Raw genomic sequence first — 56,075 nt, 5'->3', positions numbered from 1 at the left:
TGAAATTGAATGGATTCCTGCGAGTCCAAACAATATTTTAGTGTGGCCTTGCCGGTCTGCTGTGTAACACCACACAACCCCAGCTCTTAACACCAATGGAATTGGGATGAAGGATTGGATCAATACCAACATCAAGCTGAGGTCGGACTGTAGCTCCTTCTGATATCAGGAATCAGTGCAACGTGTTCGAACACAGAATTATTGTAACTTAATTAAGTATACAACATGCTGGGAATGCACTGCAGGTCGGTCAGCGTCTGAAAGTGAAAGGGGTGGAACCTTTCATCCCAATTGTGATATACTGGTCCCACCGCTTGCTCAGGAAGCATGACGTGATTAATTCTGTAATTATTTAATCATGTAAGGAGGCATAATCGAATAATAATAATAATAACGGTATGACATCTTGTTGTGATAGCAGAGTGAGGGATCTAGACGAATGAGCTTCCATGAGCCGAATGGCCTTTCCCTGCCCTTGACAAATGTTCTTATGTAATGGATTTGGCCTACGAACTCACACTAGATCATCTTGGCTTGGTATTTGGAATTCGTGTATAGATTGGATTTTTATAAGAAATCCGAGAGTTTGGATGACTAACCCACGCTTGAGTCCCTATAATGAATTCCCTTCTTCTAGACATCTAAAGTCTGAAACTACTCGAAAGCTCTTTCAGACTTTGATCAAAAAGTTTTCCTCTGGACCTTTTCTTGGCCAAGCTGTCACCATGCCAGGGTTTAACTGAACAGTCGCGCCAAAGGTCGCCTGTCACTGAAAACTCACCTGTTCAGGCATACTGGCTGCAACAGACCAAAATACATTGTTTGATCAACATTTTTTTTAAGGAATACAAAGTAAATTTGATTCCGTCTTGGAGGCACCTGGTTTGACTCACTTCATTCAATCTGTCATTAGAGTGTTAATTTTGGGTGTGTGCCTCAAACATGCAGCAACAGGAGATGCAACAATTTAGCCCATTTTCCGCAGCACTGCAGGAAACCGCAGAATGTTGGACATTTTATTCCCATCAAATCCAAAGTAAAAATAATAACCTATTGATGCAGCAACTGAGAAATATTGCTGTGATGTAGTGAAACAGTTACTGAAAGGACCTTTTTAAATAAAATTAAGGCGCCGTGGCTGTCCAAACTTTATAGCATTGAGTGTGCTGCCAAGTCCAAGCCCATATGAACCTTTCGATTTTTACAGCAGTTTGAGCGAAACTCAATGTAATTTCTGAAAATGTCGATTCATAAAGTTTTGTAAATATAAAAAACAAAGTTACGTATGATCTCCATCAAATCAGTTTGCTTTAGGTACTTTGAATGCACAGGTGAATTAATATTTGCCAAACTCCCAATATCTTTACAATGGGGATTTGGCTTTCTTTCCAGACAAGGAAATCGAGCCGATTCAAGGCAGGAGTTTAATTGCCCATACGATCAAACATCTATTTCTATCATAATCCGTCTTTCGAATGAGGTATTAAACCGATGCTCAGTCTACCCTCTCAGGTGGAGGTAAAAGATCCCACTCGAAGAAGTGCAGGGAAGTTCTCCCGGTGTCCTGGCCAACATTTATCCTTCAACCAGCACCTAAATCAGATGATCTGGTCATTTTCACATTGCTGTTTGTGGGAGCTTGCTATGGGCAAATTGGCAGCCTCGTTTCCTTGCATCACAACAGTGATAACGCCTCAAAGGTACTTCATTGGCGGTAAAGCGCTCTGGGGCCACCTAAGGTCGTGAAAAGCGCTACATAAATGCAAGTCTTTTCTTTCTATAATCATCCTTTGGCTCCAGTTAGGACTTGATTCAGAAATTACAGTGTTGTTCAGAAAAAGGGGCCTGTCTTTGTGCCCTATGGAATGTTATGACTGGTATAACAGCCTGAGTACTGCACATTGAAATAATTCTATTTGTGTGAGTGTCTCCTGAATTGGAGCTGGCTGGTTTAATTGGGAAGCATTAGAAATTGTGTCCTGATTCTGATTTATTGAAGGTGCTGTAACACAAGCCTTTAATACTGATGTGGCCCATTATTCCACAACCTTCGTTTTAAATTGCAGCATATAATATGCTTGGACATACCAAGAATTAATAACATCTTTTGGAAAAAACAAGATTTTGTTCTATTAAGCAAGTTTGCATGTGATATTGGAGTTTGAAAAAAGGACATGTACCATGGCGATCCCATCGAACATTGAATTCCTGGGCAGCTGTTAAATTATTCGCCATCTCTCTGTCGATAGCATAGCAAAGTGAGCATCTGCAGTTCTAGCGTTTAATATCTACCCGCTGGGTGTTATGAGATAGACTTGGAGAAATGCATAGTCATTGATTACACGAGTTTTCAGAATGAACTCTCTAGTTTAGTTTACCTATTTTGATGGGAAGTGTTGCTTTGGGATTCAATGGTGTTAAAACGCTGGACAAGCAATTGAAAAACGAAAATGTATTCATTTAATCTTGTACAAGTATATGCATGATATACATTTGCAGGTCCTATGCAGAAATCTTGTGGTATGATCTTCTCCCTTACACCTAGACTGATGACCTTGTAGATAACTCATAAGTTCTGCGTGTAGGTCTTATGTAGAGAATAAAAGCACAATCTAATGGTTTTGTTTAGTGTAAATATAGTATATGCAAGCTCTACCGGTCTTATACACACTACATACACATAATCTGAGGGTTTTGTACATAGGGTGCAGGCAGTGGTGTTTTTTTAACATAGCGGTATTATACATGAAGACAGCATATTTTCTTTCTCCCTATGGATTCTGTGACTGACATTGTGGTTACTGTTGTTAATGTTTTGTCAGATGTGGCAAGGATACCGCCCGTGAGTGTCGTTTCCAACAGAACTAAATATCTTCCCATTAAAGATTCTGCTCTTTCCTAAAAAGTTCCACCATATATTTACATGGCACTGAAACAATTCAACAAGAAGCACAGATTTAAGATTTTAGTAAATTAGATAGGTTAGAAAGCAATTCTTTACACAGAGGGTGGTTAGCATGTAGGATTCTCTGCCACAAACCATTGTTGAAGCAGAGGCCATAACATTTTTAAAGATAAATGGGATAGTTGCTTGAAAAATAGGAACGATAAAGAGAATATGGAGAAGAGAGCAGGAGAGCAGGATTAGACTAGTTGTTGACTCTTGTGGAGAAATAGACCGGGGCAGACTTGATGTGCCAAATGGTCATTCTTTTCTGCTGTAACATTTTTTGGTTCTATGTTACAATTCATTAGATTTTCTCACTTAATGAAATTTGTATTAGGAATAAAGTACAACGTTCGCTTTTTGAAGTTTAGAGGTTATTTATCCTGGTTAACGAGTGTTGCAGTTGTTTATTTACTAATAAGAGCACAGACGTACTGTAGGTACCGAAGAGTGGAGTATTGAAACTAGTATCAGGTTGAATCCAACTGACTGCTTATGAAGGTCGGAATCCATTGGGTTCCCACACAAATGATTTTATCAATATTTAGTTTGATGAGGTACACGGTGTAAACTTCGTGTGAAACGGAAGACAATATGATATGACGCCATCGAACTGCAGAAGAAATAAGAGGGCGAGTCGTTCCATTGAAAATAATGAGAACTAATGCTTAATATCGAACATGCTTCTGATCCTGAACCTTCAGGTACACTTCCGGTTTATTATTTCAACACTTCCTTTAAATAAAAAATGCAAAATAAATTGTAAGGCTATCGAGCCGTAAAACTACGACAATGTGTTAGGAAACCAACATTTTTATACTAGTGCTGATGAACTGATTGAACAAACACATTATGTGCATCGTGTGCACTATAAAAATGATGTGGAGATGCCGGTGATGGACTGGGGTTGACAAATGTAAGGAATCTTACAACACCAGGTTATACAGTTGGACTATAACCTGGTGTTGTAAGATTCCTTACATTTATAAAAACGATAGTGAACAAATGTTAGTCCGAAGACCATAGTTAAATGTTAATCCTCTATTCCGATGGTGGTCATAATTAATTATAATTGAGCCTGGTTGTTTCTGCGAAAACTACTTGTCAGGTGATTAATTGGCTCCAGATTAATGGAAACCCAATTTAATATTCGGTGCATGAAATTGTATTGGAATAGATAAGGACAAAGGCGAGAAAGGGAAAAGGTCCAATTTTACATGCAAATACCTGTAGGCGTTGGTTCGCAGGGCTTCCCTTGATATCTTGTATTTCCCCACAATTGTGTGATAATTTAGCAAAAAGAGAATCCACCCCTCAATCAGTAACCCGAGCTCTTTTAATGGAAAGCATCAGTTTGCCTGCCCTGAGCTGCAAAATTCAAACCAGAAATTCGTGTTTGTCCGTCTGAAGAGGGCATGTGATCAAACGACGGTGCCATTCTGATATTAACGGCGTTATTTAAAAACACAGACACGATTCAAGTGACATGGCAATTACGATACAGTCTCAAGTCAGTGTCGAGCTAAGAACGCCTCTTGATGAGATTGTTATGTCATGTTGATGGAATGTTGGTTATATCATTAAACTCATTTACTACAGAAATACCCTTTCTCTCAAAAGCAAATTTCACGCCATCAAAAGTAGTTGGGCTCACTGTTAACGTGATGCGATATTAAATTCTTTGACCCGTGTCATTTTATAAAACTATGATTTTATTTTGGTGCCTGCTTTTACATTCTCGAATTGCAGGCGCCAAGTTCTTTAAGAAATGTGTTCAAAGGATCGCTGTCAACAGTGCCCTGGCTAGCATTCATTTACACGCGGAAGCTTATCAGCAACGTAGCATTGAAGAAGGAGTAGAGTTACATCAAATAACCGATGATTCAGCTTGCCCTTTGGGTACCTGGGGCTAAAAGTTACCCTTTAATGCAGCCCATGAATAAAACAAATTCGGCGCATGCCAAAAACACAGGCTCATGTCATTGCATGATGTGCAGGTTCTGGTCTCTGTTCTATATGGACCTTTTCTTCCAATAGACTGGAAGCCCAAACGGCGGATATTTCCAGTTCATAGTGTGTACACGCACGGCGATAGTGTATATGGTGCAGAGAAAAGTACTGATAGTCTACGTTACCTGTTTAAATCCTTCCGCGCAACCCCCCTTTCTAATATACAAACATTCAACCCTGTTTAATTGTTAACAATTTAACATCTTCAAACCGCGTGAAAGCAGAGAGGGGAGCAAATGGTTACCATCGTTGCGAAATATATTCTAGTAAATTATATGAAACTTCATTATTCTGTTTAAAAGTGTGTCCAAATTTAGTATCTTTAAGGACATCCGTGTGTCTAAGTTCGTGCGGCAACAGACGCCAAAGGACTTTGACTCCTGAGAGCTAAACTCTGTGCTAACTTAATGAAAAGTCTCTTATCTCCAGAACGCAAATACAGGAATGGAACAATGCCAAGTAAAACTCCTTGATGCAACGGCAGTAAAACGCTGCAGAAGATATTGGCAATTTATTCCCATTCAAGCCACTAAGTGGAGAATCGTTTATTATGGCGAACTGCAATATACTCAAATCGATTTACAAAACCCTGAGCGTTTTAATAAAGTTCAGGATTGCGTTTTTCTCACTTGCATTATTACATCCTGGATCATTCTGTCTAGTGTATTCATTATATGCTACAATTCAAGATCGATCGTTTAGGGCACTCCTTTTCTATCGTGATTCTCTGTGCTATTGCTTGCTTTTCTACCAAGTATCCCTTCAAATGGACTATGCAATAAGTGGTCAGCTATCATTAATTAACAACGAGACTTTCTTGTTCAACGCAATCTATTCAGGTATTCCAACCAGCATTTCCTTAATATCACTTAAAGCAATTTAATGTGTGTGGTTATTGTTGGTATCTGTAACCTATTTATAGGATATTGTGTAGAGGGTCATTACACGTTCAGTCTGTACAGTGGATCGTTATAGCTTCAACTATAAAGGTAAGTATTTATGAAGTCAACACATTATTATGACAGGGAGCCTATCTCTGTTTAATCAAAAATGACCCAATGCACTGTTAAATCGTTCTTTCCCAATGCCTCACTACTGTGGAGTCATCGGCTCCTTCGTTCTACGCTTCCTCCTACAATCCATAAGCTTTTAATACGCAAACTTGGTGACACCTAAGCAATATTTCTTGCTTTTCCTCTCCTTTCCTACTCTTTTCAACCTGGGTGTTAGTTTGCTCTATGGACTTTGATGTTTCACCTGGATTTCTCAACAGAAATTCTTTAGTGAGACTATCCTTCGTAGAATCAACGTTCGCGAGTTCACGCAGGCATTTAATTAGAAGGTTCTGGGTTCAAGCTCCACTCCAGAGACTTGAGCACACAATCTAAGCTGACACTTCAAGGCAGTACTGATAGGGCGCTGCACTGTCGGAAGTGCTGTCTCTTGGATGGAAGGTTAAACTTAGGCCTCCTCTGCCCTCTCGGCTGAATCGGAAAGACCCCATGGCACCTCGACAAAGAGCGGGGGAGTTCACCTGGCATCCTGGTCAATATTTAACCCTCAATTAACATTGCTAAAAACAGGTTATCTGGTCCCATTGCTACTTGTGGGATCTTGCTGTGCGTAAATTGGCTGCCTGGTTTTCCTACATTACAACAGTGCTTCAAAAGTACTTCATTGGCTGTGAAGCGCTTTGGGACGTTCTGAGGTCGTGAAAGGCGCTATATAAATGAAAGTTATTTTCTTTCTTTCAAGTCCATTGCATACAATATTAATAATAGTTGCTTTGTCCGTGTTACTTTTATCAGCCTTCAACTTCAATTTTTTATATTCTCCTTATAACTTATTTTTGCCTCAAGAGGGAACAGTGGTGATTCTGTTCTTCAGGGCGTTTATACTCATGCGTAGCGTTAACTGTATACACAAAACACCAACGTGTTGTTGCAGGATGTTGTCGTTTAATCTTCCTCCTTTATCAATATTTCCAAAATATGTGTTTCCTTGATCTATTTTTTTCAAATGGAAAGAAACATACTTGCACCAAACCAAGCAGCAAACGTGGGTTGGGTTTCCGGGCTGCATTAGTTCTGTTTGTATGCGCATGGGGGAGGGGAAGGAACAGCTGTATATTCGCTATGGCTTTAAAGCTGCCCTTGTCCGTCTGTCTCGGTATCGCTGTGTCTGTTATTGTTGTTGAAAGACGGTCTTAGCATCTCACCTACATCAATCAAACTCAATGAAGGTCAATAGAAACAATAACGTTGAGTTCAAATTATCAGTTAATTCTGAAATGAGGAAGAGTTTATTGTAACCTTTCTAACTTTTGGTATTTGATTAGTTTGTGACGTCATTGGCGCAACAGTCAGAGCACATTTAATGATGGGGACATTATGACATGATTTGATCAACAACGCCCATTGGCCATCTGCGTGGCAGAATGGAAGGACCAATTCTGTATTTGGCTAGAAACATAAATTGTCTGTTAAAGGACGACTTCAACAACCAGCCACAGTTAACGCGCTTTCACTATTCCTAGATCAAGGGATCTGATATTGCTATCGTCCGCCACTAATCGGAGTTTTTTTGTGTTTGATACGATGCTAATGAGAAACGGTTTTGGTTTTTGTACCGGACAAATTAAAGAAGTGAAGCTTTTTCCGGAAGAGTTGAGTTCCCCCCCAAACCATCCTCCACCGCCACTCACACAGAAACACACACACAAGGACCTATCCCCCATTACAACACTTCGAGCTGAATGTAAAATAAAAGTGAGATTTCCCACCAATAGATTGAAAGTGATGTGATTGTCGGCAGTATCCGCAGCCATCTGTTTCTTTTAACCCTCTGGAAAACGTGGGAAATGGATGGGACACTGCTTAGCAATCCAACTGAGAACTGTAGACTTTGGAACTCCCGCGAACTTCTATTGAGTTCAAGATGTAGTGATTCATTTTCTCTTGGGCATCCAGCAATCAAAACCAGATCTATTTAAAATTATATGAACTTAACAAAAAACGCTTTCTTTTCTCAGATTTTTCTCTGCGGCTTCTTTGCAGGGGGTCCAAGTCTGAAATTATTTTCTAACCAGAAATTCATTTGCCAGAAGGAGACATGACAATAAATAAACTGATAAAGGATATTAATATATGCAGTCACTGCAAAAAAAATGTCACGGCCACAACATGTGAAAGGTACAGTTTACTCAAGAATATCGGTGGCTGTCCTTTTCTCAAAAAGGTTATAGAAAATTGGAAACACAGTCACCAAGTGTATTAACATTTGGTTCATTTTTAAAAAAAAAGGGAAATGGAGAAGTGCTTACCAAATTACATTAAGTATTAGGGAGGTTAAAATCCACACAAACAAACAACTAATAGGATAAGTAAAGAGTTAATTAATAACACGAAAATGTTATGATTGAATTGAATGAGTCGAAGCATAAAGAACGACCCTGAGGCCTGAATCAGAGTGGAGCTCCCTTACATTAGTGTGTTACTAGGTTATAAGTGGACTTACCACTCGTGTAGATCACAGCAATGTTTTACTTTCCTGAGTAAATAAAGAACATATTTCATTGCTCAAATCAGAATATTACCAGGGCACCCAATGAACTTTCAGTAGATTAAGGTTTCTTGGAGACACGTGACGAAGTGTTTAACTTATTAATTACTTGTTGCAGGCAATGTAGAATGTTCTAGTGAAAATAGCTGTGATTCCTTAAATAATGGATTCTACCAAAGGATGACACCTGTGCTGGGTAAGGCAGCCTCTATCATTAATCGTTGTTTCATCAAATACTTGTCATCATTTATTATTTTTAGCTGACGCCTGTTAAATATTTACAATATTTTATCATTACAATACATTTTGAAACAGCTTCGACGCCGTACTAAAGACTGGATGTTGTCTGGAGCAATGGTATATCTATATAATGAATCTATATTATAAAATATCTTATGGACCTACCGGCCTAAAGTGCGGTTTTTTTTCCAGCTATCTGCCATATTCTTTAACAAAGTTACGCTTAAATATTTCAAACCTTGTGCCAGGGATGTCCGAAATATTTATAATGGCTCTGTGGTGTATTAGTAATAGGGCTGCAGTCTCTTTTGTTCGGTTGTAGAAAATAGACACACATTGTGTGTCATCTTCAATAATAACTGTGAGGTGCAGAGTAACAGAAAGGGTACGTTTTTGGAGCTCTTATTGATTCGGATTCTCTAGACATTTATCAGCAAACTTATTTGGACCAGGGTCAAGGACTCTGAATGGCAAAGGTATGAATGCCCTATTAAGCTGCTTTGTGACAAAAGTAACAGGGACGCACAATAACAACCATGATGTAGAGAACCAGGGATGTTTGTCTGTGCTATACACACAACAGGGACATTACTACTGAAATGATTATGACTTTTTAAAATGCACAGCGATCCATGAAGGATTGATCTGTTTTGTTTTTAAATTGTCACGTTTTATGAGTTGTCTTCACATAAAGCTTGCATACAATCGGGATCTTCCATAAATTGATCAATTTCATAGCGTCTGCTGCACCGATCCGCCGTTTCTCCATTTATGATGTAATGCTTAACTGGGCTCCTGGAAGTCGTTTAACTTTTAGCCCATCGGTAGCTGCAGAGCAAACGTTTGGCAAGTTCGCTTATAGATAAACGTACTGCAATAAAGAGCTGTTTGAAAATACGAGAGGTAAAACTCGCCTAATACCACAATCTATGGATAGATTGGGAGATAACCTATTAGCTTTCATTTCCACAAATAGTAAGAAAGAAAGACTTGCATTTATATAGCGCCTTTCATGACCTCAGGACGTCCTAAAGCACTTTACAGCCAATGAAGTACTTTTCAAATGCAGTGACGAAAAGGTCCAATTTGAAGAGCGATCTTATTCAGAGCCCTTCAAGTTGTACTATATATTTGATCATAGATATGAATAGAAACGTAGAAAAGTACCTGGATGTTAGTTATATTTTGTTCTTTTTTCTCACTTTGTGGCATGGGTTTTGTTATCTCGTGGATTGAGTTGCTCACTGGGGTCTTTCGCCCGGTTCTACTCTTCCATATGTTGTAGTGGCGGTTATGTAGCAGTCTGGGTATGTTTAGCAGTACACTACTAATGCTGCGTGTGCACTGTGGAACATTCTGCACCTCAGCGAGCTTCATTTTTTTTTAGAAATGAAATTAATGCTGCGCGTTGCCGTAGCTTTTTCACTGCGTACTAGACTCCAGGATGAGTCAGAACGCTTTTAATAGTTGTAGGTGGACCAATATCGCAATGTTATTTGTCAGTTTATAATTCCACCTCGTGATTGTACAAATACCGAACTGGCAATAGTAATTTATTCATATTGAAAGTGACGGACGTGATATGGATCGTGGGCAAACTGGAAACTGGGATTGTGTTTGCACAAATGAGGAATGATTGGATTACTGAAATCGGGTCAAACACACGGCAGTTAATGATAATGATTATAACTGCCATTCTGGTCAGTATCTTTACGGAGCTAAGCGACAGTCTCTTGAAGAGAGGCCTCAGACAGGGAAGCGAGCGACCGCATAAATGGTTTCCGGGAGAGGAGCAGCTTTCCTGCGGAGTAAAGAAAAGTGTGGGGAGGGGGAGGGGGCCATTGGGAAGCAACAATCGGGGAGAGAAACAGTGGCTTCGGCCGGGGAGGGGGGGGGGGAGGTGGAAGGGTAGCCGTGCATGAACTAGAGTGCGGGGAAAGAGCCGCAGCGTCTGGAGAGAAACGGGGCTCTGTGCAGCCTCGGGGAGAGAAGCAGCGATCGGGGGGAAGGGGGCAGGGAGGGGGTATTGTGGGATTGAGGGAGTGTCCCGGGCGGGGACAGGCTGCCACATGGGGAACTGGGCTTACTAAGGGCGGCTGCTGACCTGGTAATTGTGGAAACATTTTGCCAAAATACACAGACACATAGACAGTGTCTACAATGCAAGGTGCCTTACTACATGATCAGCATTCAATATTTTATATAGCTCACCTCCTGGAAACCAACCCAATGTTTAATTTCCAACACGGAGCGTGGGAATCCAATAGTCATTGTTCCAACATTTATGTGTTTACAGAAGCGTTGGGGGAAACTCCATCTTATTACTGGATATTCCTGTAACTCGACAAAGTTCAAGGAAATTAGGACAAAAAAAATCATTAAATCCGTCACTTTATATGGATGGAGCGTCATTCTAAATTTTGGAGGGTAAAAGCTGGAGTATTCTGGAGAGAGGCACAAAGCTGAGACTGACTGTGTGATCAGCCATACAGAGCTACTGCAGTTCTGATATGCGGACAAATCAGGCTGAGAGAGGCGGAACTTGCCCAGTCCCTCCAAAGCAGCCTCAAAGCCCAGTCACTGCAGAAGAGAGCAGAGAATGATTGGGGAGGGGAGGGGGGGGGGGGGAGCCATTGTATAACACCATGCATTGGGGGAAGAAACAGTGACAGATAGCAAATGAACTGGAAGTAATGCGCGGGAAATGTAAATGCATTGGACGGGTTGAAGACAAGAAGAAAACAGAATGAATGAAGCTTTAAATGCCTGCTGTCAACAATGGAGGAATTTGCCTGCTTGTGGGGCACTTGGGGTCACGAAAACAGCCCCCTGTGAGAGGCATGCGCTAGTAGCGACACCCCGGCCCCTTTCTAAAAAATAAACCTGGGCTTTCCACTTTGTCCTAACCTTCAACAACTGTCCATTTATTAGCACTGAGATCTAGCAGTTTCTTAAATAGAAGAATGGCCCTTTGCAAAAACTGTTGGCAAATAAAATGATCCCCTTTGAACCTGATCAGCAAATACTGCAGAATATGTTGAGACGAACGGGTCCCTGTCTGGGGGGAAAATGTTCTTTTGAATTAACATTCCCATTACCAAAGCATCAATTAAAACCGGGGCGGTCTGTGTGATGAGAGGGATATAATATAAAACATATATTTGTGGGAAGCTTAAGAAACAGCACAGAACGCCTGGAAAAAAAAATCAAGAGAGTTACTAGGATATTGACTAAAGCCAATAAAAGGCGTTTTATTTTTTTAATGGATTTCATATAGGGGTTAAAATCTTAGAGGCGCTCGACCTATCAACCCTCTTGAATCCAGCGCCCATGAAACATAAGAGTGTTGTTTTGAATTCCTTATTGGCATGAGGGAGAAAGGCCTTCGGAATGTGGCGTCTATGAAACCTTGTAATGTGGAGCTGGAAATTCCCATTGACTTGGAACTCCACCGCTTACAGAAACTTAAAATAGACGCTATCTTAATTGATGTATGCTAGCAGAGTGGGTTTATGTTTTATATTACTTGTAATAAAAACAAAAGGATCTAAGAAACGTGGAAACGTCCAATGTTAAAAAAATAACCAGTTATAAAGGTGGGATTTCTTTTTCAAAATCATTCATTAAAATTTTAATTTCCAAACCTTAATCAAGGGAACTAGGCGGACCAAGCCTGGTTAAGAATCACTAAAGGTGTGCTCACACTCGTGGTTCATTAACACTGCTCCTTTCAGCCATATCATGACTTTGTATGACATTGAAGATCAATAGAAAATGGCGGAAGCTCTGTTGAAATCCGCCGGCATTCCTCCCTTATCCCTCTGAAATAAATATGTTTCCGCATTCAGTTGTACGTTACAGGACCGTGTGAGAAGGACGGAGCAGTAAAATAGGTGTTACGTTATTTTTAAAGTTCCATCCTACCGGCTACTTTTAAACTCTTCACAATGTTCTCATTATTACAAAACTCCCTCCTCTTACAGAAAGAAAATTAATTTTAAAAATTGCCCACGGTAATAGGATTTTGACACGCCGGAACGTTCGCTTCCCATCTTTTCTGGGTATTTTCAGAAATGTTTCTTTTAATGAAATAATGTGCATTGAAAAAAAAACGTTATTTTCTGACAAGCTGAGTGCAGTTACAACACAACTTATAAAACAATTAAAATATAGCAGCCCCTATACGGTGCTAACTGGAGACTACACTTTCAAACATGCGCGCTGGAAGTTGTCATTTGTGACATTTGCTATGGGCCACTTCCCTCCAAAAGAGATAGACCACTCCTCCGAGTTATAGGAGCATCCATGGTTCGTATGGAACTGAGATCCATGTGCAAGCTGAGCGGAAACATTCCACATATCAAGGTAACACCGGTCGTGTTGCAGTCCGAAGGGAAACGCGTGGGAAAGTGTTAAACACACGACAAGCAATGTAAAGTAGAACAAGGAACATCTTCAGTTCAAGATTTCCATGAAATGGCGTTCAAGCATAAAGATTGAAAACTATTCATTTAAAAAGTTTCTTCTTCGTAAATGGCGTGATTCTAACACATTTCAATCCAGTTATTTTGTTCTCATTAAATGTTGGATGGTCCAGTTCAAGCTAAACTTATAAAACCGATTGGTGCCAATTTAACCAGAAGAAAACGTTTTAAAAATTTGAATTATGTAACTATATAATTTTATTTATTGTTATATATTTAATTGGGATAAAGCAAATAAAATGCGTGCGTGGTTTTTAATCGAGAAAACGAGTTGAACCGCCTTGACACCTAATGTAGGACAGCGCCAAGTTTGAAAAAAGAGTCAAGGAGAAGAGGAGGTGAATCAGGAATGAATGATAGGTGACGCCAAGCTTGGTTTTTACAATGATGAATATTGTAGGGGGGGGGGTGAAAAACTGAAGGAGGGAAGGAGCTCTACAGTTCCGGGGTCGTGGGAAAGATTGAGTTAGAATAGGAAAGAATTCCGTGATTCTTGATTCTAACACAACGAGGACACACGAAAGAGAAAGAACGGCCTTAGAAAGAACAAGAGAGGGAATTTGAGAGAGCACTAACCATACTTGGGAGGGAAAACAAGAGGGGTTGGGAGCTAAGGGGGAGTGACTGTAATATGCATTCCATTGGAGGCTGGCGGGGTTTCCGTGAGCCAATAAATATTCCCCAGGACACCAGGCTTTTTACTGCGAGTATCATAGCATCTTCAGATAGAGGAAGGGCCCGCCCAATAGATTTACATAATCCTCCGCTCGCCAATTACTCAAAATATGTGGAGCATACGCTAACTATAATTGTCAATTAATCATATCCGCACACCAGGAGACATAAACAGGCAGCTTTCAAGCACTGAACCTTCTCCTTGAAAAAAAGACTTGAATTTATATAGCACCTTTCACGACCCCAGAATGTCCCAAAGCGCTTTACAACCAATGAAGTACTTTTTGAAGTGTAGTCACTGTTGTAATGTAGGAAACGCGGCAGCCAATTTGTCCACTGCAAGCTCCCACAAAAACAGCAATGTGAAAATGACCAGATAACCTGTTTCTTTAGTGATTTTGGCTTAGGGATAAATATTCATCAGGACTTGCTCTCAGGTTAATGTAGTCAGAAGCTGTCGAAAGTTGAACGACATTTGCTAGCTGAACTTGTTTCGCGATGACCCAATTGGTTTAACGTTAACTGGAGGACGTTGGGTTAATTGTTTTTGGCTTACAACTCTGTGATGTGTTTACTCGCATGACCTCACCCACGATTACATCACCAGCTCTCGCTAACAGTAAGGATACAGATGCGGGGAAAACCTAAAGGAACAACATAAATATTTTGTGTGAGAGACAAAGGAAGGAAGGAGCAGTGAACTTGGAAGCACCATTTTGTTTTACACAGTGTACACGGTCATGTAATTGTGTGATCCAGGAGTGCCCACCTCGTCCAGACTACCGGTTCATTTTAATGCCTCGACGTCTCGCCCCCACCAGACTGTCAAAATCATAAATTCAGAATCAACCGATCAGCGTCTGCCCTACATTAGCAATGATTTAGACCCGCGATCATTAACGAGTAGAATTCTGTAATTAAAATGTGAAGTTATATTTAAATCAAAACGGCATGGACCAGTTGGATAGAATGGCCTGTATCTGTGCTGTACATTCTATGCAATTCTATGTTTGAAAATGTGAAATAATTAGGGGAATGGGAAGCTAATCGCTTTCATCTTGTTACGCATTTCGATAAAAAGGAAGGGGCGGTACTGTTTGAAGTATTGTACAGGTATTAAACTGAAAGTATGTTTAAAAGACTCAAAGGTTGTGTCACAGAACACGCTCTGGTCCCTCGCTTGTGAGTTGGGAGAAAGTCAGTCCGGCCATTTATCAACAGAAGACGCTGGAACTGCACAGCGGGTCGGCCAGCATCTGAAAGGGAAAGATAGGTTAACGTTCAGGGAGGGTGGGGGGTCTCCCAAATATTTACCTATCATTCGCTTCCAGATGCTGAGTGATCTGCTGTTCATTTCCAAAATGTTTGTGTTTTATTTTTAAATTTCAGAATTCTAACATTCGCGGTTTCTTCCTTTAGCCCCATTCATGTATCAGATTCTCTCAATAAAGCAGTAATGATTTGAGTATAACGGGGATCAATTTGTTACCTGAGCAACGTGCCAAAAGAACTAAGCCCCCACGAACCAGTATCAAGTGTAAGCGATAAAGATGCGAACCCTTATTCTGTTTTGTCTTGGCGCTGTTTGATTTGGTCTAGGACGATGGGATTTAAACGCCTTCCTGGGAGTTTTGAGCGACCCAGATTTTAAAGCCTATAAAAAAAATGTACTTCACCCAGCATTCACTTTGACTTTAGTTGTATAAAAAGAAGCACGCTGTAAGAATCTAAACTAACTTCAGACAGATAGTACTGTACTGATGAACCCAACCGCCATATTTTTCCTCGGAGCCTGAAGAAATTAGTTTCCAGTAGTCCATATTCTTGAAGACTGTACAAAGGGATCAGTGTCCGTGTGAAGTGTGGTCTAATCAAATATTTTAAGTTTCCACTGTTTTGAACCGAAACTGTGCATTAGCAGAAATAGCATTTTTTTAAATTAAATGACGCCTCGCTCTTGGAAGGCACAGAATTTCAGATTTATTTTTTAATCGGCAATTGTGTACTTCCCAAAATTGCTGAACTCCCTTTCTCGATTTATCTCACAGTCTAGTTAATGCACGTGGATCTCCTCTTGCTTGACTTCCTATGAAGATTTCAATTCCTGATCCATTTTTAAAAATCATACTGACGCCACTCCCCTTTCTCTCACGACCCCCCAAATCACCACGGTAAACCGGGATCAATAATTGGCTCAGCGAGGGGAGGGTTCTCAACGTGTCAGAAGAGGAATTCCGCAGCTTTGAGGGAATCAACGCAGAATCCAAGAGTCTATAGGTCATTGCGGCGTTGGCATGGCGTAGATTTCACATGTTTAATTCCATGATTGTCACGGCTCCCGAGCTGACTAACACATTTCGTATGTAAAAAGTTTTCTTTCTTCCTCATTTACTTTTGCGTGAAGTATGAAACTCGCATGAAACCTGTTCAGTCTGTTCCGCTCCCTCTCCCCGCTCACGTACACACACATTCTATATATCTATAAAATATAGAATATTAATATACAACATGCCAATGAAAGACCTGGACGTTGACTGGTGGCGCCCTGAAACTCACAATTTCCGCATGATAAAACATTCATCTTCTCTTGGACTAAACTGTCAAACCGGTTATAAATATTTCCGATTAGAAATTGGCTTGGATCGATCTCGGGTCCGGTTCTGGAGCAAAATGATAAAAATGAGAAGATTGGTTTATAAACCGGCACACTCTGTACTAGTTGGTCAGCGGTCTTTATTGGATTTACATTGTATCCTAATTAAAAATATATATATTGCCGAGGGACCCCCCTACGGTTTAATTTTTAAAAATGGTCGCATGCAAAAAAAAAATACAAATATTTACAGGCAAGCTTTAAAATGAAAAGTCTTCAGTAATTGTAGTGTAGGGTGGAATCAATGAACGCCACGCCGATTATATGGGCGCCAGGAGTGTATAGTGATTAATAATTCCATATGTTGTAACTGCTGCCGTGTGTACCCACAGCGATAAAAATTTAAAAAACGTCCACCGGCTATTCAGGGTGAATCCCGAACTGTACCTTTGCACTGTGTTAAGAGCAGAGTGTGTTGGACCCAAGCCGGACAGCAAAAAGCGGGTCCCTCTCCCCCCCCCCCCCGTTTCAAACACCTAATTATTAATCTATACCGAGAACCCTCCCAAACCACTTGAAATGTTGGGGTGACTAATACTCGCATAATATAAGGGGCAATTAGCCCGCCCTTTCCTTATTTTGTAAGTGTTGTCTGTATAATATATAAGGGGTTATATTTTATAAAATATTACGTTATAATCTTTGCCCTTTTAACACTGATGCCAAATCCTCCCCACACCCTCCCAGCAACCTCCCCCCCCCACCTTCGTTGAGTGTCTTTCTCTCTGTGTGTCTCTCTGTCTACTGTCTCTCTCTCTTAGTCTTTCTTTTCTGTCAGTTTCTCTGCCTCTGTGTCTCTTTGTGGATCTCTCTCTCTCTCTTTCTCTGTCTGTGTTTGTGTCTCCCTCTGTCTGTCTCCCTCAGCCTTTCTTTCCTCAGTCACTGTCTTTCTGCCTCTGTGTGTGGGAGTCTCGCTCCCCCCCACCCCCTGTGTCTGTCTGTCTCTCTCTCTCTCTCTCTGTCTGTGTCTCTCTCAGTCTTTCTTTTTTCTCTCTCTCTCAGTCAGTATTTCTCTGCCTCTGGACACCCTGAAGGAATGAACCCACGTGACCAAACGGGGCGGTCGATCAGGAGCTTGAAAAAAAAGCCATTTTGTGCCGAGCAGCCTGTAGTAACAGCTCCAGCCAAACACTGTTTCTTCAGCCCCACTTACTCGCACCAGAGACGGCGGGCGCCCGACGATCAGGTAGGGATCGCTTTAAAAAATATCCTACTTTCCGACCGGCCTGGGAGACTGGGCTACCCGTGCGCCAGATGTCTTTACTTGAACGAAATTAGTGGTGCGAGATCCCTTGACATCCCCTATTGCTGTTTTCCATTTCAAGATGGCCGCTTGCCTTGAATTCACTTCCACCGATCTGCTACTTTTCATTGTTTCTGCCGATTGTGTCCGTTGCTCCGGTGCCCGTTGTCGCCCCGGCCGCTCTGTCTGACCCCCCGGGCGTCCCCTTCTCCTCCCAGACCGGCCCATCAGCCGGCACTTGGTGCTGCTCTCATTTGTTGCAGTATTGGAGTTGGGTTCTCGAAGCTTGGCTCCTGCCAGCCAGATCTGTCTGTCTGTCTCACTCTCTCTCTCTCTCTCTCTCCCCTTTTTTTTTATATAGCGCTGGCGAGTTTCGAGACGCCTGGGCACTTTCTCTCTCTCGCTCTCTCTTTCTCTCTCTCTTTCTCTCTCTCCCCAAGTTAAGTTCGAAATCGCTGCTTTCTCAAACCCTGGCCAATCTCGCCCGGCACGGCTGGAAAGGTCACACTCTTGCTTTCTGATCCTCGCTCACTTTGGGCTCCCGGTTGCTTTCAGATCACCGGGGAGAGCTTTCGAAAAGACGATCCGCCCCGGTCGGAAAGCCTCGTGCGCTGAGAGAAAAGTTGGCCATCCAAATATAGCGCACGATTTAAACTTTGTTCCCGTCGCCACCGGGACGATTTTATAGAATCGGAATCTGCACACTGTGCAGAATGTCACCGTGAGGGTCCAGCGGCGATAGGGCAGATCCCGGCGGTTTTACGAACTTATTTCGCCCGGGTCCTTTCTTGAAATACTTGGAAGTCGGCGTGGCTCCTTCCCCTTTACAAACCCCCGGCTTGTCACCGCGACGAGAATGAACTAAATCTTTACCGTCTTGTCAGATAACCGGGTCAGGGGGGGGGAAAAAGTAGAGAGACTCTGGCCTCGTTTATCTCTGTTTTTATTTGTGTGTGTGTGTGTGTGAAGGACTCAGAACAGCTTGTATTGAGCACAAATCGGCAGGAACAAGGAGGGTAGTGTCCAAATGCAGGTGGTTGCTGCTCCGACTGGTTATAACGAAACTATTATTGAATCGGGTTGTTTTCTTAATGCACGTGCAGTGTGTTGTGGATTGAACAGGACTGATAGATTTTTCTCTCTCTCGCCCTAATGTATGTTTAGACACTCTAAATCCTTCCTTATCAGCCGAGGTATGTGTTGTTTCAAACTTGCCGCGGTTGTGCACACCTTAAAGACGAACGCTAAACTATATCCGTGTGAAAATACATGGATACGTTTGATATATTATCGTGTGCAACTCAGTGACTATGATCTGGGAGCCGGCAAGAAATTACATTTTAACCTGGTTGCAGTTTACTTCTTGTCAACTACAGTAGCTCAAGTCATTTTGGAGTTTCCTTGGTGTTTTTTTTTAATTTTTAAAGAACACGCCTGGTTTCGACAGTGACTCTTCGCCTGTTTAGTTTGTAACAACAGCGGAGAACTGTAATTAAGATTGAAAGCCGGGCGTGAAATGACGGCGAGAAACGGGGAATATTTATATTTGAGGGGACCGTGGGTCCGTGTGGAGATTTGGTGCGGCTGCGAGTTTTGTATTCACATACAGAACACTAAAAAAAACAAAGATATAATTATATATATATAGAGAGAGAGTGAAGTTTAGGCTTGAGAGGGAGGCTGACAGTAAACTGTCTGGGCTTTAGTGAGTGAGCGTGTGTGTTTGCGTGTTTCTGTATTGTTACAGGAAATGTGCGCGTTTCTCTGCACATTGCACATGGACCATCCGCGCATGTAAATCAAACCAGGGTATAAATACGGGAATAGCTCGTTAGGACCGCTTGTCAGGTCCACAGTACGAAAATTGTATGTTAACCCTAGGCGAGTGGGACGAAAATTGCTAGTGCGTCAAGCTCCGCTATAAATTGCTTGGAAACGCTCGAGGCGTTGCTGTGTTGTCCGGTGTAAGGTGAAAGTTGCTGATTTTTTTTCCTCCTCCCTCCCATCCCCTCCCAGAAGATCATGAGAACTGATATTACGTGTTGAGGAACGAGTTAATGATGTGTACGGGTTTTTGGAGGAAGTAGCAGGGTGATCTGCATGTTTACTATATGACAGCTCCCAGAGCTTCCTTGAACCTATTACTGAAAGCCATGTAATTTAGCTCTTTTTTTAAAAAAACAGTAAAAATCTGACAAAGTCTTCTTTCTGAATCACGTGTGTGCTGTATAGTGTATCCGGGTTCCAGCCATCGCTGCTATAATAGTACAGCTACAACGCTGTAATTAACCGATGCATTCAGTGAGTCCCGTTCGACAGGAATCCGACCGATGTGTCTCTTTTTGTTGTTGTGTTGAATCGCGAGTTACCGGAATGTTGACTCGAATTATTTGCCTGACACCGAGTGTGGGAACGGCACCCGGTGACCGAGGTTCTTCCTCTGCTAGGTTTTGTCCGACATATGAGTAAATAAACAATCAAGCAGAATGCGAAAATGAAAACAGTTTAGAGGTACCGTTACATAGTTTTTAATGCCCGGGATTAAACGCGTCCATACATATTCAACCTGTTAAATATATAAGTGCAATCAATACATTATGTGTAAGTAAAAGAGATTAAAAGGGGTCCCGACAATTAGAATTTCCCATTCCCCAACACAGTCAGAACCACACTGCATGTTTTTATTACTTGATCCCGTTTGCTGTAAAAGACACATTCCGCTGATGTATTAAATGAAGTATCCCGCTCGCCTTATTAACTTTAGATCACTTTCTGTGGGCGTTCTATTCCAGCACTCACAAAGTTAACTTTTTAAAGGGTCTCTCTCTGCCTCTTTTTTTAATCCTCCGGCAGTCTCCTTTTTGTTAATACCTGACTCCTGTGAGTTCATTGCAATGACAAGGCTGGCGCTCGTGTGAAAAATGAATGAAGTTGGATTGGGTTTTACTGTCGAAATGAAATCACACGTAGGCCAGTCAAAAGGAAACCAACTACCTTCTGACACATTCGGCAACCCGTACAATTGGCAACACAAATTATTTTGAGGGTTGGTCACAGGATTAAATTGGGCCTCGCACGAATCAGCCACTATAGGGCTTAATTATTTTTTTAAAATCATAGAATCATATGTATTTGATCTCTTATCTGCGTACATCAAATGTAACTTATAACTTGGTTTCATCCCAATAATTTATTGTACTTTAAAAAAAAACTATGATCTATTTGTACCGATAAATATTTTATCAACACTATCGCAGTAATAGGTTAGCAACAGTTCAGTTGGAGTTTGTGAAACTAGTTTGAAATTGACAATGGGGATGAGGAACTTTAACTGTAATTTATTTCGACTCCCTTCGTCTCACCAGGCTGCGCAGCACAGAATGCGCCATGGTTCAAAACTCTGGGTTGCCCTTGCACTGAAAAGCAAGTTCACGGGTCATAGGGGACCAGGAATGGAACGTGGGGGTGCCCCCCATCCGTTGCAAACACTAGGCTAGGCCTGAACTGCTGTAGATCATGTGTGGGACCCATTACAAGTCATAGATTTTAGAACCCCATAGTTACCCTTTCAGCAGGCATCTGTAATACTGACCAACGTTGAGTTTCTTTAAGATAATTTATGTAATAAATCCTACTAGCAAGACAAGCTGTTTAAAGATTCTCTAATCTATTGCAATGAATTCCTGACCAGTATCACCTCCATTGTAAGGCCCATTTTGTTTACTTGGGAGAAACGAGGTGCTCTGATTCAAGGTCTGGCTTTACCTTGTGTGGCCTTATCGATAAGGGATACACATATTGTACATTCACACAACAGCCCGTGGCTGCAACAACCACCAGTGCACTCTGCATAAACAATTTAGAGGCTCAGACAATCAAGTTGCATTCATTTAGTGAGCAAAACTTTTATGTAGAAAATATCAGATGGAAGCAACCAGTTATTGAGTTGTCGAACTTTTAATTGTAATATATTCCAAACTGTTCAGGGTTTCTGGAGTTGGAGGGGAACGGCGAGAGGGTTAAGGATCTGGAAAGGCCTGTAGATTTATGGGGAGTTTGCACACTGTGTATGTTGCATTGCTGGCATGTTGTCATGTGTTCCATGTATAGATTTAACTGGCATTATTGAGAGAAGCAAGACTAAGCAGCCAGCAGTCTGAGCTAGACAGAATTTTCACTTGTTTACTGAGAATGCAACTTGTATGTTAGAGAGAGATTCTGAAACATTGACTTTTGCAAAAGTTCTACTCATTGTCAGTACATGTTGATGCAAAGAATAACAATCAATTATAAAGGAGCAAATCTGATTCTTTCAGCTACTTTATCTCAAGCTGGGCTGGAGTGCAAAACCTTTTAACAGTGTTTGGTTCCTTTTTGTTACTGCAATAAAGTCGCGTTTAGTACGATCGCATTAATATTCAGGAAAGTTTAGCTGATTCCTTGCTGTTTGTAGTGTTTTGCAGCATTGCGTAGGCGAGAAATCTAATCCACCGCGTAAGTTAAGTAAAGAAATGTGTTGAGTCTGACAGGAACACGCGGGAGAAGCGCTGTGACCTGTAACCTTGAATCTCCTGCCGCTGGCCCGAGATCTAATAGTCAGCGATTACTGAGACACTTTTTTTTGGGGGGGGGGGGGGGGGGGTGGTCGGGGTGGGGGGGCGTGGTGGGAGGCGGTGGTGTCTCGTGTCTTGTAATTTGCATCCGCCAAAGTTCTGTATTTATAATTCCGGGACAATTCTTCCGTTTGCTAACTTCATCAAATAATCACTGCCTTTAGTATAAACGAGTCATGCCTGTCAATGGCTTTCAATCTGTGCCTCAACTCATTGCAGGACTTAATATTTTTTTTAAAAAAGGCAGACACCAACTGTTTTGTTTATTTCAGATCCCTGTCAACAGCTGTCTGTTCCAACATCTGGATCCCACTGCATTGCAATTAACGCTTTTTTTAAAGAAAAAGTGATTTCCCGGGAGATGTTTTCCAATCGCATATACTATCAGTTTGGTTTTAAAGTGAACTCCCGGAGAAATGTATCTTTGATAGTAGAGTCTTTAGTGTGGTTTAATTCCTTAGTAGACCTGATACAATCATTTTTGCCTTTGCCCATGCACGATTTGATCAGAGCTCCGCAGTACAGGTAAATAGAGGAACTCATAACCCGCTAAACAGGACAGTCGGTTGGTTGGTCGGTCGAACGGTTTGTTTATTTGCTTCCAGCTGCAATGAATCACGTGGACGATCAAGAGCGTCATCTGCAGATCATATATATAGGGACACACTAACACACTCACACACAAACACTCACACCCACTCACACGCACACTCAAAACACACACTCACTCACACTCATACACTCATAACACACACACACACTCAAACACACACACACTCACTCACACATACACACATTCACACACTCACACACACACTCACAGTGAAGGCTGGTGATGGTCTGAATTAATTTGCATCTAGAGCCCACCGTGTGTCGATTTCCAAAATGGTTTGCGAAGGGATGGTTTTGGATTTCAGGTACAGTCGGGAGGGTGTCTCCGCTCGTTCGCCTGTTTGTTCTATTTACAGATTCTTCTTTAGGGTGGGGAGATCTTACGAAGTGTAACCACGGTCGCTATAGTAACCAGAAGTGGGGACTGTAGCCGCCATCCACGTCATTATTTAGAAAGACTACACGCACAAGCGTACAGGCCGATATTATACCCCTGCTTATTTTCCTTTTAAAAAATTATATTCTAGAAGGACTACTGGCTTTGCGTTTTATTTTTCTTTATTTTTTTATATATACATTTTTTTTCCCGTGGCAGTTTCACCCGCCGGCCGCGGGGGTGTGATGGTGCATTTGCAAAACGGTATTAACTTTCTCCAGCATCGATTAAGCGATCGTGTATGTGCCCCATGCAGGCAATACTCTGCATAATGAATTGCATGTTAAATGTTCATCGGATCATTTATCTGATTTTCTACGGATCAATGGCTCTGAAAATGTGTGTGTGAGTGGGGTGGGGGGGTTAGGCGAGCGAGCGACAGAGAATGCTTTCCAAGTAAACCACTACACTACAATGTGTGTGTGTGTGTGTGTGTGTGAGTGAAAGCCGAGAGGGAGCGAGAGACTAGGTTTTGGTAAATATTCCGTGTCAGCAGTCTGCTGAAAGGACGTGAACATGTATTGCAGAGCAGACGTGCGACGGGATTAGGAATATTCCTGATAGTACGTACACGAGTATCGCGTTTTTTGTTTACCATATGTTTACCCCGCGTAGTACAGCACGCTCCGGTGGCTTGGGAAGCACCGACAGACGGACAGGTAAATAATGATAGCGAGATAAAGGGATCGAATACAGCACGCCGCCTCTACCCCGTCTATTTATTCCACAGTTATTCCTTCCCTTGCTATCGAAATGTGCGTGTACACCGTCGGGATCGTTTTACCGACCTCAGAACGACGCGCGGGTCCTGTAATCTAGTCTATCAAACGTACGGCGTTGGTAACATGCCCGTGTTATGTCTGTGACTACCGTACAGCTCACGGTAAAGGCCGCTCAGTTTTGCTATCGGGGAAAGTTGACCTTGCTCGAGAGGAAATGCCATATTGAATAGATTGGGAATTTTAAAAAAATATTGTCAGAGACGCGGTCTCCATTGGTGTTTATATATGTGTGTGTGTGTGTGTGTGTGTGTTTCATTGACGTGTTCCTTGCAACATGTACCAGATTCCTTTAAAAACGATTCACTGGCACTGCTCCCCGTACTGGTTCAAGACAAAGAGCCTCCCTTGAATCAAGTGAGGATAGAATGTGACACATATTTCACTTGTTCTCAGAAAGCCATAACTCTCAGAGCCTCACTCTTCTCCATCCCTAAACGGTTCCACACTCATATACTGTCTCTGTGTGTGATATATGACTAACACTCTAATTCAACTGTATGCTAGCTTGATGAATATTTATAATCTGCCCCGGCTCGCCGGTAATTTTCAGACTTTTTTCCTCTCCCCCCACCCCCTTTTGACGTTTTGGAATTGCACTTAAAATATGCAAACAAGGCTCTATTCATATAAAGACAATTATATTCTAAAACTATTATATAACACCTAAAAGCTAACATCGCGCCTCTTCCTTCTCTGTCCAGTGGCGACTCCATATCACGACCTTAGTTGCCGTGAACGCTCGATAATTTCTAATTGCAACAGTCCCTTACGACAATCGATGTCAGTCGTTGTACAGAAGGCTACAGAAGGGAGGTGGCGGTGTTTTTCCCAATTTCAAACGTGCCCCTTGCTTGCGCGTTCCATCTGTAGCTTTCGCCCTGGTCATAAAACAGCGCCATAGAGCATTTAGTACATGCGAGAGGAGTCTCCTATTTGTCAGTGGTGATCGCATCATACTGTATGTCACCTGGACCTTGCTACGGTGACCATTGCTAAAGCTTCTACCTGAAGCTGCTGGTGCTTTATATTGAAGTCACTCAGAGTGAACAGCAATCAACGATGGGGGTACTTATTTTTTGGACGGGGAACTCACATGCTAAACGTTACAATGAATGCCATCTTTACTTCCATATGCCTTTTATTTACAATGAGAAGCGCTCAAACTCCCTCGGCAACACGTATATTCTGTTCGTGTTTTAAGGGTTGGTATCGCATGTGCGGGTCCCTACTGCACCGTTCATGTGTCATGTAATCACTCCCTTTCTTTTCTGAGAGATGATTAGAGGACACAATACACTAACAGTCGTGTGTACAGTTGATTACAGAGAAAGGCAAGCTTTGGACTAACATTTTTACTGCATGCACAACTTTTCAAAGTAGACAAGCTTTATGCGACGAAGTGTTTGAGAATCATGTGTAAGTACAGGACTGGATACATAAACTGCTATTTATAGCCACTATTTAAGACAGTTGCTTGGTAACCACGCCATCATCTAAATAAAAGGGTTTTGAGGATTAGGGTTACTTTGTATGGTAAAACATTAGCCTAGAAAAAAGGTATCGCTTATTCGGTGTATGACTTAAAATTGGGAGCTCAGCTACCTCTTGTGAGATCATTTTTCATGTCCTCCGACTTCCAATTGTTCAATTATAGAGAGAGGGAGGCGCAAAAATGAGAATATCACACGTAGAGAAACCAACTGAACTTCGCCATTTCCCAAGTGCTTAAGACAGACAGATGTAATTCAACAAACCTGAATATATGTTTGTGAAATACTCGTGAGATACTTGTGAAATTGTGCAACAGTATTCTTCCCAACCATCAGTGCCAAATGAAGCCTGGAACCTTTTTAAAAGATGCTCCAAATATAATTTTGCTTTTTAAAATTATAACTCTACACAATCAAAATGTTATCCTTACTGCAAAACACGATGAAAAGCACCACACGAAACATCTTGAGGAAAGAATTACTCTGTTCTTCAGATGTAGGGATATTGTAAGTAGGTTCCATGTTCACTATCTCACTAAACAGAATGACCGGAGCAATTCATTCACTCGTTCTCTAGTTTCACCACAATTGTATAGTCTAGAATATTCTTGTGCTTTACTATTTTAGAATGTGATACTGTTCTTCAAAACTGAACCTGTGTATCTGTATCCCCTCCCAGAGAAAGATTGATCCCTGTGTTCGTGCTGCAACAGTGAAAGCTTTAACTTTTAAGAGATAACTTTTTCCATTCTCTTGTTGAACTCAGCGTAGCGGTAAAAAGAAGAGTTGACCAGTGAGGCCCTTCCTCCATTACACTGCCTTTACGCGGTTTTTGTCATTTCTACTTACTTTCACGTTTTCTGATTAAATTAACAATGGGGTGCCGCGCGCCTCATTATCCGAGCTTCCAGCTATTAGCATTTGTAATAACGCATGGCATCCAACTCATTACCGAATGATCTAAAGAGTAGTATTGTCTCCTCGGGTTCCAAAGCCTATGTTGAGATTGCTGCCTGTTATGGCGGTTTTGTGTCCAGTACGTTTCTATAAAGTATAGACGAGTTATTGTGCCATAAAACACAGATTATTTTATAAAGACCAGATCCATTTATAAAGACTTGAAGATAGCATTCCCAGTGCTCCCTTACCTCACCTTATCTTAGGCCTATCCTGCGGCTTCGCTTTCCCACATAGTACAAACCCTGGTTTATTTATGAAATCCATTTGTGTTTAATTGCGTTCCTCCATTTGGATTACTTCTCAGACCTACTTCCCAAATCAACCCACGTACTCCATTCAAAAATGTAGAAATTACCATTGAAGTCAACGTGAAATTGACCAGGAAGATTGTTGCAGAGTGCAATACTTCCAGTTATTTTAAAAAAAATTGAATTCTTTGGAATGTGTTACCAAACTTGTACATAAACTGTAACATCCCTCACCCAATGCAACAATTAACGTTTCTTTCTTACCTTTTCAGAGTCCATTGCTGCTAAAATGCACAGAACAACACGGATCAAAATCACAGAACTGAATCCTCATCTGATGTGTGCTCTGTGCGGGGGATATTTCATAGACGCTACAACTATCATTGAATGTCTACACTCATGTGAGTTTATTTTAATCGTACTGCTTTATGTAAACTCCTAACCCTTAGGCATAAGTCATACCGACGTCTCCAGTTTATTCCGACAGCCTTTCATTAGGCTAAAGGTTAACTGCATTTTAAAGGTTAAGTGAGGCGTTTTTGAAACATGTTTGCAGTAGTTTTACTGGCATGTTTTTTTAGTTATGAATCATAATGGTAATACTCTACTTTTGAAGTCACAGTGTACGATATCAGATAGCTGGTGCCCTTTCTATGCTTCTTTGCATATCTCCTTCACAGAAGAAGTGGTAATGTACCGGGTGTGGCTTGGTTGCAAGGGATGTAACATGACATTATTCGTTTTTATTTACCTTCAACAATAATAGACTCAACGGACGAATATTTTTAGGTTTTCAAATGGTAAAAGGTGCCGAACCCTGAATGACTCAATACCACGTGTAATAATGTTGTAACATGCAGCGCTATGGGGGAAGAGCAGGGGAGTGCAACCGATTGGATGGCTCTTTCAAAGAGTCGGCACGAGCACGATGGGCCGACTGGCCTCCTTCTGTGCTGCATGATTCTGTGCCAGTTCCTGTCACGTGAGGCCGCATCGCTTCACCTGCTTTCCTCATGATGATCAGTAGGTGTCTTTGTTCGTTGCTCAGCATAACCCGCAACACTGCGAATCGCTAACCAGCTGGAACTCAGAGAAGCTTTGTACTCGCCCCATTCACCATATCAGAATATGGTCAGAATGGCTTTCTCGGGTCACAGGTAAAGCCCACTCACTGTAAGAGTGTCACAAATGGAATCAGTTGTTTTACTTCGCCACGGTACCCGTAAAGCTCCTTTACCTTTGACCCTCGGCCATCACTCAAACTTGTTCCAATGTCCACTAATGGCGCGAATACCTTAGATTAAAATATAACGTGCACCTAAGCAGTAGTCAAAGGCTGTAACACAATCTGACGGTTCATGTGACGTCCCTGAACAGCTGGGGCTTTGTTCTGCTTGTTGCTGAGGTCATAGTAATCCCTTCATTATGTTAAAGCCCTTGTAATCCCCCCCCACAACCCCAACAAGGTAACTCGCTGCTTCTCTCTATCTGTCGGTCTCTATCTAGCTAATGTATGAGTTACAGACAAAACATAAGGTAATTACTATAAAGTTGATTCCAATCATGAGTAACTTACTGCAATTTCATTATACCTTTTCAATCACATAAATTCATTTAAAAATATTATTTCAGTCTTACAGTGACAATACCACTGGGAATAGAATTTGCTGTATCCACTTGCATATTTTAAAATATATACTCCAGACAATTGCTATTTTTAAAACATTAATTATCCCATTAATTATTGTGGGGAAATTACATGTTAAATATGTAATAATAATGAAAATGTTTTCTGAATATAAGGTTTTGCACTTGTAACTTCAGTCACTTCTGTAGCAACATGTGATTGATCACTTATTCCTTATTTGCTAGAATCTTCCATATTACTTAAGCCCTGTCTGTAATCAGTCAAGAACATGCTGATTATTATAAATAAGCATCCCAGTAATCGATTGGAAACGATTTATTGATACATTTGAAGTAACTATATCACAGACATACACCATACATAAGAACATGGACTGCAAAGACAGTCCTATCATCACTGACCTCCACTTCTAGTACAGTAAACAACGAGATTGAGAACTAAAATGATCCAATCAAGTTATATAATTGAAAGCAGGAACTTAATCTCAGAATTTAGTTACCATTGAAAACCATTTGATCTTTTGGCTTCTAGTTTAGGCTGTCAGTTGGAGACTTTTGATTGGATTATTATTTTGTATCCGCTCTCATAAATCCATTATTCATCATACAAGCACCTGTGATTACATTAATGCTTCAAAATCATCCTAGACAATAGACCTATTTTATAATCACTGCCAAGCATCTATTATTCTCCATATAATTAATCTGATTTCAGTTATATAACTGGTGTGTAAAAAATTCTAGATATTCATTAATAAACCACCAGTTCCTTGAATTACACTATAATCTTGTAATCAATGGCAAATGTGCAATATTTTCTACACAAAACAGCTGAACACTTTTGTTGAAATTACTGATTTTGAATTGGCTCCCATCTATCCATTATTGCCTCTGTAAAAATCATTTGACCACTTTGCATTAGGTTAAAACCTCACAACCCGAGCCAGGTATCCAATCTTATCTCTGTGTAAACAACTGGAACCCTAAGTTAAATTACAAGTTTGTAATAACTCCCATATGTCCAGTATTGTACATTTAAAAGAACACTTGAACCCCATGATTAGATTGTAGCCCTTTAGACACTCCCAGCTGTGCACCGTTCTCTATACAAACTATCTGAATCCCTCAATCAGATTAATTCATCCTGATACTATCTATGTATTGTCCTATCCATAATCAGGCCCAGTTTATCTATTATTCTCTATATTTGCCCACATAACAACAGTGACAAGGCTTGAAAAAGTAATTCATTGGTTATGAAGCTCGTTGGATGCCATGGGGACATAATAAGGCGCTTTATACATGTAAATTGATGTTCTTTCTTTCTACAATCCTGCATTATGTTATTTCCTTGTGACACTCTTCGACCAAGACTCTTCCACAGTTAGCCATCATTCGCCACAGTACATATTTGTCCAAATCAAATATTTTATATCCTGCAAAATACATCGCATCAAATCCTTTAAATTTTATCCAAAAAAGTGTTCATTTAATGCTGTATAAAAACTATATCTTATGAGGAAGAAAACATACAGATCTGTTCCTTGACTGAACTCTTTTGTCTCCTTCAGCTTGTTCAGAAAGTTGACAGTTTAAAAAAAAATAAAAAAGCGTCTTTTTGGCACAGGCAAAGAATAAGAGAGGTTAAAAATATCAAGCTTTTCAAAGTTTGCCTCTAATTTCCTTAAAAGATTATAAATTGCCTCGTGTATTAAAAACTCCTAAAGCTAACTTACTCACCATTTGTGTTTTGAATCCTGGTACATGAGTTTCTAAATCACAGTTTCTTTCACATCCATGCATTTCTAACATAGTTTGTCCTGGACTTGTTTAATAACCCCATAATATTTTCAAAATTGAATGCACTAACCAATAAATAAATGCGTGATTAGATTCTGAAAGGTCAGTACTTTATGTCAACGTTACATACAAGATAACATAATCTGCAGTGTGTTGCGAAGCAATAATTCATTGAGGGGTTGAGGTGACGCTGTAAACCGTGACAGCAAAGCTGGAAGAGTTTATTAACTTCATCTGAATGCTAGGATGTGTTACTGGCTCTGTATAGACTCCAGAGTATACTACTGTGCGTGGGGTTGTCATGACGGCGGCCGTTCGCCACGCAATCATGTGATTTTACTAGAACTGATGCCGGGATTGATTTTACTTACGGGCATGAGCGAGTATCGTGGTTTCCATGTGTCATATTTCATACTAAATGCAGCTAACCAACTGTACATCTGTTACCTGTCGGCACTCTAAGCAATCGCGGCCTGCGTTTGTATCAGGAATAGGTTCACATAATGGACCCGACAAGCATACAGAGACAATAGGACATTCATGTCGCTGAAAATACTTTGCTCGGTGTGAAAGAACAAAAGTTAAACTAAGGGCCATTTGATTCGACGACGTTCCCTCTCGAAAGCACTTTATTTTTGATTAGGTGAAAATCACAGTCTTAAGGAATATTTTTAAGAGTGAATGTCCCCAATATGAACTGCACATAGACACTTCGAATCTACCAGAGTACTGTATTATATCACTCAAAACGACAAGTCCCTTTGACAGAAAGTCCTAGACAGATGTGCCTGTTTAGATAGAATACTTCAAATTTACCTGTATCGCTCAGATGAAAAACCTAGACTAATATCTGTAAACTCAACAACAGGTCTTTATATCGAACCGACACAAAAATAATATAGAACAGTGAAATGTTGTAAGCCAATCCCTTAAACATGAGCAGAAAGTGATCACATTGAAAGTTATGTTGTATTCTTGCTATTGTCGAGTTTATAAAACTATCTAACAATTCTCTTTGCATTATCTTTTTTTTGTTTACACTCTTGCAGTTTGTAAAACTTGTATCGTTCGCTACTTGGAGACCAACAAGTATTGTCCCATATGTGACGTGCAGGTTCACAAAACTAGACCCCTCCTTAGCATTAGGTGAGTCCTGGTTTTTCCCTGATCTTTTCTGTTCTTGTGTACTTTGTTGTTGGGAATGTCATAGCTCCAGGTGCCTCTTCTTAAAATTATTACCGGGTTGTAAATTGGATGACTACCCTTCCTATTCATAAAAACCATTTCGTAACATGGGCATAACTTTCAGCTAATCGTCTAGAAAACCACTGGTTCTGATTTTAAAATAAGGGCGAGTTTATAAACCTCCCTCCTTTCGTTGAGTGCGACTTCCACTTTTAAGAATTGACATCAAGATGTAAGAGGTCATATTTTGGTGTAGAATCATAAAAAAAACCTCGGCACAAACGGAAACCATTCAGCCCATCGTGTATGTGGCGGTGCTTTCTAACCATGGGCGCCCAAATGTCCCTTCCCCACTCTTCCTCATAACCGTTAATATTTTTCTTCTTCCGGTATTTATTTAATTTCCTCTCAAATCTTGCGATTAACTGGGCTTCATTGGCCTCTTGTGACATGTCATATATCTAAACATATCAGGGGACTTATTCATTATTTGATGTGCCTTGGAGCTCCCGTCAGTGTTATTCCAACCACTTATCCTTTTCTTTGTTCCAGGGCCGATAAAACATTACAAGACATAGTGTATAAATTAGTTCCGGGGCTTTTCAAAGGTAGGTCAGTTTTCATCACACTTTGCCTTCTTATTTAAACAGACCAGTTGTACATATTTTGGATCTGAACGTGTTGTGCTTGTTTTGTTCCTCTTACAGATGAGATGAAGAGGCGGAGAGAATTCTATGCGGCCCATCCCTCAGCAGATGGTAAGTGTTTATTTGGAAATAGGGGATTAAGGTTTCCTGCAAATGTGATACTGTCTTGGGAACGAAACCTTTTCTCTCTCTCTCCTTAGTTCTCCAAACTTCATAGCCAACTTCACTCAAATGGCGGAATCATGAATCAGAAAACATTTACCTATAATTCATAAACGTTAGAGGATTGCCCTATATTTTCATTGCAGTATGGATGTGGTAGCTTGTAAATTAGTTTATGCAGTTACAAAAAGTAACACTTCTATTCAACCTCCCCCAAACAATACATGTTATTTGCTTCCCAGAGTCTGCCGACATAAATTCTACATATTAGCTGTGCCTGCGTTTTGAAATATTCAATGTTATATATTGTTAAAAAAAACATTTATGTAACTAAAAAAAATTGCTTCCCAGAAACCAAGAAGGTCACCGGGGCCTCAAAGGGTTAAATAAACGACCGTGGCTGCAAATCTAAACATGCTGTTTTGTTAAGCAGGAATTACAATGTCAGGGTGACAGAGAATGTATAGTTCTCCTTATTTAATTTCGAGTATCTATACATTTGAGTTTCTCTAAACTCAAATATTAAACTTCCGAAACTTGAGATTAATTAATGAAAATGTTGGGGGTTTTATGTCTGTCGTGTAATTGTAAATTCAAGTATATAATTAAGCACATGTGTTTCTCTCCCCCCACCCCCCCTTCTCAGTCACAAATGGTTCAAACGAAGACCGTGGGGAAGTCACAGAAGAAGAGAAAAGAATTATTACAGACGATGAAATCATCAGTTTGTCTTTAGAGTTTTACGAGGGCAACAAGTAAGTTGAATTGTGCTCCCTGAAGAAAAGATTCCCCTTAATTAGAATATCTTCATATATTATCTTCAGGACTAACAGCCGTATGGATTTTCATAGATTTGCACTGAAATTTATCTAATTGAGTTACTGTAACAGTGACACCATTCTATAAAGTAACCAAGGACCCACAGAACGCTGGATATAATCGCACTTTTAACTATAACACGATTAAAAAGTAAACTACCGATGCTGGACTAGAAACAAAAACTACACGTTAACCTTTTGAGATATTTGATGAAAGATACCCACCCAAACTTTTATTTTCTCTGCCTTGGTCACCAATGTGGTCCATTAGTCTCAGTAAGCTCGGATATTTGGGATTTTTTTTGTTTAGAATGGAAGGAAGGACAGAAGGCTGTGAGCAGGTCTTATGTTCTGTGGTGTTGGCGGGAACCATACCTCGCTTTCAGATACTAATTGACCTGCCGCGCATTTCCAATATTTTTGTATTGTATACAACAGGAACTTCTGTACTTGTACCATCCCGTTCCATCTCACCTTAGGTGTGAAGATTGTACGAGTCCCTTTCACCGTGGGCCATTAGAAAGAAATAACTTGCATTTATATAGCGCCTTTCACGACTGTCCAACGTCCCAAGCGCTTCACACCCAATGAAGTACTTTTGAAGTGTAGTCACTAATGTAATGTAGGGAAAAGCAGGAATTTGGGCACAGCAAGGTCCCACAAACAGAAGTGAGATAATGACCAGATAACTTGTGTTGGCGGTGTTGGTTGAGGGATGAATATTGGCCAGGACATCGGAGAGAACTCCCCTGCTCTCCTTCCTAATAGTGCCATGGGATCTTTTAGGTCCACCCGTGTTAGATGAAAATCATCAATGCATCACTTTCAAACTTAAAATACCAATCTGATAGTTAATGGTCCTCTATTTGCTATTGTAGATCTATTATAAATTTTTAAATAATTATAACGTTATCGTAACATCAATGCAAAATAACTTTTACGCATACTACAACATTATTCTACTACTTTCAGGTGCAGGGAATTATTGAAAGTTAGTTACACCAACTTTGGTGAAACTATCGGAATTGCACGTTCACCGATTTTACTCTCTTTTATTACGGTCACTGCTTTCCTTTTCACATTTATATTTAATTTACACTACAATCCACTTGTTTACCGTGCCGCTTCTAAACCAGTCCAAGGATACTTAGATTTCCGTTGAGTCTTTTTCATTTTATGATTTTCATCCTAAATTATCAGGGAGCTTACTGAAAGCAGGATATGGGAGGTTAAACATGTTGAATAAATGTAACCAGGTTTTTATCCAAATTATTACAATTTTCCATTAATTTTTGCACTGTGTTTTATGAAGAGCTGAACTTTTTGTTTTTATTGAGTGTAAAACACTCCAGTTACTATTTTACTAAGAGACAAAATTACTGTGACTGAACAATTATGTGACTCCGCAAACCACGAGAAAGTTATCAAGCTCTCTGTTCTGTTAGTGAGGAATTATACATCAGGATAACATATAATGATTACTTGGTTTTGTAATTAAAGAAATTACTTGTATTTATCTTGCGCCTTTCACGAGCTCTGGACGTCCGAAAGGGCTTTACAGCTAATGAAGTATCTCTGAAGTGTAGTCACTGTGGTTTTTAAAAAATGGGTTAACCGAAAGTGTTCCAATTTGGTCTGTTCTAGGTCAGAAAAGAAAGAGGTTCCACAGACTGAAGACACAGACAAGGTAATTTCCTCAGCAGTGGCTTTCTGTGGTTTTGTCTAAACTATTTAGGCATTTCCTAAAATCATGTTGCTAATAGAATACTGCCTGGTCTGCTACCGGTGCAACTATAGATAACAGCGAAGCGTCAAACGAGGAATGTAAACAATTTATGTATATTTTTGTTTATTTGAATTTCTTGCTTGGGTTCATCTTTTGAATTACATTTGGCGAAACCTCTCTTTCACGGTTTCAGTTTGTTAATAGTACCAATCGGTCCATTAGAAAGAAACCAGAGTGCTAGCGAAACATGTTAAATATCCATATCCATAAACTCGCTTACGGTTGGCAGAGTCGTGTTTTGCTAACCGAAGAACAGATAAACAATTCCATGGTAGAGGTTTTAATTATTAGATTAGGAAGCCTGGACTGCATGTTTGTTTATTGACATCGATGTGTTTCGTGTCAATTATTTGTACTTGTGTTTAAGAATGTGATTATAAGGAAACTCACCTTATACAGTTAATCAGTAAACGGTGAGGAAAATACATTAGGAAGTTTAGGGTTAGATCTTGAGGGGAGTTTCATTGACCATTTTCGATCGATGATGTATAATTTAAACAGATATAATGAATGCTCATGTAGACGTGAGACAAAGAGGCGCCACCATTGATAGGTTCAAACTTCACCAAAAAAACATACAGTGGATGGTGAGACTTAGATTATGACGATGTCAAGATTCTAGATGCATTTTGCAAGAGTAATATCGAGTTTTTTGAGGGTTATTTTATGGATTGGGGGTCAAGAAATGCTTGGGGTCAGCGCCGCAACTGTTTCTCGAGTACTTTGGTATTAGTGTTCAGCGTTGCTAAACGCTAAATCGATGGTTAGACTCCAGTCCATATTTTTTTTTGTCCCCTTTAACAAAAAGGCCACACCATGTAACGTTTGAACGTAACTCAAATTAAGTCCTCTTGATGACAAATAGGCTCCCTCCTCGTAACTATGCAGCGAAATTCCGGATAGTGCCTCTATAAATAGACGTCACTTGTTCCTTATGAGCAATGCTATTCGGGCACTTTGCAACTAGAGAAGTACAGTTGCCTATCTAGGAAACCATTGCACAGAATTATTAATCCATACAAATCTATGTATCGGACATTTTCCGGCTATATCTGTACTGGGCTCTGGAAAAAGTGTAAATGCCTATAACATTAATCATATCCCAAAGCGACACATCAGCCGCAGAAGTCCATTGTGTTGTAAGAAAGTCAAAATCTCAAAACCCTTTTGCCATCTGAATCTAAACAAAGGCCCGTTTGGTAATTACAAAATACTGTCTTGAGTGCGCGTAATGATTTCAGCAACAGGTCTGGTGTATGCGAGAGCCGGCGAGAGAGAAAGTTTCGAAGATGTGATTCTTGCTCATTTGTTGACCATACATTGGTTCAAATTTGATGTAAAGATCTTGTACAATGTTTTCTTTTTGAAAATGGCGTGAGTATATTTCCCCTCGCATTCACCTGGTTTCCCAACGGAATATAGATTCCAGTGTTGGACCGAACGTGTTTTAGTTAGCGTTCAGTAACTCACAATATAGTCACTGGTGTCTGCAGTGAAGGTGTGATGTTATTAACCTTTGACAGCTGGTGCGGTGAGCTCGCTTGGTTGGACGATGCGCCGCACAATAATGGAGATCTTTATTCATAGACGCCATGTAATCAAAAAATAAAGGTTGCTACTACCTTGGTTACAAATCTAGCAACCTGACCACAATAATGTTCCGTCTTGCTCGGTGTTTTCCTGCTCTGTCACTGTTTATGTAATCTGAAATCCCTAAACATCGTTTCCTTGTGAACTCGAAAACGCCATGGCAAAAATATTATAATAGTTTTTGGTTTGTTTTGACAACCGTCAGACCAGACGGCGCACCTCAGTGGCTGAGGGCATCCTGTCAACCGATTACATCATCTCATCCAGGGTTTCACCTACCACTTGTGTGTGTTTCCCCTCCCCAGGCTAACAGTGTACGGTACCTGCGATGTCCTGCCGCAATGACGGTGATGCATTTGGGAAAATTTCTACGGAATAAAATGGATATCCCCAGCAATTTTCGAGTAAGTTTGTAATTTTAAAAAAAATCAAATCAAATCGAAATATAGTTTCCGTTTCTTATCGTTACAGAAATTTGTCTGCTTTGATCCTAGATTGACGTTATGTACGAAGACGAACCCCTCAAAGATTACTACACACTTATGGATATAGCGTATATTTATACATGGAGACGGGTAATTAACCCTTTTGTTATGGGTATAGGCAATGATACATTGTGATGAAGTTATATTACAAAACGTACTCCCTTGTGTGTATGTATGCTTGTATATGTATGTGCATGCATGTGTTTTATGTGTATTTGTATGCGTGAATATGTGTGGGTGTGTTCATTTGTGTATGTGCATGTTTGTGTGTGCTTGTATATGTGTGGGGTGTGCTCATGTGTGCATGTTTGTGTGTGGTTGTGTTTATAAGTGCATGTTTGCATATGTATGTGTTTATATGTACATGTTTATGTGTGTGTATATGTGTGGATGTGCTCATATGTGCATGTTTGTGTGTGTGCGCGCTGAGCATAGTCAGTTAGGGAACAGCTGGACGTAGTCTAATGCTGCTCATTCACATACTTGCCAAAGAATATTATTGCGATTTCATACATTGGCGAAGCTTGGATGTAATTGTACATTCCCTAAAAATATAATTCCCTTTTAGCTCTTTGTAATGAGTGCTGGGTTCTGTGCAGTCCCAGCGGTGCCTGTTGCAGGCACTGCACTCAGGTAATCCTCTGGTGATCTGAGAGACAGGAAAACAGCCAACCAGGTTTCAGCTGTTCACCCAGGCGTGAACAAGAGGATATTGCAATCCTTGGAGTATGGTCCCTATTGATAGGAAGGTAGTTGTTTTTGTGAACAGAAGATCTGGGCTTCTGGCCAGGTTGAGAACCCAGGTACAGGAACTATAACCTGTACGATTACTCGGGTCAGAATTGGTATCATCATCATATATATTTACATTCTGCTTTCATTTATTTAATCTCTATAAAACGGGTCACCTAGATAGTGAGCACTGTGGTAATTCATGTCAATCTGTTCATTTCACTCGTTGCACTGTATGGGGCCATGATACACCAGATATCTGGTACAGAGCCAATGCCAAGAGTTGCAGGTGCATACTTTACCTGAACTCACCTCTTACACTTTTTAAAAACACTTTCCAAATGCCAAACAGATGCTCTCGAATTTTCCAGATGCTGTCCCTACCAAGCTATATTAAATTTCCAGAACATAAAAATGTTTTGCAGATGTTAAATGCTAATCTTGCATATTTTGAAAAAATAAGGCTCATGGGTTTAGATTGGTTGCTAAACTTGCAATATGCACTGGCCAGCTGTTCTGTCTGTCAATACAAATGTTTAACATTATACTAACCCAGTTTGTAATTTAATTATCAACCTGAGTGCAGTACAATAGGGGTATGCTTTATTTCTCCTTGTATACATAATCGATTGCAGAAATAAATAAAATCATTTTTATCTACACTGGGGTTGGTATAAACAGTTAGATTCAAACCCCAAATCTGATAAATTACAAGGTTTCACCACAAGTTGAAAATAATAAGGTACCCAGATGACTGTAACTACATCTCCTGCAATATTTGAAAATCAAACACACATGTATGTATATGTGAGTGTGTATATATAGGTGTGTATGTGTGTATATATGTGTGTATATATATATGCATGTGTATACACATATACACCAACTTGCACATATATGGTGACCCTTTGCACTATGACCCTTGTCCCTTCACTAAGGTTTCTCAAAAAGCTTCCAAAGCTCGCTAGCTGACATAATAATAATTGAAACCTCGTGTATTATATAAATATTTGCTACTCCTACAATACCTGGGAAATGTGCCACTATTTGGCTACAGAATGCTGTGAAATTAAGGAGTAACGAGGTACACTGGAAGAATATGGGGTGCGGGGGGGGGTGGAGAGAGTTGGTCTTTTTAATAACACAGTAATATTGACATTTTGAGAAACCTAGGTGACGGGCCAAGGACACAACCAAGTTGAAAAGAATAGGAGATAAGACGAGGTAAATGAAGAATCAGTGGTCAGCCTGGTTTTTAAAAGCCTTTAGGTTTGTATGAGGAAAGGATTGAGAGGTAGAACTCCACAGCTTTGAAATTCTGGGAAAGACTGATTTAGAGTAGGAGATAATATTCAAATGTTTATATTATATTTCATTTTATTTCCAGTATTTGATTGAATACAAACCATTTCCACTAATTTCCCTGTTTTCTGTTTCATTTGTAGAATGGCCCTTTGCCCCTGAAATACAAGGTTCAGCCCGCCTGCAAACGGTTAAAACTCAGTCACCCCAGCGAGGACTTCGCTAACACCAGTATAAACTCGGAGAGTGACTCAGTGAGTGACAAAGGCAGCCCAGCCGCCGTCCCGTCCACGTCCTCGTCACTGCCAAGCCCCGGCACGCCGGCACTGTCTCCCAATCCGCAGTATCCAGTTGCAGCTGCCTCCATCGTGAACGGCAACACAAACTGTCACCAGATGCCTCCATCTGTCGGCAGAGGCCGCAAAGTGACTGTTAACGGCTCGTCAGCCCCGGCTTCCTGCTGAAAGTTGGACCAACTAACTGAATGTCAACCAACTAAGGAAAAGAAACTCGCCTGTATATTATACACGGCGCGGCCAAAATCAAACTGGCTTCTGCGCCGTTTATTAAATGTAATATATATATTCTGTTTAGCAATATGTTTATTGTCAGAAACGTTTGTATTCCCTACACAGCTTTGTAAATGTAAACGGACAGAAACACACCTCCAGGTTGGGATCCAGACGACTTTGGGTGTCGCCGTTCATTTCACCTAATTGCAGATGTCGAGTACAGTCGATTCCTCTTAAATGAAGGGACATTGGCCACAGGATTCAATTTGGTCGCCACGTGTGTCCACTGAGAGATCAGGCGGTGACGTTTATCTAAACCCTGTACATTTAAAAATGTTGCCTTAAAATCAGTATCATCAGTTGCAGTTGTTAAAAGGGGGAACATTAATTGTATTGAAACTGGTATTGTGACAAATGATGTCGTTTGACTTTCAAATCTCATTCGGATGGATGGTGTTGTAGCCAATTAAAGTTGACCCGAACAAGGAGAGTCACGTGTTGCGAGGCGGCGATGCTCCTTTGAATGATATGAGGGGGCTATTTTCTCTCTCAGACGTGGCGTTGTGTATTGGGCTGATAAAACAGTAGAAAAGCACGAGGTGAAATATTGTGTATATGTAAGCCATTATATAGAGAGCCCTGTTTATGGAATACGACCTGACCTAAGAAATAGTTCATATTCTAACTCAAGCTTTGCAGGCCTGGGTGTAACATGATCAGTGTACACTTCCAGCGAGTGGAATATGTCATTTATTTTCACAATTATTTTGTTTTAACTTTTATTTGTGGGAAAAGAAGGTAATGTCCGTTGAGCAATAGTTGAGAAGTCACGAGTTTCTGACCTCAAATAACAGAAAAAAAAGCAGGATCTCATGGAAATTCACCTTCAGTCCTGAGCAGAGAAATTCTTCCAGAAAAATGTTGGCCGTCTCGATGCAGCCCTGAAGATAGAAGTTGGGCGGAAACTCTCCAATCCCTGGGTGCACTTTTAACAAACTGCCATTGGAAGTGTCATTCATGGCGGCGTTCCTCATCATCCCTACCTTCTTAATAGACCTCTGGAATCTCTTCAACAGTTATAGTTACAATTACAACGGGGAGATTCAGAGACGGATAAGCTATTTTATATTAATCGTTTTACTTTTTGAGTGAAATACGTACGGGAATACAATTCAGAATAACTGGATTGGAAACAGTTGATACAAAATTTTCAGTTGAAGTGATTAGAATGATAGGAGCAAATACCACGGATGTAGGTAGACAATGGGTTAGGTATTTTTGTTCCTGATTCCATACGCTTGGTCTCTTTTGCTTCTTCATATTGGATGTGTTTTAAAAACATGACAACAATAATTAAATATACACTGCGGAAAAAAAAGTTGGGATAATTCCAAAACAAAAACTGGCGTTGCCTGCTTAACACAAATAGTGATTTTTTTTCCATTTACTCAATTAATTGGAGTCGACTGTACAATCTAGCATTTCAGTGCTTAAATTTTCTTAGTTTGATGTGCGTGTGTGTGATTGAGCGAGAGAGCGAGAGGAACAAATGTGGGAGTGAACGAAACACAGGTACTGGCAATGAAATTAAAACTCAGTCCTTCTAACGACGTGCTACCGACGGAACAGCACACAGGAAATGAGTTAAGAATGGAATATTGTTTCATAAATTTTATTTTATGTTTTGATAAACCTATTAAATCATTCTAGAATTGTATTTACTTTAATTATAAACATCTTCCCATGTTTAAAAATAACCTTTCGATTGTAGAATGGAGAGTGCTGTGACAGCTATTCCTTCAAAATATTGACAATATCCTTTTATTTTCTAAAGCAAACAAAAAAAAACTTATTGAATAAAGTTTTGAAAGGAATGGACACGGGTAACAAGGTATCGCCTCATTTAGTGACTATAAACGGTGGTAAACTGGACGCCGATTGGATTTGAACTTTTCGACATTTTTTTAAATGTTGGAAATGCACAGCTCGCCGGTCAGCGGCTGAAAGGGAAAGATAGATTGGCGGCTTCGGTGGAACAAGCTTCTCCTTCGGCTGCATTTTATTTCGTGCCTTTAGAAGATTTTCGTATTTCAAGCATTCGTGCTTTGCATTTGCCACCTGAACAATGAAATACTGGGTGCATCAGTTCCGAAATTCCAACAGTGACTACACTTCAAAAGTACTTCATTGGCTGTAAAGCGCTTTGAGACGTCCTAAGGTCGTGAAAGGCGCTATATAAATGCAAGTCTTTCTTCTTTCTATCAGTTAGGTTTGAATACAGATTCTTTTTATACGATCAACATTAATAAGACCCGTGCAGCTTATTCCAATGGTTGATGCATATATGGTTAAAAAAAGGGAGGGCGGGGGTCGTCACTTACTGAATTCAATGCTGCTGAAATCCGGACTGACATTTTCGCCAATGTCGCCAAATCCAGAGCACAAAATGCGTCTCTTTCGTACACGAGCGCATACAAATCCAATCCTGAATACTGGGCATGGGGACTGGAGCAGTTTTATTTCGCGAGGTGGCGGGGGTCTGAGCTCTGACAGTGGTGTCCCCTCGGGGGCAGCTACAAGGAGAAGGTTGTACAGTAGATGGAAATAACAGCACCCTGGGGGATGAGGGGGTAGGGGGCGCTTGATAAGGCAGAGAGAGTGAAATGGTATCGATGCATCCAGAGCCCTGTCTGAATAAGAAACCTCCAAATCCATCCGCATTTACGATTTTAATGCTATTTTTAAAAAAAAACAGTGAAACTCAGTGTGCACTAAATTGTGATGCATCAGAACCGCTGATTATCTGAGGGTGATGCTTGTTTTCAGTGAGGAGCTTGTATTGCAGCAAAGGCCATCAGCAACGTTATTCTATTCAGATCCAGAATATGGGGAAGGGGTGTGGGGGGCGAACCGGTGAACCGAGGAAAAACATTTGGGGTTGAAACTTTGAGCAACCTTCGATAAAACGCAACAGAATCGGTGAAAAGGAGCAGTCAACAGTCTACCCATCAAGCTCTGCGCATAATACACCTTTCAGGAGAATCACCATGGTTACCGTCAATACTGAGCAACACTCCAAAGAGATTTTTATTTATATTTAATTCAGAATAAAACCTCAACAATTCAGATTATCTTTTAAATTCAAATCCACACACGCCGGTTAATATATTAATATTTTTTTTCCTCCTGAACACTTAAATTGTTGAATTATGCACAGATTCAATATTCCCAACCGATTTTGTTCTTGTTGGTAGTTTCAGAATATCCTGAAAAGAGAATATTCAAAATGTTAAAAGATGCCTCGCGAGTTCCAATACATTTTCCCGGTAATAGACAAGCCTTGGTAATATTCATGAATAGTGGATGGATAAATGCAGTGGAGATAATTCAGTTTTCTATAAAACAGCCAATATTGATAGCTGGAAAGTTGAACCGAGTATATTATATTTGAACAATACACTAGATGGGTATTGCCTACGATAACACGCCAGCACCTAATCCATTCAGGCCACCGGTAGATCAGGTGGCGATCCATCGATAGACCAGTCTACGAAAGCACAGGAGAGCGTTTGAACTTGCACAATCCCTAAGACACGTGTAAGTGTGTGCGTGAAAGGCAATCCTTTGGGAAGGGAAGCTCCCAGCGTACAGGATACCCGCTGTAAAATCATTTCATCATGTCGTTTTATAATATTGGTGGGGAAGAGATAGCAAACTTCAGGATGACTGGCGTGGAAGGGGCGATAAAAATGTCCCACCCTGCCTAATTCCTTCACATCTGTTCCAAAGACTGCTGCCCTGTCCCCAGTTATTTTTGGAATGGTTTTGTGACGCTGAATCCCAATTAAAGCTTTCGATTTTTTTTTTCTGTTTTATTTTTAGTCGAAGTATTAATACTCCGGCTGTCAACACAAGGGAAAATGTTAGAGGCGGGATTTCTGATCAACGAGAACCAGAACAGATTGCAAACCATTCTTTAAAAAAAATGGAACTATTTATCCTCAAAATGACGTTAAATCATTTAAAAAAATGGTTACTTTTCTAGAACAAAATGAGAGATTGTCGTTTACAAGTGACACTTGATGATTCTGTTAGATACCCAACAATTCATTTTTCTGGGTAGGGATTGTGGAGTTAAGAAAACCAAAATTGCGTGGCGAATTACAACCTTAATAAGCATTTACGGTTCTAATTCATTATTTTTAGTTTTATTGAGGATTGAAGGCGATAAATTATACACCAATATAAGTTTTTAAAGAACAATTCTGTGCAGAGTTGACAACAACAGGGAAATATTAGAGAGAGATTTATGATCAAATAGACTGAGAGATTGCAAACCCATTTAATCATATGTGAGTTGTGTTTATTTTTCCAGTGTGAGATACATCAAAAATACGTGACATTTTAAACCAATATGAGCGAGTCTCACCCCAAGGAAGACTTGACAGGTCTACTTGTGCAGGGGTCTAATTTGTTGCTAAACGTTTTTTTTCTCTCTCTTTTAGCCATGTTGTATTAGATTTTTTTTTGGCCAGTTGAACGCGAAGAGGTCAGTTTTGTTCACGCTTCTCCACGTGTTCTCTAGATTTCCGCAGATTGTTTTATAACTGTTCCATAAACCAAATACTATAATCGAAGAACAAGTTTAGGAGATTGGCGTTTCTCCAAATGCACTATTTTACTCCGTGCATCTTTCGTCCACATTTCAAATTCGGGATACCGAACAGGCCAATCCGTTTATAGGACAAATACATTTTATACGCTAAAAAAAAACTTTCACCAAACCAATGGGAAGAGCATTTCAAGTTTAAAATTGACGGATGTAAACACAATTGCAATCAAGTAAGTCCATTACACTTAAGTAGTTAACAAAGGCTGCAACATTACAATTACACACATCTGGCAAAAGAACAATCTTTTTCCGGATATTTGCATTAAATTAGGAAAGGTCAATCTTTTAGCGCGGAATTTTTCATAACTACCACATGTAATTGCAGATTTCCATTATTCCCTCAAAAAGAATTACAAGAAAAATATATTGTTTTTTATTTACACAAACTTCTGATGGATTACTAGAACAAAAAACAGGCCAAGGGATTATCATAGGATGAGAGGGGTTGACTTGCGCCGTCGGATGAATACCAACAGCACCGAGGAGCGAGCGGGCGGGTTGGTTGGAACTTTTCCGCAATGGGCGGCAGGTCAAATCGGCAGTGCGAAGAACTTCAGTGAGAAGTGTGGGTATTGTAATTTATACCGTCTGTAGCCAGTGATTGTTTCTGTGGGTAGAGGGATTCATGCTAGTGTACCAGAGCAAATGTGTATGCCAGAAGCATTTAACACACCAGCTCAGCAAATCTATACTATCTTTTAAAGGGTTAAAAAAATCCTGCAAATATGAATTACAACTAGAAAAATGCTAGAAATACACAGCAGGTCAATCAGTATCTGTAAAGAGAAAAGATAGATTGTAAGATCCTTCCTCATAATCTTTTAAAGGGAACTGCTTCATAAAAGAAATGGTGTTGCCCAGTGAGCCCCTGGCCCACTTTATGTGCTTGACGCTTTGCCAAGGAATGAGTCAGCCCCAATGGGTAGTTCCAGTGGGTACAGCTCTTAGGACGAACCAAAGAGATCGGTATTGTGGCCTGCTGCCCATTATAAATTTTAATAATTAAAGAGCAGATAGCAAAAGCTTGGCTTTGAGCAGGTTTTAAAACCCCCTTGCAACTCTGCTGGTGTGTCTGTCAGCACGTGCACAGGCCGGGAACATGTAAATTTATTCACCCTGATCAGCACTGGCTGGCAGGGTTAACTGCTTCGACTGTTAAGCCAAGAGCTGACCCTTGGACCTATTGATGCATTTTGGAGAGAAGAAGAGAGGACAAGACAAAGAAATATGCTAGAATTTTTTTTCTGACATAACACGATTGGCCATTGACAGAGTTTTCCAGGACTTTTTGTCTTTGCAAGACCATCTTGCTCAATTTTATGCTCTGCAAAACTATTTAATAGAATCATAGAATCATACAGCACAGAAGGAGGCCATTCAGCCTATCGTGCCTGTGCCGACTCTTTGAAAGAGCTATCCAGTTAGTCTCAGTCCTCTGCTCTTTCCCTGTGGCCCTGAAAATGTTTCCTTTTCAAGTATATATATGATTGCCTTTTGAAAGTTACTATTGAATCTGCTTCCACCGCCCTTTCAGGCAGCACATTCCAGATCATAACAACTCGCTGAGTAAAAAAATGTCTCCTCATCTCTCCTCTGGTTGTTTTGCAAATTATCTTAAACCTGTGTCCTCTGGTTACTGACCCTCTCGCTAGTCACAGCCCATCCAAAAGTAATTCATTGCGTGAAGTACTTTGAAACATTTTGATTACATGACAAAGTGCTAAATAAATGCAAATATCATAATGGTGGCAGACTGGCAGCGATAACAGAACTGTGCGAGATACTATTTGCATTAATTGCAAGTGACATGTAAAGTAACCTGTGATGTACCATAATCCAAGGAAGCATATAAACATTACTCAACTTAAATTTCAAAATATTTTCTTTTGGATGATATTGGATGAGGGAGGAATGTTGGGCAGGACAGTGGCGAATGCCCTGCTCGTCTTTGAATTGTACCATAGGATTTTGGTTGCCTAAACGCGGTTTGTGTTCTCTTGAGTATAGGAGATTGAGGAGTGATTGATCGAGGTGTTTAAAATGTGAAAAGGATTTGATAGGGTGGATACAGATAAACTATTTCTTCTGGTGGGGAAATCAAGAGCGAGGGGACCGAATCATAAAATTAGAGCTAGGCCGTTCAGGAGCAAAATCAGGAAGCACTTTTTAACATGAAGAGTAGTAGAAATCTGTAACTCTCTCCCTCAAAAGGCTGTGGCTGCTAGGACAACTGGAGCTTTCAAGACTGAGATCTATAGATTTTTGTTAGGTAAGGGTATCATGGGAAATGGAGCAAACACGGTAAATGGAGTTGAGGTGCAGATCGGCCATGATCTAATTGAATGTCGGAGTAGGCCCGAGGGTCCTGTTCCTATGTTCCTACCTCAACTACCAGATCAGTCAAGCAGGGCCTTGTTTGAATGTTTCATCCTAAGGATGGCTCGTCCATCAGTGCAGTGCTCCCTCACTATTGGATTGGAATGTCAGCCTAGACTATAGGGGGTGAATTTCCACAGGGGCTTCTCCCGATTATCCGCTGTAACTTTGATGGAAGGGCCACAGAAACCCCAGAAAAATGGCATAAATGGCATTTGTCCGGGGGGTTCTGCGGCTCTTCTGCCAAAGTTACAGTGGATAATCGGGAGAACCCCCTGCAGAAATTCACCCCCTAGGTACTCAAGTCCGGAAATGAGACCCGAACTCACAAACTTCTGCCCCAGAAGCAAGAGTTTTGCCCATTCAGCCAAACGTATACAAAACCCTCCGATTTTTTTTCAAAACAAAGAAAAAGTATTTAATAAACTTTTTTTAAATGAGGTGAGAAAAAGCCTCTAGGTCATTTTTGGCACACGCAGGTGAAGTCATGATTGTTTTCAATGTAATTTCCATTCTTGTGTATTCATAGATAAGTCTAGAAATATTTGCCAAACACTTTTTTGTGATGATGGTGGCCCTCTAATTATCTTGTTTAAATCTAACACTGATCATTTTAGATGAAATTGTTGTGTCAAAAACCTGTATAAATCAACACTAGCAAAATTTAAATATCTCGGAGAGTAAGGTGGGGGATGAGTGGCAGGTTTGTGAAAGAACTGGAATATCTAACATATTCAGGTAGCTGCATACATGTGAACACACACCTCACATGCACACAGAACAGATCAATGGATGCAATAAATTAATTTAGTATGTAGGTATTTCCAGTGCTGTTCCTTTTTCTGGCTTTCTTCCCTTATCCCTTATTTCCTGAAGACAGTCAGGAAACACTTCTACACTGTAGTGAAAATCTGGAACTCTCTCCCCCAAAATCTCATGCTAGGATAAGGTTCCTTGGGCTTTGGCAAACTTCTGCTAGCTCATCCAAGTGACCATTCTTTATGTGCGAGCCTAGATAGTGAGTGTGCCAGCAGGCTATTGGACTCTGTAGGATACCACATGCCGAGCCCTGATTGAAACCAGTGTCCCAAACGCATATCTCCAGCAGAGGTCACTAGATAGGAATTAGGAGTGGGAATCCTGGTTTACACATGCTTTTCCCCCCTTTCTAACTTAGGACCCCCGCTGTTGATTGTAATGCCCCACTGCTAACTGATGCTGGTTAACTCGGTACAGATCTGCGATCTTACTGATCACATCCCTCCTCAAAAAAACCACCGTTGACCCCTCTGTCCTTACAAACTACCGCCCCATCTCCAACCTCCCTTTCCTCTCCAAAGTGCTTGAATGTGTTGTTGCCTCCCAAATCCGTGCCCATCTTTCTCGCAACTCCATGTTTGAATCTCTCCAATCAGGTTTCCACCTCTGCCACTTTGGATACTATGAAATGGCCCTTATCAAAGTCACAGATGACATCCTATGTGATTGTGATAATAGTAAATTATCCCTCCTCATCCTTCTCGACCTGTCTGCAGCCTTTGACAGGGTTGACCACACCATCCTCCTCCAGTGCCTCTCCTCCATCGTCCAGCTGGGTGGGACTGCACTATCTATCCTTGGCCCCCTCCTATTTCTCATCCACACGCTGCCCCTCGGCAACATCATCCGAAAACACATCAGATTCCACATGTACACTGACAACATCCAGCTCTACCTCACAACCACTACCCTCGACCCCTCCACTGTCTCTCATTTGTCACATTGCTTGTCTGACATCCAGTACTGGATGAGCAAAAATTTCCTCCAACTAAATATTGGTAAGACCAAAGCTATTGTCTTTGGTCCCCGCTGAAAACTCCATTCCCTAGCCACCGACTCCATCCCTCTCCTTGGCCACTGTCTGAGGCTGTACCAAACCATCCGCAACCTTGGCGTCCTATTTGACCCTGAGATGAGCTTCTGACCACATACCTGCACTATTACCAAGACCGCCTACTTCCACCTCCATAACATTGCCTGTCTCCGCCCCTGTCTCAGCTCATCTGCTGCTGAAACTCTCAACCATGCCTTTGCTATCTCCAGACTGGACTATTCCAATGCTCTCCTGGCCGGCCTCCCATCTTTCACCCTCCATAAACTTCAGCTCATCCAAAACTCTGCTGCCCATATCCTAACTCGCACCAAGTCCTGTTCACCCATCACCCCAGTGCTCGCTGACCTACATTGGCTCCCGGTCCGGCCACGCCTCAATTTTAAAAATCTCATCCTGTTTTCAAATCCTTCCATAGCCTCGCCCCTCCCTATCCCTGTAACCTCCTCCAGCCCTACAACTTTCCGAGATCTCTGCGCTCCTCCAATTCTGGCCTCTTGCGCGCATCCCCGATTTTAATCGCTCCACCATTGGCGGCTGTGCCTTCAGCTGTCTCAACCCTAAGCTCTGTAATTCCCTCCCTAAATCTCTCTGCCTCTTTACCTCCCTCTCCTCCTTTAAGACGCTCCTTAAAACCTACCTCTTTGACCAAGCTTTTGGTCACCTGTCCTAATACCTCCTTATGTGGCTCAGCGTCAGATTTTGTCTGATAACACTTCTGTGAAGCGCCTTGGGACATTTTACTATGTTAAAGGCACTTTATAAATGCAAGTTGTTGTTGTTATGGCTCAGTACGACACCACACGGTGCACTTAGCCATGCAGTGAAATGTTATGCTACTCGGTGTTTGGCCTGATTTGCTAAGCTCAAGCAAGAAGGTCACTCTCACTAATCCTTTCAAAAATCTAATGGTTACAAAGTATTATGATTAACATTTTTATTATCTGAACATTTTTTCTTAAAGAGCAGGTGTCACTATCAATAGTCTTTCACGAATCAGTTACAAGGAATTGTCATTAATTATTAAGCATCCTTTTGCTTTTTGCCATCTATCTATTTAATGTTTTGCTTAAAGATGGAATGATGCTGATATTATCAGGGGAACGGGTTTGGACTTATTACCAAGCCTGATGTTGCAGGGAAGCTGAATTGACATCAGTAGAGAAGAGATTAACCTCAGAAGTGTCTGCTTCAATTGTGAATGTTAATTCAGCTTATTTCCTCTGTCATGTTTATGACTCCTTTAAAGCGGTGCCCATGATGAACTGTTTACTGTTTACACCAATATGTTAAAATAATCACTAGAAAGACTAAAAAAAAGATTATTGTGTCTTTTAAAGGAAAAAGGATTCTGATAATTCGTTAACCGTTGCGAATTAACGCAATTGAGAATGGTTTCACTATCAATGAGTTCTCAATAAAGTAGGGTCATATGAGTGAAAATATGGGGACAAATGAAAGAGAGAAGTAACACGGATTGATTTGAAGGGGCTGGTCTGGGATCTACTATTATAAAAATCACAGGCTTTTAGAAAGGAATAAAATAAAACAGAATAACAACGAACCAAAAGTAAAAGAGAAAAAGAAAGGAAAGAAAAATTGAGGAATCCACTTGAAGCAAGAGGCTCCCAATACAGTATAGGACTCTGTGGAGAGCAGTGAGCCCCAGTAAATCACCTCAACCTCCATCGTGGTTAACACCACAATAAAAATCTTGAATTGAAGGAGCTCAAATATCTTGGCAAAAAAAAAGCAAGAAATGAAAAAGCAGAAGGCATCAAAGAATAGCATAATAGTTTCTTTCCCCCATCAATATCTCCATTTCCATCCTCCCCTCCCTCTAATATCCATTCATATATACTTCCAATAGTGGCCACTGACTGCTTATTTTTTCCTTCCCTAATCTACGGGCACTGGGCCCAGATAGAGTGGAAAGGAAGGACCTATTTTTCTTCGCAGAGAGGTCAATAATCAGGGGGCATAGATTTAAAGTAATTGGTAGAAGGATTAGAGGGGAGTTGAGGAGAATTTTTTTCACCCAGAGGGTGGTGGGGGCCTGAAACTCATTGCCTGAAAGGATATGCACTTGAAGTTCCGTAACCTACAGGGCTACAGACCAAGAGCTGGAAAGTGGGATTAGGCCGGGTGGCTCTTTTTCGGCCGGCACAGACACGATGGGCCGAATGGCCTCCTGTTCTGTAAATGTCTATGATTGCAGCACCTGTACCATCACCCCAGCTGAGATCAATTAACTCAGCAGAGAGCAGGGTTTGAAACTGGGACTTTCCCTGGCTTCTTGGGCTTAGCTGCGCACTGCCTTAACCAGTTGAGGCCCAAGAAGAGTCTTTAGCAACATCAACACAAGGACTGCAGTGATTCAAGAAGGCCTGTCGCCACCTTTTAGGGCAACTAGGATGTGCAATAAATGCAGCCTTACCGATGCTGCCAAGAACAAATTAGAAATAAACATATTGACCCAGAAGTTGCTGTAGCCAGGCAACGAACGGTGCCCGCCATTATTAGCCTTGTCCTTGCCCGTTTAATCTCCCTCATATTTTGCACAGGGAGTGCGAGATATAAATGGCGCTGTGCCCTCCGCAGGGCATCTGAGATCTGTGTGAACAGGGCAAGCAACTGGGTATCTCCTTAACTGATCGGATTGAAGGATTGTGAAATTAGCAGCGCAAGGACTGAGAAGGAAGTCTAAGTTGGAATGGGTGAATTCAAGGTCAAATTAGGTACAGAGAGAGAAAGAAAGATTGGATTAAGAGAGAGAGAATAAAGAAAAATCTTTTAAAAAATTAATTTTAATAAAGCTTGACTGGCAGTAATTAACACTCATCACATGGTTAAAAGGCTTGAAATGACTTGACTTAACTTTTCTGTGATGAGTTTAGTTTGTATCTACTGTGCAAATAAAGCAACTTCACACCGCTCAATGCATTTCAAAGGTTGGTCAGACAGCGAGATGCCGTTTTCGCAAAGTTAGCAGGGAAGCGCGCATCTCGGACAGCAACTTCTGGAATTATGCGTTTAACTGCATATCTGCCCTCGCCTGAAGTTGCTCTATAATTTGTGCATCAGTAACGGTGAGTGCCATTAGCCTCACCTTTATTTTGACAGAAAACTCTGAACCTATACCTTCTAACGGGAAAATTTCGTAGTTAGCACAAAGCATGCAGTTGTCACCTATAAGATCAAACAATAGTTAGAAATGTGGAAGGTCATTTGGCTCATCTTAATTCATCCAATCCAGAAAGATCCTAAAGACTTCTCATTGTAGCATCCAATTGTTCTTAAATTATTCTAGGTTTTCGCCTCCACTACTCTATCTGGAAATTTATTCTACACATTGATCATTTTTTGTGTGAAGATGAAGTCCTAAAATTACCTTTTACTAGTGTGCATCTGTGTCCCTTTGTTCTACTCCCGCAAGTTAATTTAAAGTTAATACTCCGGCTTTACTTTTTCCATTCCTTTCACGCTCTTATATATCTCGATAATATCATGTCTTAGATGCCTCCTTTCTAAGCTGATCACACTAAGGAGAGACCTGAAGGGTTATTGAAGAGAGCAGAAAAAGAGCCAGTGATGGCAGTCCACAAAAGGGTCAATAACATAGGGAAAAGAAAGAAATAACTTGCATTTACATAGCGCCTTTCACAGCCTCAGGATGTCCCCAAACGCTTTAGAGACAATGAAGTACTTTTGAAGTGTAGTCACTGTTGTAATGTAGGAAACGCAGCAGCAAATTTGCACACAGCAAGATCCCACAAACAGCAATGTGATAATCTGTTTTAGTGATGTTGGTTGAGGGATAAATATTGGCCAAGACACCGGGGCCAACTCCCCTGCTCTTCTTCGAAAGTAGGATCTTTTACATTCACCTGAGAGGGCAGACAAGGCCTTGGTTTAACGTCTCATCTGGAAGACGGCACCTCCAACAATGCAGCACTCCCTCAGTACCGCACTGAAGTGCCAGCCTAGATTACGTGCTCAAGTGTCTGGAGTGAGACTTGAACCCACAACTTTCTGAGCATGAGATTCTTGAGAAAAATCTGAAGCAGCTATTGAGAATCATTTGAGCTCGAGGGATGAGGGTTTGGAGGGGAGGGTGGAGAAAATTGGATTCCAAATAAGATTCATTGAAGAATGGATGTTAAATGGACGTAAACAACAACAATCACAACTTGCATTTATATCGCCCCTTAATGTGGTAAAACATCCCAAGGTACTTCACAAGAGCTTTATCAAACAAAATTTGACAGTGAGCCACACAAGGAGATATAGGGACAGTTGAAGAGGTAGGTTTTAAGGAGTGTGTTAAAGGAGGTAGAGGGGCGGAGAGGGAATTCCAGAGCTTAGGGCTTAGGCAGCTGAAGGCACGGCCGCCAATGATGGTGCGATTAAAATCGGGGATGCGCGAGAGGCCAGAATTGGAGGAGCACAGAGATCTCGGAGGGTTGTAGGGCTGGAGGAGGCTACAGAGATAGGGAGGGGTGAGACAATGGAGGGGTTTGAAAACAAAGATGAGAATTTTAAAATCGAGGCGTTCCCGGACTGGGAGCCAATGTAGGTCATTGAGCACAGTGGTGATGGGTGAACACAGTAACTCAGTGAAATACCAGAACCAGCTACCAGGAAACACTGGGAGCTAAAGATGAGGTAAATTCAAGGTGTATGGACATGAATATTAGGAACTTGAGACTGTCGTGGCTTGGGAAACTACAAAATCAGAAACCTGGCTGAGCCAAGATGATGGTAATGGATACAATTTATAAGAACTGACTGCTCAGGAAAGGCAGAGTAGATTGGAATGGAGGTGAGGTTGCCCTGTATACCAGGGAGATTAAAGCATTTGATCCAGTAGAGGTGGAAAGGTATGCAACATGAAAGGGGAAAGGTTAACACCATAGGTATGCTAATGACTAGCAGATCTGAATAGGAAGGAAGGCACTTTATTATATGGAGGAAAGCATTGATGTGGGGAAATGGGAAGGTTAGATCAGCCATGATCTAATTGAATGGAACATGCTCGAGTGGCTGAATGGCCTACTCCTGTTCCTATGTTCCTAGTTTAATGGGAGATTTCAACCAGCCCAATATAATTTGGGAATGTCAACTTAGCAAACATATTGCTTGAGGGCTTCATGGCCCAATCTTGACTTGGTACCGATTAGTGACCCAGAGAATGGCCCAGAATTTGCTGCCGAAATAACGGTGAGGCTAATGGCGCTCACCGTTACTGATGCAAATCATACAGCAACTTCAGGCGAGGGCAGATGTGCGGTTAAACACGGAAATCCAAAAGTTGCTGTCCGAGATGCACCGCTTTGCCATTAGCTTCATGAAGACGGCATCTCGCTGTCTGACTCACTATTCAAATTCATTGAACGGTGTGAAGTTCCTGTACTTGCATGGTAGATACGATTAACTTGTCACAGAAAGTTAGGGCTTGTCCATTTCAGCGTGATAACTGTTAATTACTTCCAAACCTGTCAGGTTCTGAAAATTAACTATTACAAGAATGGAGTCTCATTCCTTCATGTTTTAATTGTTGGAGATTTGAAAAGCAATTAATTATTTTTTTTAATTTTTTCTTTCTGTCTCTTTTTTCTCTCTCTCCTAATCCAATCTTTCTTTCCCTCTCTTTATTTCTCTTTCTGTACCTGATTTGACATTGAATTCATTATTCTAACTTACACTTCCTGGTTCAGACTCCGCGCTGTTCATTTAACAATCCTTCAATCTGATTGGTTAAGGAGATGCACAGTTCCTGTTCACTCAGATCCCAGATGCCTTGTTTCCATCTCCGGCTTCCAGCAAAATCTCATGAAAATTAAACAGGCAAGGGCAAGTGTAACTAAAGGCGAGCTTCATTCGTTAACAGGCTACAGCAAATTCTGGGCCAGGCCAATATATAAGGAACAGAAGTGATGGCTCCCTGGGTGACACCAACCAGAGACTAATCACATTCAACATGATCTGTGTTTTATCAATAATGAGCCTGGAATATAAATTTTAAAAAGGCAAGCTTTAAGAGAATGAAGTACAAACATATGGAAATTCATCTGGGAGGTTTTTTTTGTAACACTTCAGTAGATGTCAAATACAATACCCTTAAAGGCAGATTGCTGAGCATGCAAGATCAAGAAGTCCTAGCAGTAACAAGCACAGACTCAATAAACATAACCTTAAATGGACGAATAAGACTACCAGAAACAAAATAAGGCAAATGACATTCTACAAATCCTGAATGGGGAAAGGTGAAGGGTGCACTGGGATAAACATAAGAACATTCAGAAACATAGTAAAAGGGAGGTTGGAGAGGCAAAGAGGAATCTTGTAAATGAGAATAGCCATAGATGCTAAGCATAACCATAAGAAACTATTGCAGTAACAGAGCATTGAGAAAAGAGGTGGCATCCTAAAAGATGCTAATGGGGTTGAACCTGATGACAATAAAATAGTTACTATATTAAAAGATTATGGATCAAAATAGTAATGAGGGAAGGCAGACTAACATGCCTTCTATTATTAACGACATTCACTTAAATGAGTCACAGGCCACCAGAGAGGTTAAAAGGCTTAAAACAAACAAATCCCCACTTATTCTAGAATACTAAAAGAGACAAGGGATGAGATTTTGGAGGTGCTGAAGGTCATTACAGGGAAGTGGATGAACCCATGAGAAAGCAACTAACATGGTTTCCTCCCCTTCAATTTTCAAAAAAATGTGACAAAACAGATCTAGATAACTACAGACAAAGCCATTTGTCTTTGACACTGGATAAAATGATGGACTAGAGTAATCTTGAGGATTACCTATATAAGAACATAAGAACTTAAGAAATAGGAGCAGGAGTAGGCCAATCGGCCCCTCGAGCCTGCTCCACCATTCAACAAGATCATGGCTGATCTGATCCTAACCTCAAATCTAAATTCATGTCCAATTTCCTGCCCGCTCCCCGTAACCCCTAATTCCCTTTACTTCTAGGAAACTGTCTATTTCTGTTTTAAATTTATTTAATGATGTAGCTTCCACAGCTTCCTGGGGCAGCAAATTCCACAGACCTACTACCCTCTGAGTGAAGAAGTTTCTCCTCATCTCAGTTTTGAAAGAGCAGCCCCTTATTCTAAGATTATGCCCCCTAGTTCTAGTTTCACCCATCCTTGGGAACATCCTTACCGCATCCACCCGATCAAGCCCCTTCACAATCTTATATGTTTCAATAAGATCGCCTCTCATTCTTCTGAACTCCAATGAGTAGAGTCCCAATCTACTCAACCTCTCCTCATATATCCACCCCCTCATCCCCGGGATTAACCGAGTGAACCTTCTTTGTACTGCCTCGAGAGCAAGTATGTCTTTTCTTAAGTATGGAGACCAAAACTGTATGTAGTATTCCAGGTGCGGTCTCACCAATACCTTATATAACTGCAGCAATACCTCCCTGTTTTTATATTCTATCCCCCTAGCAATAAAAGCCAACATTCCGTTGACCTTCTTGATCACCTGCTGCACCTGCATGCTAAC

At 40.8% G+C, this 56,075-nt stretch overlaps 1 protein-coding gene across 1 annotated transcript; it reads left to right on the top strand.

The window, feature by feature from the left end:
* Positions 1 to 10,332: 10,332 nt before the first annotated feature.
* Positions 10,333 to 40,105, top strand: LOC137300101 (polycomb complex protein BMI-1-like). Its single transcript, XM_067969195.1, has 11 exons — positions 10,333 to 10,458; positions 17,573 to 17,756; positions 27,227 to 27,355; positions 31,451 to 31,547; positions 32,139 to 32,194; positions 32,294 to 32,344; positions 33,042 to 33,150; positions 34,858 to 34,900; positions 36,895 to 36,993; positions 37,084 to 37,164; positions 39,252 to 40,105. Exons 3-11 carry the CDS (start codon positions 27,244 to 27,246, stop codon positions 39,570 to 39,572), a joined length of 969 nt encoding a protein of 322 aa, XP_067825296.1. The 5' UTR covers positions 10,333 to 10,458; positions 17,573 to 17,756; positions 27,227 to 27,243; the 3' UTR covers positions 39,573 to 40,105.
* The last annotated feature ends 15,970 nt before the right edge of the window (positions 40,106 to 56,075 follow it).

The sequence above is a fragment of the Heptranchias perlo genome, chromosome 30, assembly GCF_035084215.1.
Source record: "Heptranchias perlo isolate sHepPer1 chromosome 30, sHepPer1.hap1, whole genome shotgun sequence".
Taxonomy (NCBI): Eukaryota; Metazoa; Chordata; class Chondrichthyes; order Hexanchiformes; family Hexanchidae; genus Heptranchias; species Heptranchias perlo.
This window is presented reverse-complemented; position numbering and strand designations above follow the sequence as displayed.

Excerpts from the sequence above, each read along its gene's own strand:
- LOC137300101 (XM_067969195.1), top strand. The coding sequence starts at position 27,244 with ATGCACAGAACAACACGGATCAAAATCACAGAACTGAATCCTCATCTG. Across the intron at positions 27,356-31,450 it reads CATTGAATGTCTACACTCAT|TTTGTAAAACTTGTATCGTT; the intron begins GTGAGTTTATTT and ends ACACTCTTGCAG. Across the intron at positions 34,901-36,894 it reads AGACTGAAGACACAGACAAG|GCTAACAGTGTACGGTACCT; the intron begins GTAATTTCCTCA and ends TCCCCTCCCCAG.